We start from the raw sequence: 64912 nt of genomic DNA, 5'->3' as shown, positions 1-64912 counted from the left end.
TCCCACTAGTTACCACCAACGGGTCTACCGCGATATAATTTCATTGTTTTTACCTTAAATTCCGACGTTTCAGCTGAGTTGCACCAGCTGTGGTCACGGAAAGACTGCCGTCTCAGCAAATGTCAACGGAAATATAAATAAAACACCACTAAACTACCCGAAATTAGTTTATAAAAATTTTGTGTAATTAAATACAAAACGCAAGAGTTTAAAGTGTTATAGTTACCACCAAGTTGTTACCAGTGGTAACTACTGGGATTTTTTTACCACTGGTAACAACTTGGTGGTAACTAGTGGGAATAACCCGAAAAGTTTATTTTCTTTTCAACGCTACCAAAACGGTTGTTTTCTATGGTGCTTTCAGTTAATTAATTTGGGTATATTTGTGCTATGTAATCCCTACATAACATATCGTCAGGTGACAAGCAAAACTCACTAATTACTAAAAAATAATTAAACAAAAATCAACCTTATGTAAGTACTAATGTGGTTCACTATGGCTATGAACTTGTGGTGGTAATTAGTGAGTTTTGCTTGTCACCTGACGATATATTCGTCGGGTGACAAGCAAAAGTCACTAACTAACATCATTGAAATTATTGGACAATAAACCGTGTTACAAGTGTAATAAACTGCATTGTTACTTTAATTTTTTGAAAGTACTTAGTGACTTTTGCTTGTCACCCGACGAATTATTTAATGTGGTTTTGCAGAGTCTAATCCCCTTATTCATAAAACTTTACGGGCCTGATTTAGTTAAAATTATGTTTTATCCCTTTCTTACAAATACATATGTCAAAATGACAGATAAGGACAAACGATTATTAGCTAATTGAGGTTTGTAGCGCGTTTATGAATAAGGGGGTTTATCTAAATTAAATGTGATACCACATCTTAGCCAGACATTAACTTTTAGAATGCCATTCGTGACGTGACGTGACATATTAACGTCACTCAAATTCTATTTAATCGTCGAACCGGCTCACAAAATTTCCCGAGAATCAGTTGCACCTGTAGAGAAGCTTTGAAGCTGAAACGGAGACCTTCGCTAAGGCTCGGTCAACAGTGCCGTAACTAATTATTATTACAACCATTCTCGTGAGATTTAAACTAACTTTGTGAAACATTGATGTGATGTTACTTAAGGATATATATAATGAATACTAAATTTTTGAATAATCTATGTGTCATATGTGTGTGATACCAAAAATGATTACAATGTATAGGTATTCTAATCTTTTCAAAGATATATAATTATAACTCCGTATACCGTATAGATATATATAAGAATTAAATTCTAAATTTTTGAATAATCTATGTGTGTGATACCAAAACTGATTACAATGTATATGTATTCTAATCTTTTCATAGATAATGTATGTTAAGTAGAATCTAAGTTTTGTTTTCTTCATTGTCATAGTTTAAGGGTCAATATACAATATACAAGCACAGCGACGTTTTTTTATCAGTACCTACTGTCACTTTGATAAAATAAATGTTGGTTTCATCCTTATTATTACACTCGAGAGCAATTCTCTTCATGGAAATGACAACATAAAAAACCTACTTTTATTTGCCTTGACTGTAGCAAAGAGAATAGAGTGTATAGGGGCAGATTGTCAAAGTAAATTATGTAGCCACACTGCCATCTTTCGACAGAAGCCACAAGCTGCTAGAACGCCATTTGACTTTGATCCTTATTCTTTAACTGATATGTGTTAACTTGTTAAATATTATATTAACGCCATCTACTCGACACTAGGCCAAAGGTATGGTACAATGTTTTAGAGCGATGGCACCATAACCTTCAGCCTAAGCTCGAGTAGGTGGCGTTAATATTAATATTTAACAAGTTACACATATCAGTGAAAGAATAATGATCAAAGTCAAATGGCGTTCAAACAGTTTTAATCATCCGTCGAAAGATGGCAGTAAATGTACAGTAGCTACATAATTTACCATGACAGTAACTATTTCAAATTCTCTTTGACTATAGGTACCTACTTTGTACATTCCCCATCCGATATATCGCGCGCGTTTGCGTTAAGTGTCTTTTTGTATAGCGTTTTGAGTTTCCTAAACGTCCCGTTTAGGAAACATTCTGACAGAATACATTAAAATTACTGTTATATTGGCCCTAAAAATGTTTCATTTGGAATTGCTTTTGAATATGTTGACTATTACAATATGTTTGTAGCAACTCTTGTGTTTATTTTTTTTCTATACCTAACCTCATGGATCCCTTATGACAAAGTAAGGAAACAATTGACTAAATGATCCTTATTCAAACGAGATAAGGTCTTAAGTCGTCAGGCTAGTGCAGGGGTCGACAAACTTGGGAAGAAGAACCAAATCCTTCTACGACAGGTCACAGTATAATAAAGAGTAGTAACGTAACAGGTGCTTGTATAAATGATGTGTATGTCATGTATCTAAGTAGTGGTTAGCGACAAAGGTCCATAGTGGACTAGGAACCAAATTGGGCTCTAAAGAACCATATGACTCACGGGCCGCGCTTTGCCGTCCCCTGAGCTAATGCGTTGTTAGTACAAAACTATACCTTCTAGCCGCACAGTTCAAGTAACGCTTCAGAATGGAATGGGAGGCCATTTTATAGGCCTATGGGCGACTAGGATACTGCAGGCAGTAATCAAAGCAATATGTAACATCAAGACATTTATTTTTCTCAAAAATGGACGGCAAAGTCGACTTTGCCGTTTAAAAAATAGGTCGCGAAGCGCGTAGTTTATGGTCAGTCAAAAATTAAAAAGTTAAAAACATTGCAGTCTCGATTTTGGGACTGCAATGTTGCATACAAATTCCATTATTTGTCGAGTTCCAAACTTTTTAAAAGTTGAAATGGCCATATCAAATGAAGGCACAGACCTAGAGATGGGTAGTGAGTAAATACTCATGGGTAAATACCGAGTAAATACTCAGTATTTACTCAATATACCCGTATTTACTCGTTTATACCCAAATTGGTGGGTATAAACTATTTAGAGTGCTGAAAGGGTCATATCAATTTGAAATATAAGTGTATTTTGTAAGCCGCTACTGGATTAAGTACTCAAAATTGTAAGAAATGTATTTTTAAAAGGGGCACTCCATACATGTAACTAATTGTCACCAAAAAATTTTTCAGAAACCACCAACGTGTTGCACATCATTAAATGGGTCTTTAAAAATAACTGGAATGTTTCTAAGAACTTTTTTGGATAAATTGAATAGTTTTGGAAATAAACCGTTTCGAAAGGCCAAAATAATGTTTATCTCTCTTTATCTTTCGAACCAAAGTTCAGAAAAAATATGAAAACATATCGAGAGATTAGCCATATAATAGAGTACAAAAAACAATATTTTGAACATCATCGGCTGAGCCATTTTAAAGTTTTCTTAAAAAAACCCTTAATAAAAGGTCGTAAGTGCCGCGTAAACACGCACTTTTGCGCAACATGCAGTTATCTAGAACATCGATAGAAGTAAAGTACCATATTTTTAAAGTAAATACCTTCTTATTTAAAACAAAATTGTTAACTATGCATTATCACAATTTGCCTCTCACTGATAATTACCTTTTATTCCAAAATTAAGCGTCCTTTATGCTTTTTATTTTATAGATATTGTTAATACACAATAGCACTCCTCAATAAAAGACAATTTTGTTCTTAAATCTCAATTTTTGAATATTTCATAAGCAATCGTTTTTACCCACCTAAATGAGTAAATACGGGTATAAGTAAATACTCAGTATTTACTCACCCCTACCCATCTCTACACAGACCCATTAAACAACCAAACAGATGATTAGTACCGCGACTATTTAGCTGTCTCAAATAGGTTGACGTATTTTCGGCAGAAAAATACACTTCTATTTTTTTATAAAAAAAATAAAACGGCGGCAAAGCTAATTTTTTCAATTGTTTCTACTTTATTCTGTGAAAATATATACGTAAGAACGTTGCTTTTGTAAAATAATTCTATGATATTTATATTTCTTGCACCATTTTTGAGAATAGCACTATATATGACTCGGCTGGAAGGCTACTTGCTGGCTTCGGATTCAATTAAACGGACTCCCAAGGTCGTCCGTTTAAAACGAATCCTCAGCCTGCAAGTAGCTACTTCCGAGCCTCGACAATAATGTACTATATTACAAATATTGATCAAAATTTGCTTACCTATACTAGCGTAATAATAGATAGGTATAGTGCGACAAGAAATTGTAGAAAATTATTGACTTCCTATGTAACTGTCACATTTTTGATGTAAAAGGCTTAAACATGGCATTAACAATTTAGTATTGAAATTTTTTCTATTTTATGTCGCACTTGGTATAGGTAGGTAACTAAATTTCCATACACTAGATTTTAACACTTTTTATTGTAATTGGCTAAGATGTGCGAAGTTGGTGGTGGAGGAAATAAGCGACGCCAACGCACAAGGTGGTGAAAATATGAACTTTCATACTTTTGGCACCTGCCCTGTCAAGTAAGCATATGTCCCACACGCACTAGGGCGGCGCCACAGTCGTGCACGGAGCGAATACATGAATTAAGCATTTATTTTTTGGAAAAATAATCTATTAGTCTACCGGTATTCTCACCAAAAACTAAAATTTCAAATGAGAAGAAAAACATCATGAAGCAGAATCAGCGATTTATTGCAATACTTATTTTTGGTATGGCTTCTGTATAGTAATAATAACTCAATGGAAGCAAAGAACCAATAGTAATTACACTGGACATCATCATAAGTATCTACGTTTCTTTTTAGCTGCCTTACTTGTATTTCTCCGTCGCTTTCTGCTTGCATTTTCAATCATTTCATTATTTTCACTTTCTTCAATATTTCTCAAGATTTTACTGACAATCTCAAACATTGTTTGGTTTTCCGCTTCATATTTTTCAACTACGTTTATATTTTTCTCTTTTTCCTTGGCGTCCCAAACTTTAATTATTTTTATTTCAGGTTTATCAAGTTTTATTATATCTGTTGATTGTATTTGTGGCTTGTTCGAAATATACATTGTTTTATAGGTTTCTGAATGAGGGTGCGACGCAGATAGTGCAGCTTGCAAGCTTTTTCTGGAAAGAAATTAGTTATACCTATATATATATCTTGCTGACTAGAAAAACCTTTCTTGTCGCAATAATCCAATTTATCTTCTAGTAGCAAAGTAATTGGATTTACCTTTCCTTTGTTTTCTTTCGAGACTCACTTTCACATGTCTATAGGTACCTATCCTATTTACACTTGACAGATAGGTAGATAAATCATTTATTCGGCAAAACTTAGCACCCTCGCATAAAAAATACCTAATCTATTACGGTGGGACCATTTATGGCGTCCGCGAGCTGGACTGGCATTGACGCTGGCTGGCGCGGACGCGTGCGACGGATTTTACCTACAATAGCACCCGGTGCGCCCGCTCCGTGCACCCGCGCCAGCTATCGGGCGCCCTTACGGTATAAAATATTAAAAGATAGAAAGTACCTTGTACCTACCTATTAGGTACCTACTAAGTTTTAATGGATCAGCAACGTTTATTTACAGACAATACTTTTAGTTCAAAGATTGGTTCAAAGATACAGTAGGTAGTAATTAATGTAATTTAATACGTACAATTTACTATCTCGAGGTGCGGTCCTCGGGCGACAGGGATCTGAAGGTTTTATTGTTAAAATCCTTTCCCGCATACTGGTAAACTTGAAATTTTCACGAAATACTACCTGAGAACCGAGTATGGGGAAGTTGTTTATTTGAAAGACATTGTCAAAAATAATAGACATTTTTATTATACTTCTATGTTAACTGCTTTGTTGTTCAAGGTATTTAAGTAGGTATGTTATGGTAATAAGGCCGCATAGAATGCATTATGGCTATTGGTTAGAGATTGCATGGTTTGACCGCAAAATTTTGAACCGAAGTGATGCTAAGTCCGAATTTGATAGTCGGCCACGGCGAAACTTGCCGAAACTACAAAAAAGAAGGCCACTTCCAGTGTGAAAAAGGGGGGATTTAACCCATTTGATACCGAAATAATAGTTATGGCAGCAGTTAGAAATTTACTGGTAGACACAGAAAAGCGAAATTTGTCAGTATTTTTTTTGCCGGCCATCTGGACCCCTAAATTAACCCATCTGATACCACCATGAAACCATTTCCAGTCGGTAGGTATGAACCCTCATTTCAGGAATATATAAGTCTGCCAAGGCTTTTCCTGCCGAAACACCTTGACAGACAAGATTAATATTCAAGCAAGTAAGATAAAATTACACATTTTAAGTGATCTGCGCGAGCTACGGATTGAGAACTGGCGAGAAACGGCACAGGACCGGGATCAGTGGCGAGCAGTCGTGTTGGAGGCCAAGACACACTTTGGGTCGCTGCGCCAGAGGAGTAAGTAGTAAGTATTTTAAGTAACACCTTTTAATGTCGCAGTCGAGTTTAAAAATTACATTAATTATCATATTTAATTTAGAACAAACTTATTAAAAACATCTCACAATTTCTTCGTAAACTCAATTCTCTCAGGCTTCGCTCTATCTATCTTCGCTTTCTCCTTCACGAGGACACGCGAAGGCACTCTCTCCTTCGCTTCTTCCGTCGCTTCGCGAAGAAACTCTTGCTTCGCTGGCGAGTGCACAGTAACTGATGCTTCCTTAGCCGTTACTTCCTTATCGCTTACTTCCTTTATTACCGGCTTGGATATATCCCCTTTAGTTACTGGTTTCGGTGGTAATTTAGGTTTTTCTGATTCGATAGTAACGGTATATTTCTCGTTAGATCCAGAGCTTGGTTTGTCATTTGGTTTCAAGTTGACGGTGTAGCCATTCTTTATTGAGGCTTGTTTTATTTCGACCATTGCACTTCGTACTAACATTATTTGGTAGAGTTGAGTTCCTGGAAAGATACAATGAGAGTATTTTAAGTAGAGTTATTTTTAGATTATCTACGGCAATGCCACTGAATTCATTATTGTTATAAAACGATTACAATTGTGTCAATGACACTCGGATTAATTACTCAACTGACCAGGAACCTTGGTATTACGTAGTATCCTTTTTAATACATTCACTGCCCCCGACGCACATGCACCGTCATACAAGTTTGTTCCTAGATCACGCCTCCTGGCAGTGAATGCGTTAAAGTTACAGTTATTTTAGACGGCTTTTCCCTAGCATTGAACTCGTATAATGACTTACCAACACTAGCTACAATGAGTAGCTCCGGTATGAGTTCCAGGGCTCCGATGACCACGGAGTATATCATGATAGCTAACGTGAGAACCCCCAGGGCGTAGTACAAATACGCTCGGAGGAGCACTATGTCATTCTGAAACGAAAAGATTTTTGAATAGTTAGCGACTAAACTTGTTTTTTTTAATCCCAAATGATAAAATAACAGTTATATTGTTGTTTTAAAAATACAGCTAGGAATGAAATATAAAATCATCTTACCCGCCACATAGCACATATTACCAGCGCGTTGGAAGCGATTTCCATAGCATACGCGATGATGCAAGAAGGTATGAAGTCTGGCCCTTCCTCTTCCTTGTCAGTAGTTTCGCTTAAAGCCTGGAGTAGTAGCGGAGTGAAGCTTGCTTCTTCTCCTTTCGATATTTCTACGAGTACGGTTAACTGAAAGACAAGATCAGGTACACGTCAGTTCCATCGCCGTTTGTTTATGCTGAAATTTCTCACTCATGGACGGATGGATGGAGAGATGGTTGTACACCTAACATTTTAGATCTATGTTTTTCTACTTGTGAGTGGCGACCCCCTGGGGGCGAAGCCCCTAAAGGATTGCAAAGCCTAAGAAACATAAAAAAAAAAAAACTGGTTTTTATATCTAAGAGGCCAAGAGGGTCCTTAACGTCGTCGGTTCAAAAATATTAATTACAAAGACCGTTGTTTTCTATCATTTTACTACTACATACTGTATATATTATTATACACTTTCAAATCACGTTTTTATTTGGTAGGATGATGATCCTTATTCAACAGCAAATATATTCTACCAAGAATTCTTACCCAAGTAACTATAACACAAACCGTTTAAGTAGGATAGGTAGACACTCACCCCCAAAATAATATTTAAACAAGCAAGCGTCAGCGCACCGGTCCTCACACTGGCCACCCAGCAACATTGCTGCAACTTAAAATTAAGCACACTCTTCTTCACATACTCCCCAAACCTCTCCATCGCGACACAACCGCCACCGACCGACGGGTCCACAAAAATGTACTTTAACCCATACGCTAATTAGGATGTCGCTAATGGAAAAGGTCACAATTTATTTGGTGCTGAAATTTACGATCTGACATTAGCCTATTTTACTAGACTAGCGATTGGATTACGGGGTACCGATGGACGAGGACGGCCAAGGTAGTTCTCGTGGAGTTATTTGCCTTTAGACCTTGTCTAGCTTTAACTAATATATATGATGAAGATGATGATGATCGAACTGGCGAAGAACGGGTTATGCTTTCGAGAGAAGGAGGGGCAAAAGACAGTTTTGACTCTTTTAACGCTATATTTCACTTTATAAAATGTCACTTACATGTCCATAAAATGGGCACCAGCGAGCCAATATACAACTTACCTGAAAGCCTATACTTAGACTAAAGTTTTACAGTTTACTGATAGCAAACGTCTATCAATTTAACTATTTCTTTTTATTTTATTTGAAAAATGTTTACATACCTACTATGACTATAACGTCTATAACTAACTAAACGTCCTTCGCGCTTAGAGAGTGCAGTTTTTTATTACAATCAAGTTTTCCCTCTCCCTCATAAAGTTATGACATTTGACAGTTACTTTAAAAAATCACGAATGCTTAATAGTACCACAGTACTAACCTAACCAAACATTGCGAACTAATTTTCAAGTTATCAGGCGATAATTTAAGGAGATAACGGTTAATACAGAAGCGGTATCATGATCGCATTTTTATCCCCTGTCATGCCATGCGTCACTTTCGCACTTACATATTTGTTAGAACGTGACAGCCATGGTGACAAATGATAAAGAGCCGACCATCCTAACCCTACAGAACCCTATACTGAGTACTGGTTGAGGATGGCCCGAACCGACTTTTTCGGTTTTTAACAATTTTAGGACCCTTCGTCGTCTCTATCTATAGTAGACATTTTTTCTAATGTCATATTTCTGATTAATATAAAACTACATCCTTTGGAACATAACACATCGTTTCTGACGTTAAAGGGGGCTAATTAAAAGATTTTTTCTGACAAATAAATTATTTATTTACACATTCAATTACCTATAAGTATAACATAAACCAGTCACTTCATCACAAGCTACCTAGATTTAAGTTCGACCTTATTTAGATTTATAACAGTGATACATTTTATCAAACAAGCACATCATTCAATCAACGTTTGTCACATTCTGAGTTTCGTCTTTTTTCACCTTCCCTTTCCTCCCAAAGAAGCTACGCTTACGTTTCACTTCCTTTCCCTTCTCCTCTTTCCCCTTCACTTCTTTAGCCGTCTCTTCCTTATCAACAACTTCCTTAGCGATCTCTTCCTTCGCTGGCGAATGTGCCTCTTCCTTATCGGCAACTTCCTTAGCGATCTCTTCCTTCGCTTGCGAATGTGCTATAACCGTTGCCCTTTCTTCCTCGGCTATTACATTTTCTTGGTCTGCAGAAGGTACTGAACTTTCCCGTCTCGGTTCTTCTTTATAAGGTGCTAATGAACTTCTGTATGGTTCTCTACCAAAAGGAACCAACGAGCTGCTTCTTCTATAAGGCTCTCTGTCATAAGGATTAGCGGAGCGTCGTCTGTAAGGTTCGATAACAACACTGTACCTATCTCTTGTGCCCGGTACATATCTAGCGCTGGTTTTTCGATATCTGACCGAGTAATCGTTCTCGTTCTGTTTTAAAGCCTGTTTTATTTCGATCATTGCGCTACGCAGTAACAGGAGGATGTAGATTTGGTGTCCTGTGAACAAGAAGGGGAAATATTATTTAGCGTGAGGTAAAACCCGTGACAAGTGACTTTGGGTTTGAAACAAAATAGAAAAATGCGCAACAATATATTTTTTAATTGAATGAGTGTTCGAATGTCCGATAACAGTATTAATGGAATAATCAGATAGAACAAATTCATTTTCGTAAATGGAGCAAGTAATTATATGGTAGATACACAATAGAATGAGTTTTCCAAAGACAAATATTGCCATATTGAAGTGAAGACTGAATTTCGATACTTGTTTGAGAAGTGTGTACAAATATTGAATAGTTAAGGTAACTGTCCAGCTTTGACGAATATGATCGCTACGTTTAAAAAGCATAGAGCACTATAGTAGCACTTGGATAAAATAGAGCCCAGCGAACTTACCAATACTGGCGGCTATGAGGAACTTCACGGTTAGTTCCTGAGGACCAAACATCACGGTGTAAGCCATAAGCGCAGCCGTTAGGACTCCGAAGGCGAAGTACATGTAGACACGAAGCAGTATGAGGTCGTTCTGCAAAACAATGCACAGTTACAATTTTCTTCTTTACCCCCTGCGTCAGCTGCCGCTCCGTTGGTGGGTTGAGAAACGGCAGCCACCCAAACATGTAAAAAATGAATTCACATCACTATTGAAACTTTGTTAGACGATAGTTTAGATGCTATTGTGAAGAAAAAAATCGATAGCAGGTTGGCTGGCGGTAGACCATCAGTTGATGCCCTGAAGGCCGTAACGCAGAAGCCAGATGGAAGCATTCAGCACTAGACTGTGCTTTTAATAGATGCCTGGAACTTTGCCGAACATGCCCGAATAATAAGTGAAATGCCAATGCCAGCGCTCATTATAGTATTTAGTGTAAGTACCTATTATAATCGTACCCGTATTATACCGCACAACAGCACTACATTAGAGCCAAGTTCGACAGCGTATACAATCATGCACGAAGGTCCGTAATTAGGAGGCTCCTCTGAAATGCCGTTTAGGACCTTGAGCAGTAGGGGTTCGAAACTCTCTTCTGCGAAAAACATCAGTGTTGATACCTAAAAATAACCACAAAATGAAAACGTTTAAACGCAACTAATTAATTTGTACAGTCAACTAATTAAAAATTGTGTTTGTACAGTCGCCATCAGATATATCGGAGCGGCCAAGGTGCTCACAAATATCTGAACCGCGTCTATTGCGTCAGATATTATTGAGCATTTCGGCCGCTCCAATATATCTGATGGCGATTGTGGGAAGCGGCACAGAAATTAAATTCCTTGGCTCTACAACGGACTACAAAATTGCATGAACACATTTTGAGTTACACAACAAAACCTATAGGTATTATAAATCATTTACACCAATCACAATATGTAAACAAGCGAACGCCAGCAGCCCAGATTTCACTGGCGCCATGAAGCAACATAGTTCCAACTTGAAATTGATCACATGTCTTTTAAACAAATTCACATATTTCTCCATGTTGGCAAACGTCCACCGCCCAACGGCGGGAGCACGAAAATACAGCAATTAACTATTAAATTAGGATGTAATTGAAAAGACCGCGAAAGCTTGGAGTTTGGGTGTTAGGGCCGATACAGACGGACTGCAATCCGACTGCAATTTGTATGGGAACTGCACGCCAACTGCAATGTCGGCGTGCTGTTCCCATACCAGTTGCAGTCGGGTTGCAGTCCGTCTGTACCGGCACTTAAATTTGGCACTACCTAGGTTAAGAGATAAATTAGTTTGATTGGGTACTTACTTTCAGGGTTTTCATTCCATGGCAAGTGAATTTTGATTATGAACAGTTCTAGGTAAATTTAATTTAAATAATCCCGAAAGCCTACCGCAAACCACTTCACTCGTTCGTCTTTACTCTATAGGCATCATGCCTCTCTACTCTCTATTCGCTAGCGTCCCGATCGAACAAAACAAAAGCAACTCTGTTCCATTTAATAATGATTCGAATTGCAGGTAGTTTGCACTAATATTAGGATTTATCCCCAAGAGGCTATCGCTCGAATATGCAAGAACGACAAAGAGACAGATAACGATAACTCGATTTTTACGGTAGGCCCCCTGATAATAGGTATTTAAAGTCTAGGATCAGAGGGCCTACCGCCATCATGAAATCTTGCATATTCGAACGACAGAGAGGCAGATAACGTTTTTTCGTTGTTGGCGGTAGGCCTTTAGCTTCCGGCGGATCATAATACAGTGTTTCGGACAGACGGACTCAGCAAGAAGGGGATAATAGATGTGAACCGGTGTCCTTGCTGATCCGTTGGACCATTGATATTGATACCTAACATTACGTTGGACCATTGATACCTTAATAATTTAAGCCAGGTCCAGGTCAGGATTTAAAGAAAATCTAAATAAGTTTTTGGCAAAAACTTCATTTTTGGTACAAGCTTTTATCACTGACTGTACTTTTCTTTCAACAGGCAACTAATACTTATCGAGACAATTCTAAAAACCCCAAACACAATTAGGTTGCGTTGTTTTATCACAGAGTTCCTATGGCCACCTCCTGTCTTCAGCATCAGATCAGCTCATCATCATCATCATCATCATCATCATCATCATCATCATCATCATCATCATCATCATCATCATCATCATCATCATCATATCAGCCAAAGGACGTCCACTGCTGGACATAGGCCTCCCCCAAAGAGTGCCACAATGACCGGTCTTGCGCCACCCGCATCCAGCGGACTCCTGCGACCAGATCAGGTCAGATCAGCTCGATGGTACCATAATATTGCATTATCACCCGACTTAGCAAGCGTTAGCTTTGTTTAAAGTTTACAGATCTGCTTTGGCTAGCAGATCTGCTGGCTTCAAAAAGGATGGATGAAAACATACAACTAGTAAAATAGCAATAAACAGTTTATTGTCTCATAGTCTTGTGCCATAATCATAATACTATAAAACTCTTACTGACTACTCTTATTTAAATTAATTATGTTATATCTTATTCTTCACACTTTCCTTTCATCCTAATCCTAATCACTCTTTCATTTCAAATCCTAATTCTTCTTGTATGAGTCTTTATTCGTTTTACCATCATCATCTTTTCTTTTCTTCCTTCCAAATATCGACCGTTTCTGTTTCTTAACATTCTTATCCGATTCTTTTGTTTCCTCCCCTTTAGCTACCTCTTTAGTCTCTTTCATTTTTGATACTCCTTTAGATTTTTCCGCTTTAACTACCTCTCTTTTTTCTTCCCCTGTAGCTACTTCTTTAGTCTCTTTCTTTTTTGATACTCCTTTTGTTTTTTCCGTTTTAACTACCTCTTTCGTTTCTTCCCGTTTATCTACTTCTTTAGTTTCCTCTTTGACGCCGACTTTCTCCGTCTCTTTCTGTTCGTTCTCGTTTTCTTCTTTAATCGGTTCCTCTTTAGTCACTTTGATTGCAATAAATTTATAAGGATACCTTAATGCCATTGGTTTTTCCATTGTTTTTGGTGCTGCTTCTATCTTTGAAGTTTCGTCCTTTACTGTTTTGCTGGTCATTGGTTGAATATCTTCAACTGTTTTATTTGACTTTGGCTCGTTAGCATCTTTAACATCACTTGGCTTTGGTTCCTCAGTATTAACTGTTTTCTTCGGTTCAGTAATAGCTTTAACCTCTTTTGTGTTTGATTCTATAGTGTCTTCTACTGTTTCTTTCGCCGTTATCTTAGGTAGAGTTGTTGCAGACGGTACGATCTCTGAATTCTTTCTAGATCTATACATTTCATATGTTTCTAGAGGATAGTCACCGGGAGCTTCAATGTCGTGTTTATAATAGACTGGATAATTTTGGTAGAAATATTCAAATCTGTCTGCTTCGTGTTTTAAATCTACCATCATACTGCGTACTAATAGAATTATGTAGACCTGGTATGCTGAAAACAAATTTTACAACTGTTAATTTTTTTTATAGGATTTGTACACAAATTGACTAAGCCCCACGGTAAACTCAAGAAAGCTTGTGTTGTGGGTACTCAGACAACGATATATGTATATAATATATAAATACTTAAATAGATAGATAACAACCATGACTCAGGAACAAATATCTGTATCATCAATTCATCATACAAATAAATGCTCTTACCAGGATTCGAACCCGGGACCATCGGCTCTCGGGATTCTGAATGAATGAGTAAAAAAATTAAAGGAATACATTTTAAACTAATTTATTTTGTAATTTTCGATTGTTTAGCATTTCTGATACAGTAGGAGTTGGTTGATCGTTGTGGAAGTTCTTGAAGAAGGCCTATGTCCACGTCCAGTAGTGGAAGTTTTTTGGCCGATATGCTGGTGGTGATGCTTTACTTACTATATTATTTTGGTCTTCACCGCTCTTAGTTTGTAGCCCGTCCAGGGCGCAATCAAATCAAGTGGAGTTTTTAAACGCGTCTGGGTAAAATCATGACAGTTTCTTTGTCAGGGCTATCTTTATATTATTATGGTGTCCGTAGAACACAAAGCAATTCTACAGAAACATCCGGACCATTCTGAACTTGTCTTTCAAACTTTTTGTCCGGTTGGCAACGTAGAATGGTAGCCCTAGAGGGGTGCGTAACGGTCCATATAACAACTTTTGGTATATTTTTAGTCGATATAACGGTTGAGGGACATAATGCACTTTTCCTATAACAATACATGGTATAATCTTAGAGAGTCTAACTATCGTCAAGTATAATGAACTTGTAATATAACAACTTCTAATCTAACATTAACACCGTATAACGTATATGTGATATAATTATGTTCGATATAACGCTCAGTTGGCATAATGTAGTACTGGTATAATTTGTAATATTTACTACTATTATAACAACCTACGTATTCGAACTTAAGGCAGGTCTCAGTTAGGTACGACGACGAGCGAAGCGAGGAGGAGTGTTAGGTAGAACTGCGACCCTACAGCGCGCGAGCCGAGCGTGCCGCGGTGGCGGCCGGCGAAGCGCCAGAACCGACTTTTTTATTATAACCTCAACTTATTTTTATACATTTGAATACATTATACCATAAATACTTATAACAAATATTCATTATATTCAGTAAACGTTATATCGAATAGCTTTTATATCGATTAAACATTATACCCCATGAAAATAGTTATTTTGTTGTTATATCAAAAGTTCATTATACCGCTTAAGTGATTATACACCATGAAATTATATCTAAAGTTGTTATATCAAAAATTGTTATACGGATCATTACACACCCGCCCTAGAGTTGTGTCATTCTCGAGAACGTGATGCTCCGTTCTGTATGTGGTGGTTCTGTGTGTGCTCGAGAATATTTCTCATAGTAAACGGAGAACGTTCTAAAGAAAGGCACTACCTACTCTAGACAGCCCTACTTGTGGTAAATGTAAGTCCAAGTTTATTATTTAAACTAAACTAGTAACACAGTAGGATACTTACTCAAGCTTATAACCAGTGTGCAGGTGTGTAATACACTCAGAACCCCGATGACCATAGAGTAGACTAGTATGGTAGAAGCCAGCATAGCCAAGCCACAGTACGTGTAGTATGTGAGTAGCACGATGTCTTTCTAAAAGAAAAACATACAAATCACTACAGTAATGATCCTCACGCATAATAGACTTAGCAGCCGTTGGAAACTAGTTATTGTAAATTTATTGAGCGGGAATACGGTAAACATTTGAAAATTGCATGTTCTGATGTTATTGACCATAACTAGTGTAACGAATTTATTGAAAAGTAATACTGCTCCGAAATATTTGAGTACCTCGCCCGCTACGATATATCTGATACTACTGTACCTACATACCTGATATAGCGCTGGATGCTGTTGCTATGCCTAATATAATTATTGCTACTAACCCATGTAATGTATTAATGTTATAATTTAATTTAATTTTACTTGTCTATTTTAAATTAAATGTATAATTATGGACCTGGTCTGAAATAAAGAATATTCATTCATTCATTCTTAATCGAGGTTAAAGCCGCTCCGCTGGCTTGGACATCTGGAGATGATAGGCCAGAGGTCCTACCGCGAAAACCGAAATTGGCGAATTGCGGGGATCCTTCTCTTTTACTCCGATGAAGGCGTAATTAGTGACAGAGAAAGATCCCGCAATTTGCGAATATCGATTTTCGCGGTTATAGCCCGGATCTGCTAGCCCTGAACGCAGAAACCGCACAAGATAGGGCGATCTGGTGCCCGTATAGGAGGACAAGACCCACTTCGGGCCACTAAGCAAAGCCAGTGAAGTAGATAAGTAGGTACTTACCCGATATCTAGCACAGAGTAGAAGCACAGCCAGGCACAGATCGGCGCTGTATGCAAAGGCGCATGTCGACTTGATGTATTCTCCGTCCATGTAGGTTTGCTGCGCGTTCATCATGAGCGGAGGGAAGACCCCGGTGGATACTGCTATCAGGCATATCATCTGTAATATCAAGGACATTGTAATATCACCTGACAAAATAATTTGTACAAATAGGGAACTGCAGGGGGCAGAGCAGAACCAACCTGTTTATTGGTACGAAGCTCAAGTTTCTAATTTAGACCATATCTACCATGTCCGTATTAGGTACCACTTTATCCTCCGTCTTGATTTTTTATATATCTATTATAATTCTTAACAAAATTGACTTTGCTTTTATATGATACCCTCGCAACTCTCATGATTCTATTTGAGTCTGTTAGTTTTTGGATCAAATGATATTCTCCTTACTTAGCCTTATGCAACAAATCCTTAGTCCTGTAGTGGCTGTAGTAACCAAGACGTGTTGCAAAATATTTGACCACTTGTCAGTAACTCACTAATCTATTCTATTCTAATCTATTATGTATTTGTGATTTCTGACACAATGATTGTATTGTTTAAGAATAAAATAAATGAATTAATGAATGATATGCTGACTGTAAACACTTAAAAACTACAGCATATCAGGTAGGTACTTACATTTGAAATGACATTGAAGTATCCACACAGCAATATTCCAGCTTTAACACTGAACACAAAACAACACAAGTCCAATCTAAAATTGAGAATCGCGGCTTTGAGATCATTGTAGAAAGTTTGCAAGTTACACATTATCACTAATTTTCGGCTTTCAATCACTAATTTTTAATAACACATAGGGTTTGACTGTCTAAATACCCCTTATGTAGATTAAAGCGATTATATCTTCTAAAAAAATATGTTTATAAGTCAGACATTATAAATGGTTTGAGCTTCAATCAGTAATTACTAAAAATACATAGGATTTGCTTCCTTAAATTAACATGTACTTATTCTGAGCGAAGATTTTTCTAAAAATATTGTGTCAAAATCAAAATAAACATAGTTTACAGCTCTTACAGTTAAATGGCCTTAAATAAGGCTCGATTTGAACAAGAAATTTATTAGTGAAACTTCAAAATTTTGACCTAACTTTTCAATAAACACTACAATAGTTCGATGTTACTAAAATGTGTGACCTAATTTCCAGCGAAGCGTGGACTGTCCGGTGAACAGTTTAGCGAAATGGACAGTATTCGTGATAATTAGGATGTGTGTAATGGAAGAGGTCAACTTAAATGCGTTACGTATTTAATTAAATAACGCGCTTCAATTTGACGGGATGAATGGGCGTTACTTTGGCAAAGTCGCATCTGTCGTAAATGTATCATATGACTTATAAAGGGCTTAAGGACTTAATGGCACAAATTTTTTGTTTGTATAAAAGTTACATTGTCGAGTCATCTAAAGCTCGACCGGTAGTTCGGTAACTTTAATTCCTTAAAATTTCTTATTATTTTTACATTATACTTTATTGTATATGTATATATAATATGTTGATTTTTTACAAAACATACTTATTAAAGACTTGGATTTAGATGTACATTTTTCTTAATGTTATACGACAACACGTGTTATTTCAATAATTTAACGTAGGTAAACAAGCAAATAATAACATCACAGATGTATTTTTTTATGTTTAAGAAGTTTCGTGTTTTATTAAAACATGTTAAAAGACTTAACATCTTTGTCATAAAAGTAAATGGATAAAATAAAACCAGAGTTTATAAAAATTGTAACTTTATTTATACTTCAAAGGATCAATATTGATAAAATTCCGAATAAAAGATACAAATAGGAATGAACGTAAATTGTTGAAAGACGCGATGAGTACAGTCGACTCGACAAATGTTTAACATACGTACAGCAGTGCCAAGTTTATAAGATTGAAGATAATATACATAGCATGGGCAGAATAGTTGTCCTAAACTAAAGGCGCTAAGAACGAAGAATTGCGTTCATTAACCCGCCTGTTCCTATAAGCCCCGTGCATGAACTATAGGGGGCAGCATAGGAGCCCGCAAGATGGCAGAACGTACTATGCACAAGGAAACGTACCGACGTGAACGGTAGATGCTGGCACTTGCTTTGGCAACGTACATGTGCACATATGTTTCCGAGTCAGCCATCACTAGATGGCAGAACCTCCAACGCGCACGGTCCCTATATATCTATATTACACTGCTGTCCCGCCGATAGCGAGAGCCGCGAGCAGGATAGTAATATAACTATGCGAGTGCGTTAGAGTCAGGGTCAGGCGGGTCAATGTACTAAATTCTTCATACTTAGCATCCGTACTTTAGAAAAAAAAGTGACACTGAATTTTTAACCCCGTTTATATTTTTGAATTACTAAGCTTTGCATTTTGTGACAAAATATTGAAAAAACTATTATATAATTAATGCTTTTATGCTTAGAAATAATGAATAAACCACAAGTATGGGTACAGTCGCTATCACACATATCGGATCACTATGGCCGCTCCGATATACCTGTTAGTGACTGTACATCATATTAAACTAAATGAACATCTTGTAAGGTACACGTTGTTCTAGCGTTCAACTGTCCACATCAGTGTCACTTCTATTATTTACTACAATAATAATTGAATACATATATATTCCTACGAAAGATGTATACAAACTATGCCAATAGGCTTCGGGCAGTGTTGGGGGTCTAGCTTACAAGCCACTTCGATGCCGCGGGGCAAGGCACTGACAAAACTATTTTATGGGACCGAAAACCTGCATTTAAGTTATTCATACAAATCGGCAACGACAAGCAGAAACGTCTGCGAACGATGCTATTAAGCTTAGAATAAATTTAATATTGGAAAAATTACTGTCTTGGGTGAGACTTGAAATCACACTCACTCACTTGGAGTATCTATCCAGAGGCCGTGCGTAAAAGTCTCAGCCAAGACAGTAATTTTTACACTTTTAAATTGATTCTAAGCTTAAATCGGTATTTCACATGTAGATTTTGCATGCCGGGCCTAACGAGACTAAAATAAAGTTTCAAATGCAATGGAAAGTCTTTTTATAGGACTTTGGGCGGCAACGGGATAAAGATAAACCGTGGTAAAAAAATATTTTGGTATTTTACCGTTTTTAAATTTTGATACCGGTAAGTTTGTCAGAAAGTTGCATAGAATTTTCGATATTTTAGATAGAGGTTATTTGGCGGTCCCTTTGCAAATTAATGGCATTTTTCCATAAAACGATTACAAATTGACTTACCTTATTTCTGAACATTTAAAATTATTCAAATAAAAACTGCCGGTTAAACAAAAAATAATAATTATTAATAAATACATTTCGCGTCTTCAATGCATGGAAAGGCAATATTGGCAAAACATTATTTAATATTATGGGACTGGCTGTACTTTAGCATTGATTCAAGTGACATTCTATTATTATCCTCTAGCCGCCGATACGTCAAACCTTGCCAAGCAAAATTAAATTTTATTTTGTCAACACAAAGTTCAAATTAGAATGGAAGAGGAGACCTTTTTATAGGTCTCTGGGCGGCTATAGGTTATAAGTATGTTCCCAATACACAGATATTTAATAAAGGATCATTCCATTAACTTGTCTACCGCTTGTCCCGTACAAACGCGAATTTTCTGTAGATTTGCAGGTATAAAGTGGCCCACTGATTAAATGTCCGCCGGACGGTATCGGCCTGTCAGTTAGAACAAAATTTTGACAGTTCCGAACAACTGACAGGCCGATACCGTCCGGCGGACTGTTAATCAGTGGGCCCCTTAAGAGTTTCCTTTTCTACGAGAAATGATCAAAAATATGCACAGAAAAATAATCGCCTGCTTTAAATGCAGAAAAAAAGTCGCAACACAGGAAATAAAATGCGTTTGTACGGGACAGCCCGTGGAATGCTCCTAAACATGATTTAAAAATTAAATATCATCATCATAGTACAGTCAGTAGCAGAAATTACTAAGCGGGCGAGATCTCCAAAATGAACTGAACACAATTTTATTGTTAAGAAAATAAGAGCGTGCGTAGGCTTCTGCCGCTGACTGTATCTACATCTACAGTCACGATTATAAAATGTATGCGCTTTTTCATATGTCTTAAATTTAATATAATAATAACCCTGTTATTTTAAACGTCCGTAGCTCCGTAGGCTATAATAATCGCTTACCGACGGTGGGTCGTATGATTGTTTGCCACAAACGAGGTACCAAAAATAAGAAAAATATATAGACATAATTGTAATCGCGACTAAATACCTTTATGTTGGTGTAGATAGATAGATATAATACACATAACCTATAAAATATGACATTTTAAAAAATGCTTTCATACAATATTATACCTTAAAGGCAACCCGAAAAAATCATAAGAAAATAAACATTTCATTTAGATAAACATAATTATTTTATTTCAACGAACTTCTTAAAATAATTAAAACCTTTACCATGGCGTAATTCATAATTACTAAAAATACATAAAATACGTAATAGTGGTCTCATTATTATACATTAGAATATATAATCAGACATAGATGTACATTGAGAGAAAAAGACACTATTGTCCTTAAAAGCAAAAGTGCAAACTGTATACTTTCTCAAGATTACCTCCCATGCTAAACATTACTCTGCACTAAGGGGTCATCCATTAATTACATCACACGTTTAGGGGGTGGGAGGGGGTCAAGAAAATGTGACATGTTGTGACAAGGGGGAGGGGGGAGTCATAAACTTTGTGACGTCACTTTAACTTCATCAGTAACCGAAAATGTATTTAAATTACTTTATACACTAATTATCAAGGGCCTATTTTAGATTTAAGCTAGTTATTAATTTCGTTTAGTAGTACCACTGTATATATATTGTATTATCATTTAAATAACAAGGTTTTGAAGCGATGATCGTTTTTATTCGTTTAATTTTTTTTCTTAATCAGTTTTGGGTTATAAAATTACTAATATTTCTTTTGACAAAAATATTTTGATAAATTATTAAATATATATTTGCCGATTTCGTTGAAGAAATGTGACGTCACACCAGGGGGGAGGGGTTTGCCAAATGTGACCAAGTGTGACAAGGAGGGGGGGAGGGGTAAAAAAACCTAGAAATTCGTGAGACGTAATTAATGGATGACCCCTAATACCATATTAGGAATTTGATATATAAACAGATGTCTTATATACAGACGGTAGAGAATAACTGGGGGCCTAGCCAAGATGACAATCGTTCGCAAAAGAACAAAGCGAAACGCTATCTGTCTCTATCGCACTATGGATGAGTGATAGCGAGACAATAGCGTTACGTTTTGTCTTCTGGGAACGATTGTAATGTTGGCTAGACCCCCAGTTTTCTAAACAGGCAATGTTTGGTATCGTAGGCAATGTTAAGCAAGTGTACGGAAAGTGATTTTTTGTATTATATGGATATCTGTCTCTCATATAATTATATTTTTTTAACAAAACATGATGCCAGGAATTGATGGTATCTTGGTATTTGATCATAAGGTTTTTATGCACTATAACTGGCGTTTCACGTTATTATAGGCCCGTATTTTAAATTACATTTTTAATTGTGACCAATACTTTAGTTTAATCAGTAGTAGTACTTCGGGAAGTTAACGACTACAAAAAGAGATCCTTGTAGAACTGCCATCCAACCGGGTTTCCCCAGTTGTAACATTTTGTATTCTCTTTCTTAGTTATACACCGTTTTTTTTAAACCCTTTACCGCATACGAAGCTAATGGCAGATATGATATTCAACTCTATAAACAGCTAAGAAAGTTCAAATTTGAACAAGTATTTTTTATTACATGCAGTAAGGGTAAGGGGTTAAAATAGATTTTTTCTAACCTCAAAAGTATAGGTAATTAACTTTTTCTTCCGAAATGCTAGGATATTTTAGCATATTATAGCATGATATTTAATATTACAGTACAATAATATGTAAACGACACTATAATTCAGTTCAGTGTATAGTTACTCAGTTTAAATTGTGGACGAAAAAAGTTACCACTACTTTTGAGGTTATCAAATTTCTAATCTGAAAAAAAAACGAGGTGTTACCGTCTCTAATTTTTGAAGTGAAAACTTCTTTAGCGGCGCTGTGCAAGAAATGTTAAACTCGCGACAGGTCACGTGTCCGACAGATTCGACAGATTGAAAATTCGTAAGACGGACACGTGACCTGATCGAAAAACTGTTACAAATGTCATTGAGCTTTCACTTCTGCCGGCACTCCCGGAGTGCAACCCGTTGTTTTTTTTTAACTACTATGGTGTCCAGGGTAAAAACACGATTATACAGAACCATTCGGGATTTCTAGATTTTTTCCGGCATGGGAAACTTTGGGTCGGTTGCACCAAAACGTCTGTCACTGTTAAAACGTTCGTTAAATTTTATTGTATGAGAAACACTTGGTTGGTGTGTTTGGCAGCCCTTGGCAACAAACCTGGTTACTTCATGAGGGCGTGTACGACCGCGTTGGCGTTGAGGGCCTTGAGGTCCGTGTAGGTCTGGCCGGTGCCCACGAACACTATGGGCTGCCCCGTGATGTACGTCATCGATATGGCGGCGCCGACCTGTTGATAAAAAGTTTTTTGTCAAAAATATTTTTTTTTGATACTAGCTACAAGCTTTTATCGCTAACTGTACTTTTCTTTCAACAGGCAACTAATACTCATCGAAACAATTCTAACAAACCCAAACACAAGTAGGTTGCGTTGTTTTATCACAGTTCCTATGGCCACCTCCTGTGGCCATCATCAGATCAGCTCAATGGTACCTTAATATTGCATTGTCACCCACCCAACATATGTATGTGAAGTTTCACCTCAATCAAACATAGGAAAGTGGGTTTAATTTAGCTTACAATATTTGACTCGAACATACAAACAAGCAAGTAAAAAAACTTGTATAAAAGTATACCTACTTTACAACGCGTGATTTAATAGTACATTACTACAGAGGCCGGGACGAAAGGGGTTGCCGGCCGAAGACATATAGATAGGTCTGAGCGCGGGCAACCCCATTTCCCGCCGAGGTATGTATAGTGCTTTTCTCAAACATGCAATGAAATAAATAAAATAAAAAATCCACGAAACCCAAGTTTTATTTATAGAAAAAACTAAAAGTAAACTACACCCAAAATATAACCAACACGTACCTATATCATTATCACGCGTATGTTTTACACGAGTCGTGTATTTTTACTACCCGTATATTTTCATGTATCTTTGATTTTTTTGCCTTGTATCCGTCTGAGTTTCGTTTTCGTCACATAAGTTTACATAGTCTTTCATGTTGATATCATGTTTCACATACATCGTTGCTTTAAGTATGGAGTAAATAAGTATAATTTCCATAGTGTTGACGAATTTGTAGTTACATTCATTTAAAATATGCCACAAAACTGTTTCTAATAAACTGTAAGCCATTTTTCTTAGTTTCTCAAATAATAAAATTGCCATAAGCAACCATATACATACTTCGTCTTTGACTTGGCGGTAGAGGCAGTAAGTTATTAAAATCAATTCTGCTTACGCTGCCAATTCCAACACCTACGATTACAATTAATATTAATTTCATTATTTCGTCGAAACTCATATTAAAGTCAAAAAATCAACAACGCACCATAAATCCAATAAAACAGAATGAATATTTTTCAACTTTGCCTCCATAACAATTTAAAAAATATAACTACGCGTGTTTGAGTAGACCTTTTTACCGCTAACGTTTAGATGAAATATTTTAAATGTTTTTATTTGTGTAGTTAAATTTATAATTTAAAATTATAAAATTATAGAATGTATTATTTATAAGTTCATGTTGATTTTATACAAATAAAACTGCAGATTATAGTAAACATTGTTTTTTGTTTTTTTTTTATAGGCGTAGTGGCAGAGTGTCATTACGAACCATAAAGCAAATACTGCCTCTAGTTTTTTTTACTGGATGAATGCCACGATGCTGTGTCACAAATATCTGTGAAATGAAAATTAAAAAAGAGGACTTTGCCGGCCTAGGCCTGCAAGATGTGTATGAAATTCCATTAACGACCTTTTGTCCTAGCCGCACCTGAAACGTCATACTTCGCAGCCTATTATAAGGAACATAACATCAATATTTCATTGCATGTTTGAGAAAAAGTAATTTACAAGAGAAGGGATTTGTGATGGCAAATTGAACAATGAACATTAAGCTACTTGCAACATCGAAACGCAAAACTGAACTGCTGAACTAAGGTCTGAAGGCCCGAAGATGAACTTTACAAGCACACAACAATAATAAAAGCAGACTATACCTTATCATCGATGGTGTCAAACTTCGTGAGAACTATTCCATCGATGGTGTGAGGGTTGGCGGTGGAGCTATGGTCGGCGAGCGCCTGGTTGAACTTCACGAGCTGGTCGACGGCTTCATTGCCGACTAAAGCTTCGCCGACGAAAAGAACCATGTCTGGTTCATTCACCTGAAAAATTGATGTAAAATTGGTTAATGGATAGAAAATAACATAGCACAATGCAATCCTTAAAATACCGTTAAAAACCCATGCTGTTAGGCATACAGACATATCGCAATCATTTGATTTCGTTATATGCAAACTTATTTAAAGACATAGTTTAGCGAGCAATCATAGTTCATAAGAGAAAGTAGTGGATCCAATATATTACCCTGCGGCACACCTATATTTTTGCTTAGCAAAAGAGTTAATGTTTTATAGTGTTTGTTCACTTCATTCATTGTTGACTCTTGTTCTCTAACCGTACGTCTTGAGTATTCAGTACGGTGTAATATCTTCTCTTCAGTCTTTTTGAGTCATATGATTATGAACTATAGCAGTCATCCTACCTTGATGAGCTTAGCCAACGCGCGCATGAGTGGCTCGTTGTCCTGCATACGACCCGCAGTATCGATCAGCACGACGTCGATCTTGGAGTCGGCCGCGTAGCGGATCGCCTCCATTGCTATACCGGCTGCGTCCTTACCTGTAACAACATTTATAATGTATACTTTTAAATGTATAAAAAAACAATAACTTGTAAATATATAAAATTCCTTGCGAAAAAATCTCATTCAACCAGATAATTCTGCCCTCCTAAGCCGAATAGCGCTATCTCAAATACAAATGATTTTGAAAATGGAATTCTCAGTAATAGAAACTAAAGTATAAGTTAGTAATGAATTTTCTTTTGAGATAGCGCTCTTTGGCTCAGCAGGGCAGAATTTATGTATGCCTATGCATAAAATACGAGTAATATAAAGACATGGAGCGCGCCATGGTCTCGATCAGTCAGAAACAGATTTATATCTGATCTGACCTGAGGGTCTAAGGCCCGAACGTGAGTTTTACAAACACAAAAGTACACACAGCTGCTAAAGTGCATACCCACTTCATAAATAGAATTCGTTCAAAAAGTGGGTATACAGTTTTGCAACTCGCTGTATAGTTGAATTATCGAGAAGATGGAATTGCATTTGTAGTGGTTGTATGCTGATAGTACAAGAAAATAGAAAATTCAAATATAGAATGCCTGTAAACAAACAATACTACTACATATGCAATTCCACGCTCTCGATGATTCAACTATACAATGAATGCTCCACTACAACAATGATGAGGCACCTTTATATAGAGAACAAAAGTCTATTCAAGTTGTTCATGTTTTAATTACCATAGCCCTTCTCGTAAACTTACACTATGATCCTAAAGTGATTTTGTGAAGCAAACAAGGCGTTAAGATGACTAGTGTGTATGCGAAATTGTAAATTATATATATAGTGAGTTAAGACCCAAAAATTTGTACTTAAAACATACATACATCACTGGCTCAGTGACCCAATGAGGATCTTGGCCTCTGACACAAGAGAGCGCCACACACAGGTGCTTTTGGGCTTCGTCACTCCAGCGGTATCTGGGACGCCCAGACGGACGTTTCCGCGCGGGTGCCCCACATACGCTCTTCTCGCAGCACGATGCTCCCCCGTCCTCTCCAGGTGACCAAGCCAGCGGAGTCGTGTGGCCGTGATCTCGTCAAAACACTGTACTTAAAACACGAATGACTAACCATAGCCCTTCTCATACAGCTGCACCATGGTCCTAGAATGGTTCTGCGACGGATGCAACGCGTTGAGATGTCTGGTGTGAGTGCGCAGTTGTTCGACGGCGCCGGCGCGGAACGTGTCGCACGCCGCGATCAGCACCGACATGTCGTTCTCGATCAGCCAGAAGCAGATCTTTGCCAGATTTGTGGACTTGCCGACGCCGTTCACCTAAGGGATAAAATAAGGTTTTTAATAAATTGAAGATAGCAACCGATGGGTATTATGACTAAACATGATCGGTTATGAATAGTTATGATCTAAGTCAAGGCTTTCATGAAACTTATTATGCTAAATATCAGGTGACATTCATTAAAGGAAAACATCGTAAAAAAACTGGAGTATAATTAAATAAGTAACTGAACAGCTCTGTCAAATAATATTGTCTTCGGTTATCGCGATAGCTACTCATGAAATAAAACTATGGAAACTGATTGTGATTTGATTTTAAATACTTATTTTCTAATGCAAAAATTAGTAAAATATTATAATTTATAGGTGAACCAGGATCTATTGAGGGTGCGCCATGTTACGGAAATTTGTTGGTACTAATTTCTAGCAATGGCAACAATTTTAATAATAGACAACATCTACCCTCTATGATAGTTGTCACTATTGACAATGTAAACATTGCTTTGTTTAGTTTCGTGTGAATTATTATTAGACTGCAATAATCATGCCGAAAGTTTTAGATTTTACAGAGAAAAAAGTTGTAAATAGTGTATATAGTTATTTATTGGGAAAAAAACGTGCGGGAGAGAAATTTCTTCCATTAGAAAACATAACGAAATTAGCACCTGAATTGACGGGTAAGTTTCAAACTTATGGACAAATGTCACTATAGTCAGGTCGTCACGATTTGGTTGATGTCTTGTAATAATTTGATTTGTGTATTAGGTGTATCGCATGCATCGGTATCACGGATTGCTAGCGAAGGGCGTAAGGGCGGAATTAAACGACCAAACCTAAAAAAAAGAAAACAAAAAAAGAAAGAAAGATTTGGATGATTTTGATTTATGTGTCATACGTCGTAAAATTCACGAATTTTATAGCGTAAAAACCGAAGAAATATCCAAACATCAAACTTCGCACTTATTAAAGTTGTCAGAATAAAACAAAAATCATCTGCCAATTTCCATTATCCCCACTATACAAATTGTTGCTATATAAAATTCAAAACGAGCGCCCTCTTGACAATACTCCCAAAGTTCTGGTTTACCTATAATAAAATTTGAAAAACATTTTTTTTTTCTCCTTAATACTTACCTTTATCCATGTCATTTTGTTTGGGTTGGTATAATTAGATTTCAGACGAATTGTTAGCTTACCCCACAGAACGCCATGACGTACGGGCGTCCCTCCTGCTTGGCGTGCATGGCGTCTCGCAGGATGTCCACGCGGCGTCTGGGGGACAGGATCTGGACCAGCGACTCCGTCAGGGTAGCTTTTATGGTCTTGGCTACGCTGTCGAACGTGCCTAAAACCTGAAAAAAGTTTTCATTAACAATATAAAAATAAAATATATAAATACCAGACACTATAAAATGTACCTTTCCATCACAGAAGGGTCCCTATGCTACAAGTGCAATAAGGATGTTTCCATCGGAAATACCAATAGAAGTTCTGATAAAAAGGTCCTTATTGCAGGTGAAGCATAAGGACTTCTCTGATGGAAAGCCACAAATGGATCCTCGTGATCGAGTTATTCGTACGCAAGTCCGACTCGCACTTGGCCGGTTTTTGTACGATTCGCGTGCGACATCTTGTTTTATTTATTAGTAAGAAAATAGCACCAAATCTGTATAATTTACCTTGCCCTCCAGCTTAGTGGCCACGGACTCGCAGAGCTTGTTGGCGATGTCGGCCGCCACGTTCTTCGTTATAAGATGGTCGCGCATCTTGTCCAAAACTGGTTGCATCGCCTCCGCTGACAGAGCCTTGGAACCCACCAGACCTTGGGAACAAAGAGATTTTTAAATCAATTGTTGTGTAGAAACTTCTGCATACGATACCACAAAGCTTAGAAATAAATGAAAAGTGGAAAAATTCAGTTTCGGGCGAGACTCGAACTCGAGACTCTAGATCACTAGCATAAATAATTGAATACACCAGTAACGATGCGCCACCCCATACTAAATACATTTTTATCAAGCAGAAACGTTAGAAAGATTAGGCAGTGAATTTTTCCACTTTTAATCTATTTCCAAAAGTATGCAAATTTTCAGCTTCATCGGAAACCAGGAAGTGGGTCAAATATAATTTGCGAAATTTGATTACAAACAAGACACACAGACGCTATTTTATGCTAAAAAATCATTTTAATGCCAAAAATGCCTTTCATCATTTTGGAAAAGAGCTGATACTCTTCAAATAGCTGGATTTCTATCAAACATAGCTAAGAGCCACCGCAAGGAAACTCTCTTTCTCGTAAAAAAAATCGCATTGAAATCGGCCCATCCGTTGGAGAGCTACGATGCCACTCCTTCCCTCAAGTGGCGGATTTGCCTTAAGGCCCAGTAGGCCCGGGCATAGGGCGGCAAAAAATTTAGGGGCGGCAAATTGTGACAAAAAGTTTCGCTGATGATAACAAAAAATAACTTAAAATGTAGTCAATATGATGGGTGCTACGAAAGGAACGGCTTTGGGGCCTGGGGCCTAGGGCGGCAAAGACTGCAAATCCGCCACTGCCCCCTCCCCCTCTACCTATGCCTCTTTTTGTGTCGGTTGTTCAAAATAGCCATAAAAATAGCCTACCTTTGAAGATGCTGAACATGCCGCCGGTCTTTTTCGGGCTGGGAGCGGATTCCTCCTCCTCCTCGCTGCTGCTCTCGTCGGAGTCCACCTCCAGGTCACGGATGGCGCCGGTCATTCTGCCCACCAGCTGGCAACATAATAATAATAGCCTACCTTTGAAGATGCTGAACATGCCGCCGGTCTTTTTCGGGCTGGGAGTGGATTGCTCCTCCTCCTCGCTGCTGCTCTCGTCGGAGTCCACCTCCAGGTCGCGGATGGCGCCGGTCATTCTGCCCACCAGCTGGCAACATAATAATAGCCTACCTTTGAAGATGCTGAACATGCCGCCGGTCTTTTTCGGGCTGGGAGCTGATTGCTCCTCCTCCTCGCTGCTGCTCTCGTCGGAGTCCACCTCCAGGTCGCGGATGGCGCCGGTCATTCTGCCCACCAGCTGGCAACATAATAATAATAGCCTACCTTTGAAGATGCTGAACATGCCGCCGGTCTTTTTCGGGCTGGGAGCGGATTGCTCCTCCTCCTCGCTGCTGCTCTCGTCGGAGTCCACCTCCAGGTCGCGGATGGCGCCGGTCATTCTGCCCACCAGCTGGCAACATAATAATAATAGCCTACCTTTGAAGATGCTGAACATGCCGCCGGTCTTTTTCGGGCTGGGAGTGGATTGCTCCTCCTCCTCGCTGCTGCTCTCGTCGGAGTCCACCTCCAGGTCGCGGATGGCGCCGGTCATTCTGCCCACCAGCTGACAACATAATGTTTTAGTCAATTACAAAAGGTATTTCATCCAAAAGGAGCAGTCTGTTGTCAGGGAAAACTTAACTATGAAAAATAAATAAATAAATATTATCCTCCTGCCGCCCAGAATATTTTCCTCAAAGATGGGATACAAGCCCAGAGGCCTTTTTTTAGGTTCACATGGTTCCGGCCCAAGACTTCGACGTATGATCCCATTGTCATAGCATTGTATTATGGGTGTGAGAGTTTTTTAGCATCATAAGGGGTATCAGTAGAAGGTTAAGAAACCAAAGAAACACCGAAATTCGATGTATTTTTTATAGGACTCTGGGCCGCTACCTCAACAAAGTTGTTTTACTTAGATTGTGTATTTCTAAATTTATTCAAATAATTAATGTACCATTACGTTGATTTACCCCGCTTCTGTAACATATTTTAAATATATCAGCATTAAATAACGCATTTCATGTAAAATATTATTACAAAAAAAAATTTACCTACCTTTGCCACATGCTAACAATAATATTAGCCACAAGCAGCATATTATCTTACTTTGACTATTAGGTTATAAAAATACAGTGAATATTCAATTCTACACAAGCAGTGGGAAACTAATAAACTGGGAAAATTACCTAACTAATAGGCGCTAAACTCGAGCATATCGATTTTTTGCATAAAAATAGGGTAACCGCCCGCAGACCTATTAAAATCCTATAGCTACTAATTACTGCCATCTTATTTTAATTTATGAATTTTTAAATATTTTTGCCAAAACTAACTATAAAGTTTTTCAAAAAGACATTAATATAATAATTAAATATTTTATTAAATTCAAATTTTAATCGTTAAACGAACAGCATATCTAATGAAAACCAACCCAATATAGCGGTTCAAGCCCGTAGACCTATAAAAAACCTTAAATATATTACGACCCACATGCCTTCCTATAGGTCTTCCAAATGTTAATTGTTGTATAATACAACTTGTATTTACATGAATATTGTAAAAAAGTAAAAAAAAATGTGGTAAGACAAAGACGAACATATTAGACATTATTTACAATAAAAATACACAAGAAATCTGCCGAGATAGCCAAGAAAATCATCGATTAAATTACCACGTCCTCGACCCCTCGTCATTGTTTTGGATATTACTTCAAAACTTACATATCATGTTACACATATTGACATCTATTGAAAACGTCAAATATGATGTATTCATTCAGAACTGATCTGAATTCAATACGCGATAAATTTGAATTTTTATGACAGGTTAAAGTTGTAGACCTTTTAAAAGGTCATTGAGCGCGTATAAGTTAAAAGTGTAATTATGCTTGGGCCGGAACCACTACTCAGTCGGAAACCTTTTAATAGGTCTTTGGGCGGCAGGAGGTTATAGGGCATTTTTACACAAATTGACTAAGCCCCGCGATAAATGAGAATACACTTCACTTTTTATAAATTTGCATTTTTTTAATGATATTTTCTACTCAGGTTCACGAGCTCTTTAGGTTCTAAAAGAAGAGTAAAATTGCGAAAAATTGACTTCTCCCCTTTGTGACTACATATAGCTTGATATAGCTGTCTTACATGAGTGTCGATCGTAATATTAGGAGTCTTTAGGCTTTTCTGTTCTGAATTCTAACTCTGTAAGGCCCTAGCTCCTTAAAGTTTCTTGATACATCCCTCTGTGACGGCTGTCATACTTCTTATAGTGGACTTACTTAAGTGTTGGGGGTAATGTTGGAGTCTTCAGGCTTGTCTGTACTGTAGTTTAGGCTCTGATAGGTCCTAACCTTTTGGAGCTAAGGAAAAAGATTTCTTCATACATTATTTCTCCCCTTTGTGGATCTTAATATAAACCCTATGGTTGACTTACATGAGTGTCGGCGATAATGTTGGAGTCTTCAGGCTTGTCTCAAATGAAGTCAAGCTCTGGAATGTCCAACACGTTTTTTCATACATTCCTCCCCTTTGTGACTCTTAATATAAACCCTATGGTTGACTTACATGTGTGTCGGCGATAATGTTGGAGTCTTCAGGCTTGTCTGAAATGAAGTCAAGCTCTGAAATATCCAAAACGTTTTTCATACATTCCTCCCCTTTGTGACTCTTACTATAAACCCTATGATTGACTTACATGAGTGTCGGCGATAATGTTGGAGTCTTCAGGCTTGTCTGAAATGAAGTCAAGCTCTGAAATATCCAAAACGTATTTTCATACATTCCTCCCCTTTGTGACTCTTACTATAAACCCTATGATTGACTTACATGAGTGTCGGCGATAATTTTGGAGTCTTCAGGCTTGTCTGAAATGAAGTCAAGCTCTGGAATGTCCAAAACGTTCTTTCATACATTCCCCCCCTTTGTGACTCTTAATATAAACCCTATGGTTGACTCACATGAGTATCGGCGATAATGTTGGAGTCTTCAGGCTTGTCTGTGCTGAAGTCAAGCTCTGGAAGGTCCCTAGCTCCACCTCCTAGCTCCCAGACACGGGGTTTCTTGGTGCGGTCCTTCTCCACTTTGGGACTTTTCGGAGATTTCCTGTTAAAAAATACGTAATTAAATTAAAAAAATACAAAAAACTAAATTGTAGGGATGTACCGACTAGTCGCCGACTAGTCGGGAAAGCCGACTATCCGGCCACATTTGTAGTCGGCGATTAGTCGGCGACTAGTCGGCAAAAATGGCCGATTAGTCGGCACTTTATTAGTGAAAGAAAAACAGAAAATAAAGAAACCAGCAGTCAATATTTACCATGTTTTATCAAAATACCTATTCAGGGTGCATACGAAAACTTTTGTTCATATAATTGACCGTTTGATCGTTATCGTATGTTGGTGGGCTGGTGTTTTCCTCTACAGGTCGATCTCAACTGATTCTCGTGTAATTTCATGGCCATGTTCTATAGTTAAATGATTTTATTATAATTCAGTTTTTGTTATTTTTTAAATGGTGGAGCCAAGGGGAAGTCTTAATGTTATTGCAAAATTTAGAGATTAATTGTCAAGCATTGCTTGGTCAAGCAAATCTTGTCAGTAGAAAAAGGCGCGAAATTCAAATTTTCTATGGGACGATAACCCTTCGGCCTACATTTTTTAAATTTGCCGCCTTTTTATACTGACTAGATTTGGTTGACCAACTATATAAACAGGGCACGTTGCTCGTAAAGACGCTGTGTGGTCAGGTTAGGTTAGGTTCTTAACTGGCCACTACGTACGGGAAATAGAGCCTTGGAAATACCTCCTACAAGTTGTACTGACGTTCTGCTCAGGATCGCAAAATAAAAGAAAGGCAGAAATTGAACGAGGATTCTTGTGATAGGTCTTTGAACCTGTAGAGAACACCTTAGCCAAGCTAATATGATGAATAGCGCTACCAAAGGAGCAAAATTATTTTTTTTTCACCTAAACGTCCTGATCTTATACGAAACTAATGATCTGGCCGACTAGCCGACTAGTCGGCCGACTAATCGGCCATTCGAGCGCCGATTAGTCGGCTAGTCGGCCAAATCAATAGTCGGTACATCACTACTAAATTGACAGTCAATAAGTAATTGACATCAAAAAATAAACGGTCTTTAAAACCTTGTTCAAATTTTTTACTTCTTCAAATTTAGATGATGAATATCGGATAAAAATGTATCCAAAATCCATATCATTAACTTTTGTAAAAAGACGCTGCTAGAAGCCCCGTATGAAATGAACTAAATTGTATGATCTCACTTGACCTCCTTCTTGGTCTCGTTGAGTTTCTGCGCGAGTTTAGCGCGGGCGGTCAACACGTCGCTGTCATCCTCTTCCGGCTCCTCCGGCTTGCCGTTCGTCAACTTGTCAGTTCGTGAACCTCATTACAATAGGTATAAGGTCCACCGTCAGTCAAGAGTTGCTGTATGTACTCACTTGACCTCCTTCTTGGTCTTGTTGAGTTTCTGCGCGAGTTTAGCAGGCGGCCAACACGTCGCTGTCGTCCTCTTCCGGCTCCTCCGGCTTGCCGTTCGTCAACTTGTCAGTTCGTGAACCTTATTACAATAGGTATAAGGTCCACCGTCAGTCAAGAGTTGCTGTATGTACTCACTTGACCTCCTTCTTGGTCTTGTTGAGTTTCTGCGCGAGTTTAGCGCGGGCGGCCAACACGTCGCTGTCGTCCTCTTCCGGCTCCTCCGGCTTGCCGTTCGTCAACTTGACCTCCACTATCTTAACTGTTGAGCAAAAATAAGTGAATTAATAAATGAGGGGGACGATGTCACGTGACCACTTCTCCATACAAAGGTACTCCACAATTTCCTCTGAATATTAGCATTATATAAAATATTTGTACGGAATTTGACTTATATTAACCACTCTGTTACTTATTATTATGGCTTATGTGTAAGTAAACGAACATTCTGTTTTGACGACACCTAAGGTGGATGAGCTTTCTGTAATGTGAGGAAGCCTACGCTATGAATCTGATGGTATGCTTATTTTTTTGGTTAATAAAGTTTAACAAAGTTTAAAAGGCAAACGAAGGGGAATAGAATGGTTATTTATTATACAATAAATTGTGTGAAAATATTTTCCATAGTGTCAATATCTAGAGAGGAAAATGGGGGCTGTTTGTATGGAGAAGGTTGAGTTTATAATATTTACCTGACTTCTTTCCCTTCTCCTCCCCTTTCCTCTCGATCATAGAGGCAACAGTCTTCTTGGACTTCTGAGAATCCTCAAACGTCCTCATTTGCTTAGGAATCTTAGCTTGGGACTTGGCTGTAACAATTTAAATAATATTCTTCAGTAATTCAAACTCGTGCGTTTTTTGTAACGTCGCGTCGTACATAATTCGCCAAAATCAGGAAGATGATGATGATAATTAAATGTAACTGGAGTGAGATATCTTGTATACTGTACCAGTGTACTTATTACTTTTAAAATGATTTTGTAAATGCTAAATAACTGAATCAGATCATGATCACAGCATTAGGCAAGGATAACTCTAATAACAAACACCGTCCGTCGGTCCGTCACCGACAACGCAAGCTCCTGACGATACTCCTCGGTACGGAGTGAAACATGTCGAGCGTTTTTCGACTTAAAATACGTGAGTAACCCGTTCTTAATATATATATTTTTTTTATACCACATCGGTGGCAAACAAGCTTACAGTCACCGTAGCCTATGGACGCCTGCAACTCCAGAGGAAACCATTTAAGGATAACTCTGGTGAAATGTATTCAACTATATTTATAAACTCTTTGAAGTATCTCAGGGCGTCCGCTAGCTGGCACAGTTGCACGGAACGGGTGAACGGATTTTTAAGTAACGAAAAAAGTATGAGCAACGCTAACGGGCGTGGACGCGTGCGACGGATTTTACCTACAATGGCACCCCCACTCCAAATAAGTTTCTACGCAGGGGGGTCAGTTATCTCTGCAGCTTACTGTACATATAACTTACCCCACTGTTCGCACCCCTTCAACGCCGCATCGAAGCACGCCTTAAAATCAAAGTCCCCCATATGCTGCCCCCCCTGCAGCTCATTCTTGTACTTATCCCGGAACTCCAGGTGCACATCGTTGAGGAACTTGTCCACGTACGAGAGCTGCAGGATCCGCTGGTACGCGACCACGAAGACCAGCTCGAACTCATTGTCGAGTTTGTATTGGAGCGTTAGGGAGTTGTGGTTGAATGTTGTGTTGCCTGAACGCTCCTGGAATTTAAAAAAAAACATTATTAATTGTGAAATGAATAAGGGGTATTACTGCAATGTTCTGCCGCTAGAGTGCAGCACTAAGCTAGCTAGTGAACCATAGTAACTTTTACACACTGTGCCTTAAACTGTTTTTTGACATGTTTTCACTATTTAGTTATCTGCCTCTTTATCGCTCTAATATGCAAGCGTGATAGAGAGGTTAGATAACGAAATTTCGATTTTCTTGTTTCTCGGTAGACCCCCAGATTGTGATGGATAGTGGTAGTGGCGCCCCCTACGCAGAGTTTTGCGTAATATTCCCTATTATGTAAACCTTTGAGCGCCACGCCTATCAAGCACGGCGCGTCTTCTTGAACCTTGTCGGAAAGCACGATATTGTGACGCATAAATATTGTGTAAGACAACTATTACCAAGTGTTGAAACAATAAGCAACCAGCTCTTACAAACTGCCCAGAAAATTAATTCTCTATAAACATACAGACTGGTTGTGGCATTCAGTACCAGTCTTTTATTGATATGTGCAATAAAGAACAAATATACAAATTGTAATAGAAATAATTACATCCTTGTAAATATGATAAGATTTTTATCAGAATAAATGGAATAATATACATTACAAATGAATTACTTATTAATATTTGTATCTAAAGAAAGAATAATTAGCACAAGGAATTTTGAACACTGACTCACCTATTCCTATCTCTATATTGCATGCACGTAATTATATTGCTGTCTCATCCATGACGTTGGCTGTCAATGACACTGAGTGAGCAGGATAGCAATATAATTAAGCGCGTGAAATAGAGATAGTAACAGGCAGGTCAATGTACGAAATTCTTTAGTACCTACAACATTCAGTGCCCGCGCGAGCTACGCGCTACGAGCCGATAACAAGGGAAAAACCGTATGTAGCGAAAACCGCCTACGGACAGAGAACCCGCCTAGCGGGTCGCTGGCAGTGGATGTGCTAACTTGAAATTTTAAATTGTAATGTTTATTAAACAAGGCTAAGCATACATTAAGAACCACTTACTTTGTTAATTAGATACAAATTAAATCAAATCATTTAATTAAATCCATTGTGATTCAATATACATTTGGTGTTTTATTTTTATTACAACAATTGACTTCAACTGACATAGTAGCTATTTAGTTACAGTTTATTCAAAAAATACAAAAATATAGTCCAACTATAATATGGTATACAAATTATGTTATCCATTGATTTAAGTTTTTTAAGAGAGTATAGAGCAAGAGTTTTTACTCATTTTAAATTTAACTTCGATATAAACCACAATAGTGAATGTTTATGTTCAAATAAATAAGTCATTTAATTCGCGAAAGTATTCGCTACTTAAGAGTGGTTATGCATTAAGTTGCGCAAATCTGTATGTCACACTCAATACCTATGTTAGGGTGGTATTGCTACTAACCATATTATGGAACCTGTTTTCTGAAATAAATGATTTTTATTTTATTTTTTTTTTATTTATTATTTATTGCGTCTTACTCTTTCATTAAGCAAAATGTGAGACGCAAATACACATTGTACCAAGATACTGGACAGATAGAATGCCATCCTTACATGTTGTGAATAAAACAATCGTTCTTATAAATTAGGCATTTGTTTGAAAATGCATTAAAAAAACGATTGTATAGAAAACAATATACAGGTCGTAAATTAAGTAATACCTCGATAAGGATAACATTACTACGCATATTGTAAACAGGAAAATATGGAAATTTCCCCAGTGACGAAAAGTCCATATTGTAATCAGTATGAATAATGTATAGAAGTCATAACGAGCCCTCTTCTCCATACAGGACTATGGCTATTAAGGGCTCAGTTTATCCACGTAAACGCGAATACATTAATTAGATTAAGATCAAGGTCTGCAAGAACGAATGTTGTAAGGTGATGTATAACTTACTTGCAGTATAACGCTGCGTATCAGCGCATTCACGGACGGTGAAAATATTTCACTCGTGCCCTGAAAACACCATAGCACTATTCCTCCTTTACTGAAGATGCTGAACAGATCCAACATTTTATATAATTATTTGAAAACAGCGTTATTGAACAGATGTTTCTACGTGCTACGAACTTTGCGAATTGACAATACACGACACGACACTGACATAAAGTTGACAACTCACAGTACGTGTTCGAAAACATCTGAAATATTTACACATAATCTTCTTATGTCTATCCAGTTGCCGATTGCATAACAAACTACAACTAATATTACAAGCGGAACTCCTTTTCTAATTTCACTTATTAAATAAGGAGTTCCGCTTGTAATATTAGTTGTAGTTTGTTATGCAATCGGCCCCAGGTCTATCTGTAATAATATTGTGTTATACGTTCTGCAAATCAAATATAATATTTGTCAAATATATAGAAACTGGGCATTGTTAAAATATGTCCTTATTTATGACTGATCAATATTTACTATGAGCATTGTAGTGGTTTATTTTAAAAGCCTGGTTTTTGAACGAAGCCTTGTAGATTGTCTATGGAATCCATTGGCAGGTGTTACTACACTGTAAATTTAAAAATCTACCATTATAAATGTGAAAATTGAATACGACCTAAGTTGTGATAAAAATGACGCTAAAAGTTATAATACTATTCATTCATAGGTATATTTTGCTATAAGTGTTTTCTTATTCTTTTAAATCTAAAAAGAATCATGTGAAATATACGATGTTTTGGAATTTGGATATTCTACTATCATAGTTTATTTTTTAGTAGTGTACATACAATACTCTACATTGTTTATGAAACAAGAAATTTGTCAATTCATCCCGACTCGCGTTCTCATTTTTATTACAAAGAAAGTGTTTATTGAAATAAACCCGAGAAATATTAGTTTTAATTAAAGTTAAGTTTTAAAAGAACAAGATGAATATTACGTCCGCCGCGGGGATTATATCCCTGCTCGACGAGCCGATGCCGGAGGTGAAAGAGTTCGCATTGAAAAGATTGGACAACATCGTCGATGAATTTTGGCCCGAGATCTCCGAGTCCATTGAGAAGATCGAGATTCTTCACGAAGATAAAGTGTTTTCTCAGCACCAGCTAGCGGCTTTGGTGGCGAGTAAGGTGTATTATCATTTGGGAGCGTTTGAGGATTCATTGACGTACGCATTAGGCGCTGGAGATTTGTTTGATGTCAATGCACGGAATGAGTATGTGGATACGACGATCGCGAAGGCGATTGATTTTTACACGCAGAAGCGAAAGGTTTTGTTCGTGGATAGTGGAGCGGAGAATATTGACCCTCGGTTGGAGGCCATAGTGAACAGGATGTTCCAACGATGCCTTGACGACGGCCAGTACAGGCAGGCCCTGGGCTTGGCGCTGGAGACGAGGCGGATGGACATCTTCGAGGAGTCTATTATGAAGTCTGATGACATTGCAGGTTTGTTGTTTTTGTTTGTCATTCTAACATGTAGATATCAACTTATATACCTACTTTCAAGAAAGTGATAATGTTTCTGAGTTTTTGGTAAATTATGAACTTGTTTTGAATCTTTTGAAACAATTAAAAAACAGTTTTCAATTTGCTAAAGGCCCAATACAATGGGTTATGCCAAGCCATTGCCAAGGGCGACTGAACACCACAGGCCACGCTATGCCACAATTCCCATACGATTCCTTTGTAGTGTCAAAAAACCAACAACTTCCCATTGTGCACCATGATAGACAACTGACGGCCAGTTGTCCGCTATTGTATACCATTGCCCCCTGTACACAATGGCGTTGGCTTGTCATGGCCCATCCTTGACCATTGTGTACTGGGGCCTTTACAGATAACTTGTTATTTGTATTTGTTTGTATTGTAATCAACACTTGCTGTATATTTACAAACAAGTACATGCTAAACTAAAAATTAAAAAAAAAAAAAGAAATAAAATAAAAATAAAAAATTCAGAAATAATATTGATTGTTACTTACAACTACATCCAGAATAGCACAAACTTTTTAAATAAGTTTGGCTCAAACTCATAACCATGTTCAGGTCTTTCCTGCAGGCACGGTTCCATTTTTATCGACTATCACTATGCGCGTCCCTTTCACACTTACATACTTGTTAGAATGTGACAGGCATGGTGACAAGGGATAAAAACGCAACCGTGCTACGCCGCCTGTACATACCCAAAAGTTAAAGCTTAATTTTCTTTAACCCTTATCCACTTGAAAGGGTACTGTAGTATTTGGAGTTCAGTGAAACGCAGGTTTGGAGGAACACTTATGTTTTATTTTAGTTATTGAGTTTTTACAGCAAGTAGTACTTATCGTTAGGCAAGCTTCCGGCAAAGAGGGTGTGGTCACCCATTTGACATTACATATCATTTTTTTAAAACTACGTTCGGAAACGTCCTATACTGTTACATTTGTTTCGGATACTAATACCACAGATATTACATCTTCCCCTTTCTTTTTTTAAAAATTATACATTCTCTTTCCCCTTTTTTTTTAAAGTAACGCTGCATTACAAATGAAAATACTAAGTCTAAGTTTTAACTACCACTACCAATATGGTTAAAGATTTACACATAGTTGTATTAAAAAAAAATCAGTATGTGCCTCTACTTACATACTAAGTACCTTATGACTAATAATGTGTCTATAATAAGTACCATACACAATATAAGGATCTATGTAGCCCCACACTCAACCAGTAGCAGAGCGCCGGAGGACTACCAATCACCCAGGTCGAACATGATAAGAAGTCCTAGTGTACCTAACATTACTATTATCTATAATATCATAGGACCTCAGTCCATTGTTTTGAACAATTTGGCCTTGTAGCCACTTATTACTCTTACAGTCTTTCTTAAACCAGACTTTCTGGCCAACAACAAAATTATTTTTACTTTTGGTATTAGCATTATAGTTATGTACATTTCTAGATACAGTCTTATGGAACTCACTTTTAATATTAATATTCAGTCTTGGTCTTAAATATGTAGATGTTACAGGTAATTTAGTTTTTATTTTTCTATTCATTAACAATTCAGCTGGTGAAAACTTAGTGCCACAAACAGGAGAAGATCTATATTGTAAAAGCGCTAATCTGTAGTCTGTGTTGTCCACCTGGCATTTAATAAGCAATTTTTTAGCAATTTGTACAGCTCTTTCCGCCATACCATTCGACTGTGGGTACCTAGGGCTGGTATAGGTAAATTTAAATCCCCATATGTTAGCAAAATTTTTACATTCTCGTGAGTCAAAGGGAACATGATCACAGACTATCTCACTCGGTACACCAAATATACAGAAAATATCTATAAGACTACTTATGACAGTCTTGGCACTTTTATTACTTATTGGTTTTACTTCTAGCCATTTAGAAAAATAGTCATATATCACTAGATAGCTTTTATTTTTATATTCCATTATGTCTGTTCCTAACTTTGAGAAAGGTAAGTCTGGGATGTTATGACTTAATAGTGGCTCTTTTGTGTTGTTATTTTGGTAAGTTTGACAAACAAAACACTGTCTTACAAAATTATCTAGATGTTCATCTATTTTGGGCCAATAATACATACTTCTAGCTAGATTTTTCATTTTAGTCATACCAAGATGGCCTTCATGCAATTTTTCCATTATGTGTGTCCGTAAAGATTTAGGTATTAATAATCTATGATTCATAAACAACAAATTATCATCAACAGTAATATCACTTTTGAATTTAAAATAATATTGCATGTTATCAGGAATATGTTTTTTATCTGGCCATCCATTTTTAGTAAATTCTTTAAGATTTGACAATTCCGTATCTTTATTAGTTTCAGAAATTAATTCTTTTTTAAATTCATTAGTGCACTGCAAGTTATTTGCTAGGCCAACACAGTGAATGACATCATACATGTCTGGTTCATCAGTTTCATTACCGGTCATGAAAGCACGTGACAGTAGGTCAGCAATATACATAAATTTACCTTTAAGGTACTGAAATTCAATGTCATATTTGAGTAATTTTAATTTTAATCTTTGAAGTCTGGGCGATGGAACCTCATGTATAGATTTTTTAAGTAAGGTTTCCAGTGGCTTGTGATCATTAAGAACAATGCACTTTTGCCCATAAATATAGTAATGGAATTTCCTGGTTGACCAGACAACACTTAAAAGCTCTTTTTCTATTTGTGAGAAATTCCTCTCCGATGCTGTCAAACTCCTCGATGCAAAACAAACAGGTTTTCCATTTTGAAGTAAACAACAACCAAGGCCATCCTTTGAGGCATCACATTGTATAACCACCGGTTGTTTTACATCAAAGTTTTGCAGAACAGGTGCCTCGGTGACATGCAATTTTATTTTATTAAACGAATTTTCATGTACATCTGTCCATAACCAATCTACATTTTTCTTAAGAAGTAATTGGAGTGGTGATGCAATTTTAGCTAGGTTAGGAACGAATTTCCTTAGGTAATTTACCATTCCTAGAAACACTTGTAGCTCTTTTTTATTACTGGGACTTTTAATACTATTAATGGCTTTTATTCTTTCGGGGTCAATTTTCATACCTTCATGAGAGAAAATGTGACCAAAATATTTTACTTCATTCATTTTATATTGAAATTTATTTTTATTGAATCTCACATTATGTTTTTTAGCTCTTTCAAACACCTTTGTTAAAATTGCATCATGCTCCGCTTCACTGTCAGCACATATTAATAAATCATCACAATAAATTATTACTCCCGGAATGTCCCCAAATGCCCTTTCATTATATTTCTGAAAAATTTCAGGTGCTACAGACAACCCAAAGGGCAACCGATTAAATTTGTAGCAGCCAAACGGGCTATTAAAAGTACAAAGATCACTGGATTTTTCATCTAATTTTATGTTATAAAATCCTTCTGATAGATCAAGCACTGAAAAATATTTTTTATTTGACAGTCTGGGGACAATCTCCTCAAGAGTAGGTATTAAATAGTATTCCCTGACTAGCACACTATTAAGATCTTTAGGATCTAGACATATTCTCAGTGATTTGTCTTTTTTTTCTATAATCACAAGATTACTCACAAAATTCTTAGGATGTTCGACCTTGGTGATGATCTGTCGTTCTTCCAACGATCTTAGTTTCTCCGCAAGCCGGGGTTTGATTGCGTTAGGCACCCGACGCGGCGGCCGCACCACAGGTTCTGCATCCGGTTGAGTGTGGAGCACCAAAGGTTCATTAAACTCTCCAACACCCTGAAACAGTTTACCATATTTTTTAAAAATTGAATTTTTATCCCATTGAGACTTATCAATTGTGTTTATATTTTTATTTGGAATGAAGTTTAGCTTGAACAGGGAACACAGGCCTAAAATAGCTTTTACATTTTGTTTTACTATTATAAACTGTGTACTATACTGAACATCATTAAGTGTCAGTGTTAATGTAATTTTTCCTTCAGGAACAATGCGTGATCCTCCAAAAGCCACTAAAATACTTCTTGTCTCAGACAGTTTTATATTATTTTCATCATCGACAACTTTTTTAAGATCTTCTAATGACAAAATATTTGCCTGTGCCCCTGTGTCACACTTAAAATTAATTACAGACTTGTTATTGACTTTTAAAGACTCTGTCCACTCACAATTACATTCGTTACTTGAGTGACATACCCGAACTAGTCAGATCATTTCCTCATTTTCCTGCTCAAAACACTCAATCTGATTGATTAATTTACACCCAACTTTAAAATGATTGTACCTGTTACAATTTTCACATCGCTGGCCATAGGCCGGGCACGCCCGAGGGCCATGCTCTGTGTTACATTTTTTACATTTATATTTTTTATTATTAAGAGAGCTTAGGTTATACTTAGCTTGAGTATTTGGTGGTGACTGAGATGGCTTAGAGTGCTGCGCTGATGAACGCCTTTGTACTGCATCCTACCGACTGCGCCATGTAGTATTTGGAGTTCAGTGAAACGCAGGTTTGGAGGAACACTTATGTTTTATTTTAGTTATTGAGTTTTTACAGCAAGTAGTACTTATCGTTAGGCAAGCTTCCGGCAAAGAGGGTGTGGTCACCCATTTGACATTACATATCATTTTTTTAAAACTACGTTCGGAAACGTCCTATACTGTTACATTTGTTTCGGATACTAATACCACAGATATTACAGGTACTCCTTTTATTATTATTTTGTATGTCTTTCCCATCACGGAACAATGGTGTTCCGGACCTTTGGGAGGCGTGCGCGGAGCCGAAGCCAACACGTAGAGGCCCTTTTGACACTTTAATGAAATGTAAGGGGTACACCGAGCGGAGGCTGCCCTTGCCAGTGTCATGGGACGCACGCAGAGGCAGCACCCGCCAGGGTGTAAGGACTATTGAGAGTTGATGGAATCTAAAATGAACTAGGTTATTGGGTGAAAGCGATGGACTAAGAACTGAGCTATGGGGTAAAAAACCGGACGCCTGCCTAATAAAACGGTATGCAATTTTATTTCCGGCAGACGGTGACTCGCCCTCACAAGATGGGCCCCCACAAAAAGCGACATCTAGGATGGCTTAAGGGCAACACCGGTGTGAGCGGCTCAGGGGTGTCGAGAGGTGTGCGCCGCTTTCTACCCAGTGGCTGTTAACAGCCACTGTGCCAACTCGCGTCTTATGCATATTTCACTTCCACCCCTGGAGCTTATAGCTCTAACGACTCCACTCTGGCCGGCCGGCTAAGGCAAGCCAGAGGCAGAGAATCCCTTATTATTATTATTATTATTTCGTTTTAGACAGGCAGCTGATGCTGGTGCGTCTAAATCATAGTTCACTTAGCACGATTTCACTGATGATTTTTTCTTTTTTTGGATAAGTATGATAAAATCATTACCTACGTGCCGACAAGCTGTTAACTATTGGGCACAGGAGAGAAAACTTGTGTGTTCATCGGAACTGTGCAGTTTTCTCGCCTGTGGGCAAAAGTTAACAGATTGTGGGGACAGACTATATGTGCGCCTGATTTTGTCAAAATATAAACAAATATCCAAACATAGGTATAAACTTTCGCATTTATAATATTGAGTAGAATTAGAATACTTTTTAATATATATACCCAAGAGAACTGCTAAATTGTATACCTATTATATTTAATATCACCTCTCTTTCTTTATTTTCAGGCATGCTCCAATATGCTTTCCAAGTGGCAATGAGCCTCCTTCAAAACAAAGGTTTCCGCAGCACAGTTCTCCGCTCCCTCGTCGGTCTCTACCGTGGCCTCAACATCCCTGACTATGTCAACATGTGTCAATGCCTTATATTCCTTGAAGATCCTCTCTCTGTAGCTGAAATTCTAGATAAATTGACACATGGTCCTACAGAGTCAGTTCTCATGGCATATCAAATAGGTTTTGATTTGTATGATTCAGCAACACAACAGTTCCTAGGTAGGGTCTTACAGGCTTTAAGATGTACTGCTCCTATACCTAGCGCTCTTGGAGGTAAGCCCCAGCCACAAGGAGGACCTTTCCCCGAGACTTCAACAGCTATGGAAGTTGACACACCAGCAGAGGAGTCTAAAAAACCAGTTAGGGACATTGAAAGTTTGAACGATGAGGAAAAGGAACATCAAAGGAGGGTAGAAAAACTCATTTCTATTCTCGGAGGTGATGTTTCCATTGGTTTACAGTTACAGTTCTTAATCAGATCTAATCATGCTGATATGCTCATATTGAAGAACACAAAAGATGCTATCAGAGTCTCTATTTGCCACACTGCCACAGTTATCGCTAATGCTTTCATGCATGCTGGTACAACTAGTGATCAGTTCCTAAGGGATAATCTCGAATGGTTAGCAAGAGCTACAAACTGGGCCAAATTAACGGTCACAGCCTCTCTCGGAGTCATCCACAGGGGACATGAAGGGGAATCCTTAGCCCTCATGCAGTCTTACCTTCCTAAAGAAGCCGGGCCTTCTTCTGGGTATTCTGAAGGTGGTGGCTTGTATGCCCTCGGTCTGATCCACGCTAATCACGGCGCGAACATCATTGACTATCTTTTAACGCAATTAAAAGATGCGCAGAATGAAATGGTGCGTCATGGTGGATGCCTCGGGTTAGGTTTAGCCGCGATGGGAAGCCATAGGCAGGATGTCTATGAGCAATTGAAGTTCAATCTGTATCAAGATGATGCTGTGACAGGCGAAGCTGCAGGTATCGCCATGGGTATGGTCATGCTTGGGTCAAGGAATGCTGCAGCTATTGAGGATATGGTGGCATATGCTCAGGAAACTCAGCATGAGAAGATTCTACGCGGTTTGGCAGTCGGAATCTCCTTCACCATGTACGGAAGACTTGAAGAGGCCGATGCTCTAGTACAGCAGCTGTTAAGAGACAAGGATCCGCTGCTCCGCCGCGCCGGGTGCTACACAATCGCGACCGCCTACTGCGGTACTGGTAACAACGATTCCATCAGGACTCTCCTCCACGTGGCCGTGTCTGACGTAAACGATGATGTCCGCCGCGCCGCCGTCACAGCCCTAGGCTTCTTACTCTTCAGGACTCCTGAACAATGCCCCTCGGTTGTTTCACTCTTAGCCGAGTCTTACAACCCTCACGTTCGTTACGGAGCGGCTATGGCGCTCGGTATCGCCTGCGCCGGCACCGGCAATCGCGAGGCCATCGGCCTCCTCGAACCGATGGTCAAATTCGATCCCGTAAACTTCGTTCGACAGGGCGCTCTCATAGCGTCCGCTATGATCCTCATCCAACAAACCGAAGCCCTCTGCCCAAAGGTTACCTACTTCAGGCAACTCTACGCGCAAGTCATCTCGAACAAGCATGAAGACGTCATGGCTAAATTTGGCGCTATCCTCGCCCAGGGCATCATCGACGCCGGAGGCCGAAACATGACCGTTTCCCTCCAGAACAGAACGGGCCACATGAACATGCTCGCTGTAGTCGGAATGTTGGTGTTCACGCAATATTGGTATTGGTTCCCGCTCGCCCACTGTCTGTCCTTAGCTTTCACGCCTACTTGCCTGATTGCACTGAATTCTGATCTAAAAATGCCGCAGATGGACATCAAATCTAACTCGAAACCTTCTCTATACGCATACCCAGCGCCGTTAGAAGAAAAGAAACGCGAGGAGCGCGAACGCGTGACTACTGCCGTTCTTAGTATTGCTGCGGCCCGCGCCAGGCGCCGGGCGCACGGCGGAGACACCGCTAGCGCCTCAAGCAGTGGAACATCCACCTTAAAAATGGAAGTCGACGAGGAAGAAAAAAAGTCTTCTTCAAAGTCCCCAAACCCGAACATAACTGTCCATGTTGTCAAGAACGAGAAGGATTCCGCCTCTACTTCGAAGGAATCCGCCTCTACTTCGAAGGAATCCAAGAAGGACGAAAAAGAAGAAGACAAGGAGACCAAGGAGAAGAAAGAACCGGAACCGACCTTCGAGATCCTAAACAACCCCGCCAGGATCATGCGGCAGCAACTCAAGAATATTACCATAGTTGAGGGCTCCGGATTCACCCCACTGAAGGATATAACGATTGGTGGCATTGTCATGCTGAACCATTCCGGAGACGGAGAACAAGTCCTGGTAGAACCGGTAGCCGCCTTCGGCCCCAAGACGGAGGAGGAAAAAGAACCTGAACCCCCAGAACCTTTCGAGTACTTGGACGACTGATATACTCTCTTCGATTAATGTTCTACAATTAGTAAATAGGACTATTATGAATCACTGTGAAATGTATTGAAAAGTTATGATACTAATATAGAATTGTGCAAGTAATTACACTTTTAATAACTAAAATTATTGTGATTCCGTGAATTAAAAATTATAACTTTGACCGTTTGTTTCTTTTATCCCCATGATATGCGCAGTGTAGGTACGATCAGCAAAAGTAACTAAGGAACCGAGGTATTTAAATCTGAACTTCAAGTCGTCCAGGAGATCTACCGCAAACACCAAAGTTCGCAAATTGCGGACATCTTTCTCTTTTACTCCTATTAAGGCGTAGTTAGACTGACAAAGAAAGATGCCCGTAATTTCCGAACTTCGGTGTTCGCGGTAAGCCCTCTGTATTTTATGCCCCATAGAAGGTAGGATCCTATAGAAGTGGTACACGCGTGCCTCCGTGAGGGACAAAACATACGCAATGCGACACTATGATTGGTCGAATTTATTTGTTGCCCACCATAATCCATACTATAATAAATTTACGGTGGGGAACAAATAAAATGTGAGACTATGACAAGGACAAACAATAATAGCTCTTTCGCTGCTACTCCTACTGAAAGATACATAAGACTATCCTGTTCGGTCACTTCCCCCCCCCACCGCTCATGACATATCCAGTTATATACTAGATTCATGTTATGCCCCGTATTTGTTAAGGCCGTAACACACTATCGCACCGCACTGAGGTCATTGTGCGACGCACCGATAAGTAAGAGCGAGAAAGAGATATCGCTTTCTCGCTCTTACTTATGGGTGCGTCGCACAATGACCTTGGTGCGGTGCGATAGTGTGTTACCACTATTACGTACGGACAGAGAGGATAGAGTGTATATATGTCGCAGTCAAAAGTGTGAACATAGTGTGAAGTTGTGAACTGGTCAAAAGAACTTTTAACCGACAAAAACAGGCAAACAGTCAGGCAGGCAGTTTGTGCTGTACTCTGTAGGTATAACGCATAAAGTACTTACTTATAAAAATAATTGAGAGCGCACTATTCGCCAACAAACTGTCTACAGTTTGGCGAAACTTTTGTATACCTAAACATAAGTATATTTTTTGAAATAAATAAATTAAATAAAAAAACTGCTTTTGACTGAGCATGTTGGTCAAAAGTAGTTTTACCTGAAAATCATTGGTTAATATACTGGGTCAAGCAGATCTTGTCAGTAGAAAAAGGCGGCAAATTTGAAAAATGTAAGCGCGAAAGCATATCCTCCCATAGAAAAATTGAATTTTGCGCCTTTTTCTACTGACAAGATTTGCTTGACCATCTATAGTAATTGTGACTGTTACTATCAGTCAAAAGTACTCGCAGAAATAGGTAGGTTAGGGTTATTTTTTTTTGCTACGCCCTAAAAACGAAACTGCTGCCAGAAATAGGTATGATTTTCAAGTAAAACTACTTTTGACCAACATGCTCAGTCAAAAGCAGTTTTGCCTGTTTTTGTCGGTTAAAAGTTCTTTTGACCAGTTCACACTTTTGACTGCAACATATATAAATTATTATATCTTTGGTACGGAGCTTACAGTGGCCTATTTTATAAAGCTACAAGTTACAATTTACAAGCGGAAGTCTCTTTCAAACCCTATGTGTTAGAACGAGACTTCCGCTTGTAAATTGTAACTTGTAGCTTTATAAAATAGGCCACAGGTCTTTTTACCCGCAGTCGAAAAGCTGCTTTTTTTGATTTGTATAAAACTGCTTTTCGACTGCGAGTTTGCTCGCGTCCAAAAAAACCGTGGTAGAGTTAGACCATGAAAAGTATGCAGCGATTTTGATAGCCCACGCAGTGTAAGTGTTATTTTAAACATCAAACTTCTATGAAATTATGACGTATAAATAACACTTGTACTGCGTGAGCTGTCAAAATCGCTGTAGACTTTTCTTGGTCTAACTCTATCAAATTGGTATGAGATACAAGAGCTTTTTATTTGTCTCGAACAGTATCTTTTATTTGACACATATGCTTATCTGTCATTACTGTCATGTCAATTGTCATTTCATACATGGCGGTCTATGGGTCTATCGTTGGGTCAGGGTCGTAGGTTATAAATAAAACGTGGGGCGATTATTTCTAATCAAAGCCGATTACCTACACGTATTAAAGGATAATCTGTCTGCAGTCAATAATCACAATGAATTGGGATCTGAACTACGGAGAGTTATCGAAGGATAAAGACTTCGTTAACAACTGCGAAGACCTCAAGCAAAATTTGATAGAAGTGCAAGAAGTTCTGGATCAACTGTTGCCGCTAAAAGAACATTATGACAAGCTGACCTTGCCTGCACAGATCGAGCTAGACTTATTCCTTGCGTTCACACTGAATTCTCTTCATTGGATTCATTTGAGAATACAAGGCGTCGATCCAACGAAACACCCAATCAGAGACGAACTACAAAGAATTAAAGCTACAATGGTTAAATGGCAGGAAGTAAAAGATCGAGATAAACGGCCAACTGTGGACATTGAAGCGGCTAAGAGGTTTGTTAGGAGCGGTCTCTACGACCCTTACAGAGCGACAGGGCAGCCACTAAATAAAAAGATAAAATTCGATGATTAAATTTTGTCAGTTGTAAGTAGGCACCTAATATGTAAGACTGAGTGTTGATTATTGATTTATAAGTCTAGTTATAAGTTTCTGATGAGAATGGTTATTTAATTTTTAATTATAGGAAATGTACTTTAATGCCATATTAAAAATAAACTCATCAACCAATTTTACTGTATTGCTTTGCGTTTGTTTTTTGTTATAATTATGGCATTAAGTTTTGTGGTATACATGAGAGAGATGGCTTGTAGTTATAACCAAGATAGGTTTTGAATACTGACCATCTATCTGTAACTTTGTAAGTTTTTGTGAATATGAATGCTATTCAAGTTGAATGTAAGGCAGTTCATAGTAGGGCTCGCGGAGCCGAACGCAAATCCGGAGCCGAACGCACTACACGGACACGGACTTTGACGGGTTGGTGTAATTCAGACGCTTAGCACTGCCGGGGCTAAGAACACGGACGCACGGGTTGGCGTGTAGCACAGATATTGGGAGCCCTAGTTCATAGTGTGCTCATGCTGATATGGTTTTTGCACAATGCACCAGGCCCTTGTGCTATGTATGTCTATATAAATATACAACTCATACTGCAGAATCTACATTGAAACCACATTGGTATGATAACTGCCTTATATATAGTAGGTGAACCAAAAATAGTGTTTCATTTCATAATAATATGTAATGAAGGATGAATACCTTCTCAATTGATGACATTAATGAAGTTCTATGACAAATATTGTAATATTTTTGTTTATAGTTTCTTAATTATAGTATTTATGAATGTAATTTTATATTATATTAGTAGCCCATATACTGTTATCATAATCTACTGTACATAATTATCACAATACTGTTATTGTTTGACATGTGTATAATCACTAGGTAAATGTGTTGTTTTTATTAGTAAAAAGAAACACTATCAATTGTCAATAAAAAATATTTCTTTTGCTTAAAAATAAACACAAATTTTATTGTCTTGTCTTAGAGTTGTCAAAACGAGTTTTATATGGTAGATCAAAAGACGGATGGGATTGTGGGTTCTAATAAAAATAAGACTAGATCTGATGATAATATAAAAAGTCACTCAGTGGCTTCTCAAACTCCATTTACTCTGTGTAATATATACCTGTAGGTATCAGTCATAAGATAAGGTGTAGTGTTGATATTGGATTCATACAAAATTGTTAACAGACCACCTACTTTACTGTTAAGACTCAGCTGTTTTAGCTTAAATATGCATATCTATTTGTTCACATCAGGAGTCTCCAACCTTTGGAAAATACAGCTAAGTAAGAAACAACATTGCATTCTCTCTAAGAAGTATTATAAATTTGAAATATGTAGATGTCATTTGTATGAAAGAAAAAGTGCCTAAGGGCTCCAGAGTCTAGCAGGCAGATGCCTCCGAGTGGACACCTGAGTCACAACGCTAGTTCAAGTTCAATCCTAGTCTGTGGGCACTGGAGGCCTTGGTCACTTTTTCACTTAGAGGATGCCTTGTCTGTAATTTTCGGTACAAAACAGTCTGCCGATTTTTGCGGGGGAGGGTAACGTAAAAATAGCCATGTCAGATAAACGCAGTCCACACGATGTGTATGACAATTGGCCGCCTATTTCGTCAGAATGCCTGTTAATGGCTACTCCGTTTGGTTATATCCTCTAAGCTTTTTCAATATCCAAGTAATATCAAGTATTACTTTACTACTACCATCATTGTCATGTACAATTTCTTTTCAACATGATGTTCACCATTTTAGTTTTAAATCCTAATGCAATAAAACATGTTTTTATAGTGTAAGAATGTTTTTATTCAAACAACATTTATATCAGATCAAAAAGTATTTCATATTATAGGAATGTTTCATGACAAGCAATGGCTAAAATAATAATAATAAATATGATCAAGAATGTTCAGTTTCCTAATAATACCCTTAACACCTTCAAGCAAATATAAATCATTAAATTAAATTAAAAATAAATACAACATTAAGTATGTACTCCTTGAATAGAAGACAAGTCATTTTGATCAATGTTTGATGTCAATATTACAAGTCTAATGGCACATAATAACAACCAACTTATTAAAAATGTAAGGTCACATGATGTCCCTGTTTAAATATTTAAGTAAAACATAAATAAAGCAAAAACTCAACAATTCACTTCTCTATCTGAAGTACTAATCCAGCGGCTGATATGTTATCTCCCGCGCCGGCGGTCAATTGCGCTTCTGTGCATATCAGCACGGGTGCTACACATATCTCAACTCTGTCACCCTCAAGTGTCTCCTCCCAACATGCCACTGGATTTGTCGGTTCTATTACCACCCTGCTGTTATTATCGTTAGCTGTGCTCGTTGCAAAACTATCATCGAGCAACAACTTTGATTTCTCTAGCAAGATATTTTGAGCGTCACACACGTATCTATGTGCGGTTAGGGACGCCTTTGCTGTGGCAGCGGCGGTCCTCTTCCAAGAGGAATCTTTCACTGTCAAGATGGCCTGATAGGCTAAAGTGTGTACATGAATTCGTGTCAGTTTTCTGTCGCTATTGTGTTCTTGATTTTTCTGCCGAATCATTTGGAATGTTTTTCTCATTTGGTCCAACGCTGTGGCTACTCTTGGATTTGAGTCAGCTGCATAACTGACATTTCCGTATAGAAGTAAGTTATGTATATTGGTCAGTTCTTGTTCATTCATGCCCATGGAATCCACGTAAGGTAGGACTTTCGACTTGAGGTGAAGAAGCAGTTCAAGGTCGACGTAACTTGCCATTTCGAAATGGATCAGTGTTTGGTCGGGCTGTGACAGGATTTGTTTTTTGACTAGTTCCAGTCTATCAGCCCTGAGATCTGTGAAATATAAAAGAATATATGAGTCATTCTGTGAAAAACAAGAGTCGTCCAGCTTAAAAACAAGAGTAGAACATAGGTATTCATTTTATAGATAATAATCCTTGTTAGAAAATAGGTACGAGCCGAGGTTTGAACACGCGACCACCGGATTTAAACTCGCACGCAACCGCTAGGCCACCAGCGCTTTTTCATTCAGCAAATTGGAAATAACAAAAATATGTCTAATCAAAAAAGATTTCATCATGTTCATCGTCATCAACTGCCTATAAACTAGCCTATAACCGCCAGGTGCAACTAAAGTGGAAATGGGCTGGCCATTTGTCCAGATATTTGGATGGAAGGTGGACCTTAAGGGTTTATATTGTTATGTGTTGACGATTCTTATTGGGAGATATTATTTGTATTTTGTTTGTGAATTTATATTTTGGATTTGTAAGTATTTACACCTACCTACTTACTTTTATTCTAATTGTGTTGACAATCCTTATTGGAGCTATAATATTATTTCATTATTATTTTTATTTTATTTTACTTTGACGATCATGATAGAAATTCTTATATTTTTGATATCAATTCAAACTTATTATGTAATTGTCTTTCATGAAATAAATCATCTAATCTAATCTAATCTAACAGAATGGTCAGGTCCAAGGGGCAAAACCTCAAAAACGATGGGCACACGACATCATACAACTAGCTGGTAAGAACTGGATGGAAACAGCAAAAAACAGAGAGAAATGGAAGGGTAACGAGGAGGCTTTCACCCAGCAGGGATCAGTGCAATCAAAAATGCAACCAATCTAACATAAAATAAGATTAAGTAACAGTTTGAATGGAGAGATGGTGCAAAACGGTTACGGATTGGTACCCCAGAGATGGCAAGAGAAGTAGAGGTCACCAACAGACAAGATGGGAAGAAGACCTAAAACTCGCGGTTGGACATAGTGATGTCTCCAGTGGGAGAAGGGTTGCACGTGACAGGTCCCAATGGAAAATGTTAGAGGAGGCCTATGCCAAGAGGCAAACTAAGCTTCGAGACAGATTATAATAAACAAGAACATGTTTAGTACTCACACAAAACAGAGAAGTCAGAATAAAAAGGCTTATCATTATCAAACTACACAACGGGACTTAATCGCGTATTTAAGTTTTAAGATTTACCTCCGACGTTTCGAGGACGGCGTTGTCCCCGTGGTCTAGGAGAAGAATCTTAAAACTTAAATACGCGATTAAGTCCCGTTGTGTAGTTTGATAATGTTTAATAATCGTGAAAGTTTAAATCAGAGGCTTATCATTGTCATCAACAGTTTGAATACACTTCTGAATTGTAAATATTAAAATGTAAAGCACTGAGTAAATAAAGCTACAATAAAACCGCCAGGCGGGCGCTACACTCGCATACAGACAAAAGGCGTCATCATTTAAATAAAAATATCTGAATTGTGAATGTGTCAAGCCTTGACAAAAGACTCAGCAGTTGTTTGTTAACATCTTGTTTACTCAGATGAATTGAAATTGTAACAGATTATATGATAACCACAGAGATAAAAAAATTAAATATAAGAAATACACGACATGTAGACTGAAAAATAAATATTTGCCCTGAACACAAATTTTGGAGAATGCTGATCACTAATATATGTTTGCCTTATAATTAGCAAAATTAAAACCTAAGCATATGTAAGTACGGCCACAGATTAATAAATAGTTACTACGTAACAGATACCTCATTCCCAAACAAAAGCAAAAATACCTACGCTATAATAGCCTACAGAACCTTAATAATAATACCTGCTGCTCAGGACAAGAAGAAATGTACCATAATTACGCGCACAAAGAGTCGAGACTGTGTTGCCCGCCGTTCGAGTCACGTGCTAACGCGTCATCGTAAGAATGCGCTAGGGTTGTAGCTACCCTACCTATGATGATTAATGTAATAAAACGAATGTTGCGAATCAATTATGTTTTAGTTTTAATATAATGATTTATAATTTTTTCACTTCTCGGAATTCTCTGTTATTAAAATTTTATAAGTAGTTGAAAATATCCTAAATCGCGTAAATAATTTTAATAAATATTCAGGAGTAAAGCAACGGACAATCAACGGTTTTTAAAAGTTGTAATACGGTGCTACCAGGCCGATTAATTATTACGTCGTCAAAATTATTTAAAAATACTTTTTCCAACCCTTCAATATAATTATTAAACTTTCAGGTGGGACCTTTAGCCCGCCATAAAAAGATGAATTTTTATTATAGGCTTTTTCCTTTGTTTTTTTGACTTTTTCACCCATCTACTGCACAATAATTACGTGGTTTCGGCATTTCGAAGCATAAGCGCGGGAAACGCGCGGTGCAATGCGGTGCGAGCGCTGAGGCGGGCGTTCGGCGGCCCTCTGTCGGTTGTATCGTCGACGATACGCCGAGCGGTAGGCATATAGCGCGTGGCCTTGAGCGTGTGACGGAGGCCTGGTACGGCCCACACTGTTAACTGTCCATCAGTGGACCTTATGCCTTAAGTAATAAGGTCCACCAATGTACAGTTAACACTGTTGCTGTTTGTACCTACACCTTAATAAATAATAATAAAATAAAATAAAAAGCCTTTTATTTCCTTTCATTATACATAAAATTTGTTAATTTAATTTGTAGGAACCCGTTAGGTGAAGGCCTCTTCCAAAGACGTCTATTTTTCACGGTCTTGTGCTATTCTTTTCCAATTTGGACCAGCCATTCTTTACCAGCCATTCTTTTCATGTCTTCTTCCCAGCGCATGTTTGGTTTGCCTTTTCGGCGCTACCTAACCTACACCTTATTCTGTCAATAATTATTTCACATCTTTATTACTAGAATGGCCGTATCGCTTGTAAGAGTTGTAAGTTTATGGACAATGTGTGTTGGTTTTACATGTATTTACAAAATTAAATGTGCAGTACCTACCTTGAGTGTCAGTTTTCTTAAAAGGAAAGTTATCCATCATCTGAAGCCCACTAATAACCAGCAAGTCAGGTGTGAACTGCGGCAGATGCTCAGCAAACTTCTCCAGCGAGCTCAACAGAGGATTATTCTCATCATTATGGAGAATGTACCGATTAGCCCTGGGCGCTTTGAGTTCCCCAAACTTTTCATCAGCCTTATACTCAAGAATCATGTGTATATCATCTCTGACTTCCTCATTTTCTTCGGCACCTACTATTTTTATTTCTTTTGGAATGTATGATTTGAGTTTAGAGCTCATCTTGCCGGCAAGGAGTACCTCCCAGCCTTCTGTGTGGAATCGCTTTGCCATGAGTGGAGCATTGCCACCGATAGACCATCTTGAGTCAGAAAGCTTTAAGGCTTTTTCAACCAGGTTGTCGTAGAGCTTGCTGTTGGAGACAAATCGCCTGAAAAATAAAGGTTTATTATTAAAACAGGTTTTGACATGTTAGATATACAAGGAAAATTTATTGATTATATTGTGAATTGTGTTTTATACCTAAAAACTGTCTGAAAGTGTTTGCTTTTTAGGAATAGGACCACTTCATCCACGTAATTTATTTCATGAACAATTAATGAGCATTTGAATTGAATTAAAAGGTAGTAGGCAAATTGAAATAGATGGTAAAAACAACTACTTATTTATGAAGTAACAAAGTTAACTTTTCTGTAATAGGTATGACACAAATCAATGAATATAGTAGAAGAGCACGCGGTGCATATTATGTTAATTGCACGAAGGTCGTATTAAAAATTCATGATATTCAACTTACTCGGCCGCCGCACCGTGTTTGAAGAAATAAGCGAAACTTTTCAGCAACTCATCGTTATTTCTGATCTCACTGTGGTGTTCCGGCTCCCCGTTCAGTTCTCTGTGGTCCAAGAGCAGGGTGGCATTCACAAACAAGTCGTGGCATGCCCCGTAACCGAGCGCAACCCTCGGCTGAAAACTCCCAAGCCCCACTCTGTTCTGGCTTTCAAGTGTCAACAACTGTTCCCTCATCGGGTGCAGCCGGTCGTCGCCCATATCGTTCTTACGGTAATACATAGCATATAGCACAATACAGAAGGACACAACAGACCCCAACTTGATCGGCGTACCAGCCATTTTCATGTACAAATACATGCACGTTTCAATTTATACTGGAATGTATGAGTGATTAATTTAATGATCCACGTCACCTCATTTTATGGCCAAGTGTTTAATATTTTATTAGTTTGGTGATAAGGAATTAGACGACCTATTTCAAATATCGGTCGAGTGGCGTACCACCTTGGCAAAAGTTATGTTGACACTGACATTACTGACAATACTGACATATGACATTACTTCTCATCGTTGGAAGCTACGTTTCGTTTTCTTCAAAATTTGTTTTAGAAGTTAGAAAGTGATTAATCACGTTGGGGATTTAATTTTATGTTGTTTAAGTTCTCTTAAGAGTCTTAGGTATTTATAGATATGTAACCTTTAAAAAGGCCAAGAGCAAGAGTAGTTTAATATAAAGTCTGTCAAACAACTTTGTCAGTAGAAAAAGGCGCGAAATGCAATTTTTCTATGGGATGATAACCCTTCGCGCCTACATTTTTTTAATTTGCCGCTATTTTCTACTGACGGAAATAAAATAAGGGCATTTATTTGTATGTGTGTGTTCATCAGATATTTTTTCCTGAGTAATGGATGTATGTCCCACGATATCGCTCCTTGAGAAACATAACGTCATTATCCAAAAAATGGGGTTTTTGAGTTAATAACGCCATCTAGCTCATATGATCGTAACGCACGCAATACGAAGACACATATCGCCCTAGCTCTATTAGAACCGCCAGAGGGCGCTAATGTCGTTATGACGAATAGAGGGAATAGGTGCCTGCCTTATAGGAACAATGTCATTAAAGGGAAGAAAGTTGTATTTTTTTACTTAGTGACGGTTTTCTATGAGATTCAATGTACGTACGTAAATTTTCATAAGAAATAGTGTATCTATACGTACTATGTCACTTTGAACTTATAATATGGTATCAAAATCAAAACTCAATTTAAAGCAATATTGTACTTTTCCCTTTAAGGACACTTGTACTTTTGCATTTTTTAATGTTTTGAAATAAGTAAAGTGACATTATACCTATAAAGACGGTTTTGTTTAAAAATCAAAGCCATAATGCTGACAAAAAATAAAAACGTACTGTTCTATTACTTTAAGTGTCATTGTGATTTTAAGAAGCTGACAGCAGTTTAAGCAGGTCAATCGTCATTATCTGTGTAGTGTCAATTTTCTAGCTTAGTTTACCATAGCGACACTGGGCGTGCTTAAGTGAAAAATGTCGTTTTAAGCTTAAAGTCACTACAACTGGTACAAAACGCTTATAAAGGTGTCGTTAATGAGTGTCACTCGTTGCTTAATGTCACTGTGTTGTATTTGTTCAATAAGGTTCATAATGGGGTTGTATTATTGGTACCTACTAGACGACTATTTATAATTAGATAGATATAGCCACATTACGAGCCCGGGTCTCTATTTTTTACCATAAAGTTTTAAGGCATAATGTAGGTAGGTGTAGGTATTGTTTGTCCGCATTTTCGTTAGTCATAACGATACCCACACCTACCTTCGGGTTTTTCTCAGAAACGCGTAACTTTTTAGGATTGCCATAAAACAAACCTAACCTAACCTAAACTATCTATAGGACAACCTTACGAAAATCCTGAAAAGTAAACGGTTTCAGAATTATGACTAACGATGATCTGACAAACAGTACATCATGACTTTCATTAATTATGTCAAACTATTTTCCGTCAACCCCGCACGCCTCCTCACCTCGAAAAAGGGTATGATAAAAGAGCTCATGATGCTTTGACAAGGGCCCCGGTTGTCGAATCCAGACCGGTCTTCCCTAATCAACCACCCCCTAAGGAACAATTCATAGTTTCAGAAATTATAAAGTTGATTTCTTCCTTCGTAAAAATTTTTTCTCCCGCCAGCCCTTTGGCTAACCCTTCTTTGATTTCCCACGTAGCGCCTTTTATTTCATCTCTGTTAAATCATAATGGATCAACTAATACTTCAGTGGAACAGTCGCAGTATCAACAATAAAAAACAAGAGATACTTTACCTTATCAATAAATACAATCCAGCTATCTTGGCCATATCAGAAATATGGCTAAAGCAAAACTCCAATTTCAAAATCCCCAGTTATTGTTCTCTAATGGATTGCCGGGCTGATGGCTGTGCTGGAAGTGCCCTTTTCATTAGAGACCATATTTCCTACTTACCTATTTCACTGCCTAATAATAGTCCTAATTTCCACGCAGCTTGTGCTCGTGTGGAAGGCATTACATTTTTATCCCTTTATATTCCTGATCCTTCTTCTAACATCCTAAAGTCTCTTAGGAAGTTAATAGAACCCCTCCCCCAACCTATTATTGTTCTTGGGGATTTTAATATCCACCATGCTTTATGGGGTTGTGAGAAAAAAGATGACGCTCTAGGAGAACAGTTTCTACTAGATATATTGGACAAATGCAACTTATGCCTACTAAACTCGGGTTCACCCACCCGACGCTCTCTCCCTAATCAATCAGCTAGTGCAGTTGACTTATCCCTTTGCTCTCCTTCTCTTGCATCTCGAATTTCCTGGGAAGTCCTGGACAGCACTTATGGAAGCGATCATTTCCCTATTTTACTGTGTCTTCCTTTTGGTTCCTCTAAAAGACCTTCAATAACCTATCCCCTTCTAATATATAATATCAACAACGCAGACTGGGATAGTTACAAAAAACGTCTAGAGTATGAGACGTTACATCTTCCTCCCATCACTCCACACTCTATAGAGCTTTGTTCCGACGCCTTAATTGCAGCCATTAAGACGTCTGCGGATAGGGTCTTTCCCCTTAAAAACACAGTTGTTGGCAAACTGGCTTCTCCCCCGTGGTGGGACAGTGACTGCTCTATGGCTATCAGGGCTAGAAAAAGAGCAGAGCGGGAGTATGCTGTAAATATGTCAAATGAGAATTTTGATTCACTGAAAAAAACCATGACGGATACCAAAATCTTGCTTAAGAATAAGAAGTCTGAAGGGTGGAAATCATTCTGTTCCTCTTTAAGTCCCTCTACTCCGGATACAATTGTTTGGAACAATATCAGAAAATTTAGAAGATCATATAACCCTTGCAAATGTCCTTACCCAAATTCTTTACAATGGGCTGAATCTTTTCTAACCAAAATAGCTCCTCCATATGTTCCTGGGGTTCTTGACTCCACTATAGGTTTGCTGAATAACCATTCATCTGACCCCCTAGATCAGTTGTTCTCACTTGTGGAGCTCAGGAATGTGTTGGGAGCGGTAAAAGACTCCGCCCCAGGACATGATGGTATTCCCTATTCGTTTATTGCTAAAGCTGGTGACCGATTCCTTAATTACTTCCTTGGCCTAATTAACTCTATTTTGCTTTCGGGCCGGCCCCCTCGGTCCTGGAAATCTCAACTGATAATGCCCATTCTTAAACCAGGTAAGGACCCAAATGACCCACAATCATACCGACCTATAGCCTTATCGTCCGTTCTAACTAAGATTTTAGAGCATCTTATCAAGAACAGATTGGAATGGTTTCTTGAAAACCACGAATTGTTAGGAAAATCTCAATATGGCTTTAGAAAAGGTAAAAGTACAATTGATAGCTTGGCTATTTTCACAACGGATATAAGACTAGCTTTTTCAAAACAAGCTTCGGTTCTTGCAGTATTCTTGGACGTCGAGGCTGCCTACGACAATGTTCAACTTTCCATTCTCCGAGAAAAACTCCGTAATTTGAGAATACCTGCGAGATTGGCCTGTCTTGTGGGTAACCTACTTTCCGAAAGGCAAGTTACATTCCGGGGCAAAGACCCTCACATCAACCCTTCTAGACTGGTTTGGCGCGGATTACCACAGGGATCTGTCCTGAGCCCCCTACTGTACAATTTTTACACTCATGACCTGGAGCGGTCTATTTCTGACTGCCAAGTACTCCAATATGCAGATGATCTTTTAATTTACTCCTCAAATAAAAACCTAGTTTCTGCCAGTGAGTCTATCAACATGTCACTTCAGTCTTTAAATAACTGGCTCTCTAATAATGGTCTGTCCCTGTCTCCTTCTAAATGCTGTGCAGTCGTTTATACTCGTAAAAGAGCCCTGCCTAATTTGAATGTTTCGATCAACGATTCTAATATTCCCTTCCGTCCCTCCTACAAATTTTTAGGAATTAATTTAGATTCTAAACTAACCGGGGACCTACACTTTGAATATTTAGTTAAAAAATGTGAACGTGGACTTAACACTCTCAGATGCCTAGCGGGAGTTTGGTGGGGTTCCCATCCTACTTCCCTGAAACTAATTTATAATGCTACTGTTCGAAGCATATTAGATTATGGCTCCCATCTCTTGGTACCAGGGAATAAAGCTGGATTGAAAAAACTTGATCTAATCCAATCGAAAGCCCTAAGAATTATTTTGGGTGCAATGAGGTCTAGCCCAATCAAGGCTATGCAGGTAGAGTGTGTTGAGCCTCCCCTCGCTTTGCGCCGTCAATTCTTAGCGGATAGTTATTTTTTCCGATCGCTACAATTCTCGTATCATCCTATCATTCACCGTTTATATGACCTTAAAGCAGTGTCTGCCCCTAATCGTCTTGACCTACCCTGTCTTGTGAATAGCCTAAGAAAGTTTCAAACTCTCAAAGATCCAGTTTACCATACCCGCCGACTACCTTTGTATGAATTTAACTACGCGATTATCATTTACCAGCCCCGCGTTATTCTAAACTTCGACATTTGTCATAATGATCCTCATGCAGATGAGTACCTCCGCCAGATCCTTACGCGCGAATGGCATGACTGGAACACTATATTCTGTGATGCGTCTAAATTATCACCAACTGGCTGTGTGGGAGTAGGAGTTTTCCACTCTCAATATAACATAGTACAAAAAATTAAATGCCCTCCTGAAACGTCTGTATATACTGGAGAATGTATTGGCATTTTGGAGAGTGTGAAGTTTATTATTCTTTTCAAACTTAAGAAAGCTATCATCTTTTCAGATTCCCGTAGTTGTCTACAAGCACTACTATCTAACCCGTTTTCGTCCAAATTCCACAACCCAATTATCCTCCAAATTAAGGAGAATCTTCTAATCTGTAAAAAAAGGGGGTTTGAGGTTGCCTTGATCTGGGTTCCGGGCCACTCAGGGGTCTCAGGGAATGAACGAGCTGATCGGGTAGCTAAGGAAGCCGTGGTTTGCGGTGACAAAACGCCTTTCAGGAACTACTGTTACGATTTAGTCCCTCTGGCCTCTAGTTGGCTTTTCCAAGCCTGGTCGGCCAAGTGGACTGCCGCTAATCGATCCCGAACCAAATCTTATTACCTTGTACAACCTGATGTACCAAGAAAACCTTGGTTCTCAAGGATTTTTATCCCAAAACAGTTCTGTTCCATAATTATTCGAATGAGACTGGGCCATTGCTGTTCTCCTGTCCATCTGAAAAAAATCCATAGTCGAGACTCCTCGCTGTGCGAATGTGGGCAGGAGGAAGGTGACTTAAATCACATTTTTCTTGCATGCCCTTTATATAATCATGATTATCTTTATACGGATCTTTTTCACCTTAAGGTTTCCTTACCTACTTCTATTATACAATTGATTAAATCCAAAGACAAATTTATATTTTTAGCTCTAGCTTCTTTCTGTGAACTTAATAAATTGAAACTTTGATATATACCATTTTTGAAATCAGCAACTATTATTAATTATCTCATTATTATAATTTCTAAATTTTCGATTTAATACATATCGACATGACACTGGCTACTGTAATAAACGCCATAAAAAAAAAAAAAAAAAAAAAAAAAAGGGATTCGTACAAGCCGTATTTTGAACTGACTGTGGAATTAAGTTGGTATGTGTAAGATTCCCATATTTATTAATTATAATACAATATTATTTGTGTCTTGTTTGATACTTTTTCATTAATCAAAAATAGCAAGTTATTTTTGAGATGTCTGTTACCTATGTTCCAATTTTATTTCTGACAAGGTGACACAAAACACACATTAATTATTATTATCACTATTCATTACCCATAAAACGATTGTTCTGTTACAGTAGGAAATGTCTCAACGCAATTCAAGACCACAAATTTTAAAGTTAATACTACTCTTTTAGTTGATAGTGTTAATAAAGTTAAAACTGATGATGACGAAGAATTCGTACCCTATCAGAAGAGCTAGTTCTAATAATGTAATGTGTCATTTGTGAGTTTTTTGTTGTTTTTCCGGATTGGTTTAATTTTGCTACCGGATGTTTTTTAACTATTTATAATGTTGTTATTTTGAATTTGAACTTCTGAATGTGTATTTGTTGTGTCTTCTTGCAAGGTGTCAAAATTACTTCGTTATTCTAAGTTAAATTGATCGTAATTACAAATGAGAGTGTATCTCTGTTTAGGTGTTTTACCTATTTATGAATTAATTGCTAAAGTCCTAATTGCTAATTTATTTATGCTCTCACGGGTCTGTGATCGGATCTAAATTTAAACGTATTGATTGTACGTACCTACCTACATAAATCTCTAATTAAACTTTTGTCAGATAAAAATATATAAGTAGGTAGTCAATTTCGTGTGTGATATTCCGCCAGGTGAAGTCCAGGTCCAGCGACTTTGAGGTTTTTTGAGAAAGAAGGAATTACTTACGCTCATGTTTTGACCAAAGGCAAATGGAATAAGCCGAGAACTACGGTCGTTTCTGCTGCCAAGGCCATATGTGGTCCAACTATGTCAGCATCATAGCAGCAGCAGCAGTAATATGTTAGGTATCCAATCTGTGCTTGATCTGACTTCAGCGTTGAAATCACCAAGGACAATGGTCCATGTTTCCTGCTTTTCATTTCTAGATTTATTTAGGGGCTCATAATCTCGTAATACTCTTCAATCTTATCATCGCAATGTGTAGATGTTTATGCGTAAGTTTTGATTGGGGTTAATGTATATGACTTTTGGATTTGGGATATACTTAACGTCAACACAGCCACCTTGTCGGAGTAATTTGATAACCCGACATTGTTGTTCTTCCACTTCTTTTTGACGACAAAGCCTACTCCATATTGTCCACTGGCTGTTCTAATGGTTAACGGTTCACGCCTTCTCTTCGAACTTCTGACAACCCCACAACGTCCCATTAATTTATTTTACGCAGTGTTTCAGTTCCACTGAACTGCGCTCTTCGTTTATCAAAGTGCCGCCTTTATAGGTGTTGGAGTTCTTTTTTCTTGCATGGATCATTAAAATCTTTTTGTGGGTATCTTCCGCCCGGGGATTCTTAGTAGGTACCACTTTTACAGGGCACTTAGCGCCGTAACAAAGGATCGTACTTGTCAAATGAGATTGGACCATAAGCCCACCGTGCTGGTCCAGTGCGGGTTGTTGGATCGCCAGAGGCTCGTTTGTTATTCAACAGGGTGACCACGAGCAAGAGAGGCTGGTTTGGAATCCGTAACATGCCATTCGGGCCCCTTACATCCTATCCCCCAATTATTATCCTCCCGTTTGTTTATATACTTTGGTAATTTTTGATCGTGAAAATATGGCCAAACAAAACAAACTAAGAATACTCTAATTTTAAAGAAAAAATAGTCTAATTTGCTAATTTTTTGGAACTGAATGTCGCTTACTTTAATAAATATTAATTGACATCCATGTAAAATGGTTCTATTTGCGGGTTTTCATTGAAATAAAGGTTAATTTATTTCAAATAACAGGATATAGTGTCACTTTTCCAGAAAAGTGACATTACAATTTTCTTTTAATTGAATTATCTTAGAAATTAAACAAAAAAAAACACAGTTTACTCTAACGGCTAACAAGCTTAGTTAAAAATCTAACAAAACATAGCAAAAAAATCTTACTTTTATCACTAGAACGGCAGTTTTAGACGTTTGAAGATTTCGAAAATTTTAAAGCTCTGTACCCAAAAAACACGTTTTTCGCTTAATGACACTGTGTTTCTCAAGGAGCGATATGTCCTTTCTTATTCCTCAAACTATCTCCACATCAAATTTTCTCTAAATTGGTTCAGCGGTTAGGTATATAAGCTGAAGAGATAAGTAGAGTTAGAGCAAGCTAAGTAGGCAGCGATATTGATAGGCCAGACTGTGCAAGTGTTATTTAAACGTCACGATTTAATAGAAGCTTGAAGTTTAAAATAACACTTGAACAGTCACTGAGATATTACCTCAAT

General features: G+C 38.0%; 7 protein-coding genes across 7 annotated transcripts; 2 read left to right on the top strand and 5 right to left on the bottom strand.

Annotated features, from left to right (window-relative positions):
- Positions 1 to 6497: 6497 nt before the first annotated feature.
- On the bottom strand, positions 6498 to 8400 carry LOC134796847 (uncharacterized). Its single transcript, XM_063769058.1, has 4 exons — positions 8086 to 8400; positions 7464 to 7643; positions 7209 to 7338; positions 6498 to 6906 (listed from the first exon to the last, which is right to left on the bottom strand). The coding sequence occupies exons 1-4, from the start codon at positions 8206 to 8208 to the stop codon at positions 6506 to 6508; spliced, it is 834 nt and encodes a 277-aa protein (XP_063625128.1). The 5' UTR covers positions 8209 to 8400; the 3' UTR covers positions 6498 to 6505.
- A 906-nt stretch (positions 8401 to 9306) lies between these two features.
- Positions 9307 to 11469, bottom strand: LOC134796846 (uncharacterized). Its single transcript, XM_063769057.1, has 4 exons — positions 11338 to 11469; positions 10872 to 11033; positions 10377 to 10506; positions 9307 to 9977 (listed from the first exon to the last, which is right to left on the bottom strand). The coding sequence occupies exons 1-4, from the start codon at positions 11458 to 11460 to the stop codon at positions 9400 to 9402; spliced, it is 993 nt and encodes a 330-aa protein (XP_063625127.1). The 5' UTR covers positions 11461 to 11469; the 3' UTR covers positions 9307 to 9399.
- A 1490-nt stretch (positions 11470 to 12959) lies between these two features.
- LOC134796845 (uncharacterized) lies at positions 12960 to 17121 on the bottom strand. Its single transcript, XM_063769056.1, has 4 exons — positions 16924 to 17121; positions 16246 to 16404; positions 15410 to 15539; positions 12960 to 13876 (listed from the first exon to the last, which is right to left on the bottom strand). Exons 1-4 carry the CDS (start codon positions 17053 to 17055, stop codon positions 13017 to 13019), a joined length of 1281 nt encoding a protein of 426 aa, XP_063625126.1. The 5' UTR covers positions 17056 to 17121; the 3' UTR covers positions 12960 to 13016.
- Positions 17122 to 22658: 5537 nt separating this feature from the next.
- Positions 22659 to 37692, bottom strand: LOC134797046 (signal recognition particle receptor subunit alpha homolog). The gene is made up of 12 exons (XM_063769264.1): positions 37502 to 37692; positions 35314 to 35566; positions 34510 to 34626; positions 33956 to 34079; positions 32278 to 32422; positions 29148 to 29274; positions 28205 to 28347; positions 27722 to 27877; positions 26360 to 26564; positions 25143 to 25279; positions 24595 to 24762; positions 22659 to 22873 (listed from the first exon to the last, which is right to left on the bottom strand). The coding sequence occupies exons 1-12, from the start codon at positions 37616 to 37618 to the stop codon at positions 22748 to 22750; spliced, it is 1818 nt and encodes a 605-aa protein (XP_063625334.1). The 5' UTR covers positions 37619 to 37692; the 3' UTR covers positions 22659 to 22747.
- Positions 37693 to 38348: 656 nt separating this feature from the next.
- LOC134797028 (26S proteasome non-ATPase regulatory subunit 1) lies at positions 38349 to 47370 on the top strand. The gene is made up of 2 exons (XM_063769230.1): positions 38349 to 38995; positions 44698 to 47370. Exons 1-2 carry the CDS (start codon positions 38476 to 38478, stop codon positions 47205 to 47207), a joined length of 3030 nt encoding a protein of 1009 aa, XP_063625300.1. The 5' UTR covers positions 38349 to 38475; the 3' UTR covers positions 47208 to 47370.
- Positions 47371 to 49397: 2027 nt separating this feature from the next.
- Positions 49398 to 49823, top strand: LOC134796976 (nuclear nucleic acid-binding protein C1D-like). Its single transcript, XM_063769169.1, has one exon. The coding sequence runs from the start codon at positions 49398 to 49400 to the stop codon at positions 49821 to 49823; it is 426 nt and encodes a 141-aa protein (XP_063625239.1).
- A 1775-nt stretch (positions 49824 to 51598) lies between these two features.
- On the bottom strand, positions 51599 to 56937 carry LOC134797027 (ADP-dependent glucokinase). Its single transcript, XM_063769229.1, has 3 exons — positions 56417 to 56937; positions 55605 to 56050; positions 51599 to 52662 (listed from the first exon to the last, which is right to left on the bottom strand). The coding sequence occupies exons 1-3, from the start codon at positions 56767 to 56769 to the stop codon at positions 51971 to 51973; spliced, it is 1491 nt and encodes a 496-aa protein (XP_063625299.1). The 5' UTR covers positions 56770 to 56937; the 3' UTR covers positions 51599 to 51970.
- Positions 56938 to 64912: the final 7975 nt, after the last annotated feature.

The sequence above is a fragment of the Cydia splendana genome, chromosome 14 (genome assembly GCF_910591565.1).
Source record: "Cydia splendana chromosome 14, ilCydSple1.2, whole genome shotgun sequence".
Taxonomy (NCBI): domain Eukaryota; kingdom Metazoa; phylum Arthropoda; class Insecta; order Lepidoptera; family Tortricidae; genus Cydia; species Cydia splendana.
Note: the sequence above shows the minus strand (reverse complement) of the source record. Positions and strands in the feature narration are given on the sequence as shown.

Bases quoted from the DNA above. Each gene is read 5' to 3' on its own strand.
- LOC134796847 (XM_063769058.1), bottom strand. From the start codon at position 8,208: ATGGAGAGGTTTGGGGAGTATGTGAAGAAGAGTGTGCTTAATTTTAAG. The intron at 7,339-7,463 runs GTAAGATGATTT...TTTTCGTTTCAG, and splicing joins TAATATGTGCTATGTGGCGG to AATGACATAGTGCTCCTCCG. The intron at 6,907-7,208 runs GTAAGTCATTAT...GTATCTTTCCAG, and splicing joins ACTCATTGTAGCTAGTGTTG to GAACTCAACTCTACCAAATA.
- LOC134796846 (XM_063769057.1), bottom strand. From the start codon at position 11,460: ATGGAGAAATATGTGAATTTGTTTAAAAGACATGTGATCAATTTCAAG. The intron at 11,034-11,337 runs GTAAATGATTTA...GGTTATTTTTAG, and splicing joins GTTTACATATTGTGATTGGT to GTATCAACACTGATGTTTTT. The intron at 10,507-10,871 runs GTACGATTATAA...ATTGTTTTGCAG, and splicing joins TGTTGTGCGGTATAATACGG to AACGACCTCATACTGCTTCG.
- LOC134796845 (XM_063769056.1), bottom strand. From the start codon at position 17,055: ATGTGTAACTTGCAAACTTTCTACAATGATCTCAAAGCCGCGATTCTC. The intron at 15,540-16,245 runs GTAAGTACCTAC...TTTTTCTTTTAG, and splicing joins TACTCTGTGCTAGATATCGG to AAAGACATCGTGCTACTCAC. The intron at 13,877-15,409 runs GTAAGTATCCTA...ATTTGTTTTCAG, and splicing joins CACACTGGTTATAAGCTTGA to CATACCAGGTCTACATAATT.
- LOC134797046 (XM_063769264.1), bottom strand. From the start codon at position 37,618: ATGTTGGATCTGTTCAGCATCTTCAGTAAAGGAGGAATAGTGCTATGG. The intron at 34,627-35,313 runs GTAAGTTATATG...AAATTGTTACAG, and splicing joins GAAGGGGTGCGAACAGTGGG to CCAAGTCCCAAGCTAAGATT. The intron at 34,080-34,509 runs GTAAATATTATA...TTTGCTCAACAG, and splicing joins GGAGAAGGGAAAGAAGTCAG to TTAAGATAGTGGAGGTCAAG.
- LOC134797028 (XM_063769230.1), top strand. From the start codon at position 38,476: ATGAATATTACGTCCGCCGCGGGGATTATATCCCTGCTCGACGAGCCG. The intron at 38,996-44,697 runs GTTTGTTGTTTT...CTTTATTTTCAG, and splicing joins GAAGTCTGATGACATTGCAG to GCATGCTCCAATATGCTTTC.
- LOC134796976 (XM_063769169.1), top strand. From the start codon at position 49,398: ATGAATTGGGATCTGAACTACGGAGAGTTATCGAAGGATAAAGACTTC.
- LOC134797027 (XM_063769229.1), bottom strand. From the start codon at position 56,769: ATGTATTTGTACATGAAAATGGCTGGTACGCCGATCAAGTTGGGGTCT. The intron at 56,051-56,416 runs GTAAGTTGAATA...TTTATTTTTCAG, and splicing joins AAACACGGTGCGGCGGCCGA to GCGATTTGTCTCCAACAGCA. The intron at 52,663-55,604 runs GTAGGTACTGCA...TATATTTCACAG, and splicing joins TAAGAAAACTGACACTCAAG to ATCTCAGGGCTGATAGACTG.